Source organism: Stigmatopora argus, chromosome 24, assembly GCF_051989625.1.
Source record: "Stigmatopora argus isolate UIUO_Sarg chromosome 24, RoL_Sarg_1.0, whole genome shotgun sequence".
NCBI lineage: Eukaryota > Metazoa > Chordata > Actinopteri > Syngnathiformes > Syngnathidae > Stigmatopora > Stigmatopora argus.
In genome coordinates, this window is record NC_135410.1 from 2291655 (window position 1) to 2363743 (window position 72089).

General features: G+C 40.1%; 1 protein-coding gene across 3 annotated transcripts; it reads right to left on the reverse strand.

The window, feature by feature from the left end:
• Window positions 1–749: 749 nt before the first annotated feature.
• On the reverse strand, window positions 750–55672 carry exoc2 (exocyst complex component 2). Of its 3 annotated transcripts, none has more exons than XM_077594715.1 (28): window positions 55615–55672; window positions 43828–43980; window positions 43047–43223; window positions 42518–42644; window positions 41655–41768; window positions 34330–34454; window positions 24472–24552; window positions 24134–24279; window positions 22398–22479; window positions 22223–22325; window positions 20433–20551; window positions 15947–16060; window positions 13703–13827; window positions 13543–13611; window positions 13280–13437; window positions 13047–13168; window positions 10205–10266; window positions 9956–10036; window positions 8861–8920; window positions 7310–7371; window positions 7179–7245; window positions 5707–5823; window positions 4806–4947; window positions 4531–4586; window positions 4309–4431; window positions 4088–4149; window positions 1348–1407; window positions 750–1266 (listed from the first exon to the last, which is right to left on the reverse strand). In XM_077594715.1, exons 2-28 carry the CDS (start codon window positions 43943–43945, stop codon window positions 1173–1175), a joined length of 2766 nt encoding a protein of 921 aa, XP_077450841.1. In that variant the 5' UTR covers window positions 43946–43980; window positions 55615–55672; the 3' UTR covers window positions 750–1172. The 3 variants fall into 3 exon arrangements, with proteins under 3 accessions (XP_077450841.1, XP_077450844.1, XP_077450843.1); XM_077594718.1 differs by lacking the exon at window positions 55615–55672 and adding an exon at window positions 49510–49527; XM_077594717.1 differs by lacking the exon at window positions 55615–55672 and adding an exon at window positions 45793–46130.
• Window positions 55673–72089: the final 16417 nt, after the last annotated feature.

Below are 72089 nucleotides of genomic sequence, written 5' to 3' on the forward strand. Positions count from 1 at the left end.
GATACCTGGGGGGAATTTAGTGTTCAATCAGCCTACCCTGCATGTTTCTGGGATGTGGGAGGAGGCGAGAGTACCTGGAGAAAACTTACCGAAGCCCGGGGAGAATACGCAAACTCCACACAGTGAGGACCGACCTGGGATCGAACCCCAGGACCCCAGGACTGTGAGGCCCACGCGCTATCCACTCATCAGCCGGGCTGCCCTTAATTGTACTAATAAGTTTATTTTTCTGGTAAACAAGAAGAATACTATTTTGGCAGCTTTTCAAATAATAAGCCTTTTGTGTTTAAGAAGTATGTAAAAGTGTTTTGTGTACAAAAATAAAACCCTTGTGTCTTGAAATTCAAGTCAGGAAAAAATGATATATTTTTCCTGTCACATTCCTTAACCTCGAGGCAAAAAGATGTCTTTTTGGTATATTTTTGTCAGGCATAATTGACATAGTAATTAAGGGCATTGTATATGATCCTGTGTGGACAAGTGTGCTTGTTTTGGTTGGTGAAAATATAGGAGGATTTTTCTTCAAAGCTCTATCAATCACAGATCAGCCCGGATAGATGAATTTCACCGGAAGATTTTGTGTCTGGTAGCTGTTAATTTTCTCAGTCTTTCGCCGTTGTTATAAGATTGTTAAATCTTTCATGTAAGCCACAAAAGCCTGAAAACTATATTGTTTTACAGTAACTCTGAAATTGGTTTTCCACCCGCATTGTAGAGTTGATACATGCTAAATGACAGTTTGCAAGAGATTAGTGACTGACAGTGATGCATTTTAATAACAGTTTGTAGGAGGTAATGTACTGCAAAATACTGAAAACCAGTAACACAGATTAAACAATCCAAACCATTTTCATCATACAATATCACAAATATTATCACCAAAAGTGTTATTAATGTTTTCTCACAAACATATACTTCAGAAATAATTATGGCTGTACAAATGAGCGGTGAACTCTCCTCTCCTAATCGATACACACTGTATGGAGCCATTATTAAATCATTACTCATTGTGTGAATGGTAATCGAGAAGATTTTCATTTTCACTGTTATAGTCTATGTCGTCCTATGTGTGAACAGATTTGCATATGTATGAATTAATAAACTTGACTCTCTAAGGCAGAGTAAAGTATTGTACTGTATACATAATAAGGGAGAGAGTCTTGTTAAATGGATTATCGCTTGACAGGCAGGACACAGGAGGGCTGGAAGCAGGTAAGCTGGAGCTGCATGCTGCTCTTAAACTTATTCAAGAGTTCTTCTACTAACCTGGCAAAAGACAGAGCTCATCAAGTATATAAGAACTATATAAAAACACGGTTTTATAAAAATATGTAGGTACAGACTCACTTTTTATCAAATGCGCTGTAGAATTGGGGGAGGGCGTCCAAAGCCATTTCAAAGCTGGCACTGTAATCAGAGACAGTTAATATCCGTTAATAAAAGTAAGAAACACATTTTGTACTAAATAATCATGCATAGAAAATTTATAAAAAAAATAACCTATGAGTTTTATTTCTTCAGGAGAAATCTATGGATATTTTGTTTCACCTTTCAGTTTTGATCACAGGTCGTCGCTTTTCCCTTCTGACTGCCAGATGGCGATGATGAAAGCACTGATTGATTCTATTTATTTATTACCCAAAAAGTTATTTGGGACCTCCCCGGTGCTGCGATTGTGTTTTTGATTTGTATTGGGAATTTGTTTCTGCTTCTCGGTTTGAACCTCATCTGTGTCTTCTATTGTTATTTGTTCATTTATTTATATAACATATAGAAACATGGTTTAGTGCTGCGTCTATTTCCTGGAGGTAGAAACAACAACTAGGGACAACAAGGTGGAGTGTGTGTGTGTAATAGTGACCGAGAGAGGGGGAAACTCTCAGCGCATTCGTTTTGCTCTCCTGCAAGTGGCAACATTTTGATAGCAAAAAAGTTGTTAGTGATCGCACCCATTCTGGCGCTTGAAAGATCACATCATCACAGCTCGATCATGTCAGGCGAATTGTTCCATATTTAAGCATACAGTGGTACCTTGAGATACGATCTTAATGCGTTCCGGGACTGAGCTCGTATGTCGATTTACTCGTATCTCAAATTAACGTTTCCCATAGAAACGAACTAAAAACAAATTAATTTGTTCCAACCCTCTGAAAAAAGCACCAAAAAAGAGGATACTATTGGAATGAAAAACATTTTTATTTTTTCTAATTCGCCATCTATTAACAGAGTAACAAATAACTAGTGGTTATGATGTTTAATGGTACTAAGGTTAGATGGATTTTGCGGAGAGGAGAGAGAGAGGGACAGATAGAGAGAGCGAGAGAGCGAGAGCTAGAGAGCGAGAGAGCGAGACAATTCGTCGCCGGACACTTTGTCGCCAGATAGTTTGCCGAACAGACATGTCGCCGAACGATATGTCGAATGGATATTTAGTCGAAGAGCGTATTGTCAAACGGTTGCTTTCTCGCGAAGGATTGTTTTTGTTGCATAAATAATTTGTTGAAAGCAATCAACCATGTAATCTCTCTCTCTCTCAAAATTATAATCACCCTAACCTTAACCACTATCCCCTAACCCTAATTCTAACCACTAACCTTAACCACTAGCCCATAGCCTGCGACGATTTAAAGAAAAAAAGCCTTACTATCTATGGTCATTTATTTTGAGGAATTCTAACTGATAGATAGGTGTGCAAATACTGATTTGCAGCGGTATCACGCAAAAAGTCATACATTTTCCTTTTTGGATTATCTCTCTCACAGTGGCCATGCACCTACGATGTACATTTCTAAGTGAGAGAACTTGCAATACAGCAAAGTGTTGAAATACTTTATATGGTCATTTTTATTAAACAAATAAAAGTCTTAGTATACTTAGCCCACAATGAATTGTCCGTCGACGAAATGTCCGGTCGACGAAGTGTCCGGCGACGAATTGTCCGTCGACGAAATGTCCGGTCACGACGATGCAGACACACTCAAAAATAAATTTAACCTAACCTTACACTAAACTTAGTTATAATTTAGTTTTAAATTTTTATACCTTTCTTCTCCTGGGTTGGCTCTATTTGCCCTGCCTCAACCCTGACTTTCAGCTGCAGTTTTTAAAAGGAACCTATCGAGGGTTGTTTGCTTTTGTCTTCCCTTCAAAATATTCCGAAACTGATGCACACGAATGTCCTCACAATAGGATAATGAACGACCACTTTCCAACGGGAAGTAGTATACTCTCGTATTAGCGACCAAGCTCCGCCACGCGTACACCATTCTGAACCATTCCGCCCAGTGCTCATAGAGACATTAACACGAGGGAATTGCAGCGAGATGATGTTCTCATAAGCAGCCTCTGTATGCTCGTATATCAAAATTTGTCCCGTATCTCAAGGTAAATGTTTGCTCAAAATTTTACACATCTCAAATTGCTCATATGTCGGGGCACTCGTATGTCAAGGTATTACTGTACAGGTTGGCGGAAGTCAAGATACAACCATCAAAACAGCCCTTGGCCCGTGCACTGGTGTATCTTTGCCTTGGCATTGCAGATGGAAAGGGCCTTGATGGCAAGGGTTGTCCCAATGGAGCTGGCCTTTGTCCGCCCCAAGTTCGTCAAAGCTAACATCATTGATTGGGTCTGAGTGAAGTCTGTCAGCACAGAATGGATCACAGACAGTCTCTGCTGATCACATGAGTGTGCTGGAGATGCGTGTTGTGCATTTGGTTGTCCTAGCAAGGAGGTTAGCTTACCAATCTTTATCATTGCTATATCCACAGTTTGTTTTGAATTCCACACAACTGTCAACCCGGTTGCAATACGCAATTAGGTGATTTCTGTTTGTGTGGTAGTGATAAAAACTTTCTACTTCTTACAATATGATTAGGGCATTACACTCCCATGGTGAATGCAGACAGCAGAACCAGATTGCTTTCACTTCCTTTCAAATGAAGCCACCAATGAACACAAGTGGGGATTGATGCGAGGTTCACATGACTTTTAAGATTTAGAGTTAGGCACGGATTCTTATATAATTGAGACGAGTTCTTGTCAGTGGCAGTTAGTGGGTGGGCATGCGTGTGTGTGCTGCACTTACTTGCTTTCAGGATTCAAGTAGGCAGCTATAGCATCTTTCAATGCACAAACTTCAAGTCGAGCCTGAAAACAGTGGATCAAAGTGCCAGGGTTATACAATTGACAAAAATGCCATTTGACCAGTATCTGCTTGTGGTAAAATGTAGCACAGGGAAAATCCCGATCGACTATGTGAGGGAACTTATGAGTCAGTATCTCACTATAAGCGTGTCATGCCGATACCTGCATGGTGCCATTTTTGCTAAAGGATGACACGCACTGCATAAGGCGACACATTTCGTCAGCGACTGTTGCAAGAATTTTGGATAATATGCAAGGAACCAAATCTTTGGAAATGGTGAAGACCTGGCAGACAATAAAATAGGGATTAAGATTGAGATAATGAAGAGGGGAAAAAATGTTATTGTAAAAATGTTGCGCACAAAGTTTTAATGGCTGTTATACCTCAGCGTGAACTGTAATGATGTTGACCAGGGCTTCCTTTAAGTAGCTCCTCACTCCTGGAAAAGAAGGAGCATGCGTTAATCCTAAATCATAGGTGCCAATTCTGTACTGAAGGTCTAGAGCAGGGGTGGGCAAGGTATTCCACAAAGGGCGGCAGTGGATGCAGTTTTAATTCCAACTCATAAAGAGGACAGCTTTTCACCAATAATAATTCCACAGCAATCTGTGGGATGTGTTTTCACACTGTGTGCAGCAAGACTCAACAATAGAAGTACCTGTAGGAGATGGGCAGTCTTTCCAGTCGAAGTAACCAGCGTAGATACCCGGCTCCAGAGACCCCGCGATTGGGTCAGCTCTCCTTTCAATGTAAGCATCGAATAGTTTTTCATCCAGTTCCCGAACAGTCACTAAGCTTACCTGGGAGGAGGAAAAGAGCAATAGAGGTGCTTTAAGTTAACATCTAGATAGTATTTACTTGCAATACCAATGTGATGAAACATCTGTATTAAAACATAGGAAAGTGATCCTCCATTTTAGAGCAGTGGTTCCCATCCACACATTCACGAACATGTGCCAGTTCGCAAGCCACTTGGTACCGGTCTGTGAAGGAAATAACTTTCAGTTTTAAGCCCCACACACACAAGGCACCGTTGAGGCTGAAGTATGTTGATCAAATTAGTACCTTATTATTTAACACATTGAGTTGCAATTCCAAGATGCAATTTTTATTTAAATATCTCCCCGGGCCTGCGTGGGTTTTCTCGGGGTACTCTAGTTTCCTCCTACATTCCAAAGACATGCATGGTAGTCTGATTGGAGACTCTAAATTGCCCCTAGGTATGAGTGTGAGCGTGAATGGTTGTTTGTGCCCTTGTGGCCTGCAACTGGCTGGCCACCAATTCAGGGTGTCACGCGCCTCTGACCCAAAGTCAGCTGGGATAGGCTCGAGCACCCCACGCTAGCCTCTTGAGGATAAAGCGGTTCAGAAAATGAGAGAAAGATACATGAATAACAAATTACATATTATTACTATAATTAGTTTTTTTTTAAAATTGACATCCTAATAATACACTTCTCACAACATCATAAGCCCCAAGAAAGCCAATGACTCGTTTTATCTAAAAATCACAGTTGTGTGAAAGTACGGTTTTAAAGACCCTGGAAGACTACACTGACCCGTGTGATCTTTTCAGCGCCGGTGAATCCATGTTTCTCAAGGTGATCAGCAAGGTTGAGGAAAGTGTGTCGCTCCAAATAATGGCAGTTACTCAGGATGATGAGCAAACGTTGTTCCTACATGTAAGAAACAGAGAGTACATAAAACAACCACCGGATTCTTGCATAAATATATTCAAACAAGCAATAATGAAAAACAACTTCAATGTAGAATACCTTTACCTGGTCTCTCCTAATACAGTCATACTTCTACTTAGGAAATTAATTGGTTCAAGAACTTTTTCCGTAACTTGAAAATTTCGTAAGTAGAGGTGTACTTCATATATAAATTCTCTAATTTGTCCTCTCACAACTACCAACTAAACCCTTTAAATTGGTCAAAGAGTCCCAATTTTGTATGAAAGATATGAGCAAACACACAAAAATGAGAGAAAATAAGGAAATGATTTATTCATGTCTTAAAATAAATAAAGCAGATGAAAATGTGCCCTGTGCCGCTGAAATAATTCCCGCCGCGGCCGGTATAATGTGAGATGTGATACCCGTGTTTGTCCGCCAGATGGCGGTAAGAGTCCATTCTACTAGGGCCGAAATCCACCCACTTTATACTAGCCTATTTTCATACCTATAAAACGCACCAGGACGCAGTCTCAGTTGCGGGTATATTTTCTGTTTTCTGTCAATACATTGGGCGCTTCGTCAGAAAAGGTGCTAGCATGACACTAGGCTATGTTATGCTAGCCGCTAGCATACATATGTTATGCTAGCCGCTAGCGTATGTAATCTTAACAGATAGCGTATGTTATGCTAGCTGCTAGCATAAGTTAGGTAAGCCGCTAGCGTGACAGCACAAGCAAAACTAAGTTTGATAATGCTTTATTGAGGTAAAAGGTACACTCTGAAATAAAGAGTTCGGCGTTTAACATGCTGGGCTCCACTGTCAGTCAGAGTTGTGTATTCCGGTAACTTGATTCCAGCTTTGGCGAAAGCTCGAACAAGAGTGCTGGTCGACACTTGAGCTCAGTCATCCACAATCCATTTTAACTCGTGACATGCATCACTCCCAAGCCTTTGATTCTCCTCGCTGTTAAATCGGCATCGACAACTCATTCCAAATCGTCACGTAACTTGTGCGACGCTGCCTGCCCGAATTACAGTAATACCTCGATTATCACGGTTAATGGGAGGCCGGACCCCCCCACAAAAAGTGAAAATCCGCAAAGTAGGGTCACCCCTATTAAAAGGCTGATGAAGGAAGATTGATCGCAATAAGTAGCGTGCCGGCAAGAAATAAAACCAGTCACTCAAGCGGTCAGGGCCATACAAAAATTGAATTTAGTGCACAAAAAAGGCTCACCGACCGATTGGGCGCATTGACCATTTTAGAGAAAACTTAGACTTTTAAGTGTGCCCTATAGGTGTGAAAATATGGTACTCACGTCATGAATAAAAAAAAAAGTTATCATGCTTACAGATGTTGGACTGGAGCACGCCTGCATGTTGTTGAACCGATCCGGAGAGGATAGATCCATGGAAATGCTACAACACACAGTGATAGGTTACGACATCATCACTCAGCTGCATGATATTAACTAATACTTACCGAGATGTAGTTGTCCTTCTATCTTTGGTTGTGCTAAGCTGCTCCAGTGAGTAGATAAAAACCTAACATTGACATAAACATTGTGGTCAAGCATACGTATCAGCAAAAACACAGGACTAGACAATAATTTTCCCTCTAGTTTTCACCTGAGGCAGACAGACTCTGTCTTTTGCGCCTAACGGACTGGGAGAGGTGAATAATCACCTCCAAGACTTCCAACCCAGAAATGGGCTAATACTCACAAATTCCTTTTTGTTACATGCAAATTTGAGGATTTGAAACTCAATTTGTTCGTCTCCCTGCTGACTCTAATCAAGTTAAATTCTTGCAGGTCTGATTTAAATTTGACTTGACACAAGCTGACTCATAATTGTTGTATGTCCTTGCCATGTGGACAAAAAGTAAATATGCTTTGATGTTCTTATCTCTCACTTTATTAACCATGGAAATTCAATGAAACATTTGTATAGCCAAAGTTGAAAACACTTATAATTCCTCATTTTGTTTATATTAGAAAAACACTGAGCATACCTAAATTGTGCTGCTTCGAAAAAATAAATGCCTACTGTATACAGACGCTCCCCTACTTACGAACATTCAACTTACGAACAACGGTACATACGAACATGTCTGCAAATTGCGTTTAAGTCCAAAAATGTTCGCAAGTCCAATTTTGTATTTCGCGCCTTTTTCGGAGTAGTACTTCTTTCCGCCGCTAATACCGACGCCTGGCGCTGTGAGAGCTCAGCTCACCCAGCATCTACCTTCTTCTTCGTTGCAATGCGGAAGTGCGTGAATGTATCTCCAGTGTGCAAAGAACCTTTTTCATTTGTATCATTAAATATCTCATGCATCCAATATTGAATATGGTTGGTAAAAAGCTAAAGGCTTCTATTGAGGAAGTTGCAAGGAAGAGGCAAGCCATTTCATTTGAAACGAGTGGCAATAAAAACGAAGCTTGATGCGCGTGAGAGTGGTGAGCGTTTAGTATTGAATCAATACTTAGGCATTGAATCGTTCGACCGTCAGTACCATTTATAAACAGAAAGATCGAGCAGCAGGACCCAAATATTGAACGTTGCACAAAGTTTGCAAATCAATTGAATGATGCCATACAGTGCTACCGCATCATTTATGATGAAAAAAAGAAGAAAACTGTGCAATCGTCATTAGGTCGCTTCTTTTGGCCAGTTTCTAATACATAAATCTCTCTCTCTCTCTACAGTACTGTACATATTCTCTCCATTTTATTAAATGTATTTTTTTCAGTACAAACCAATGCGTGTTACTTATACAAGCCTTAAACATACAAATGCACTTATATAAACCTTCAATATACTTATATCGGCCTTAAACATAAATTATAATACAAAATATAGCACTGAATCAACTTACAAACAAATTCAACTTATGAACAATCGCTCGGAACCAATTGCGTTCGTAAGTAGGGGAGCGTCTGTACTGTTTAACTATTAATATACTATACCTATATATTCTATTGCTGGTAAAATAAAAACAGTGTAGTAGGTGTGACAACATGTAACTATCTACCTTCATAATGCTCATGCAGAGGTCTGTGGCTTGGTCTTGAACTTGTTCCAGCTGTAGTATCTGTTAAAATATTGTGTGCATGAATTTCACCTGGGCAAATTTGTTTGTATTACTTATAAAGTAAACTCGCTGATGGTGTAGTTTTAGGGGTCGGTAACCATAGGTTCTGGAGCTGCATGCTCTTTAGCGCTGCCCCAATGGCTCCCTGGAGCTTTTCTTAAAAATGTTTGAAAATGGGGGAGATATATATATATATATGTTCTATTTTAATATGGTTTTAGTAGGACAAACATGACACAAATATTCTTAATGTTTTCCAATGCTATAAAGGACAGGTAGAATAAATATTAAATTTCAACATTTCGGTCAATTAAAATTTGCATCATAGCCTTCGACACACGTTTCTATCAGCAGGGTGGTGATGCTAGGCAGGTTACTGTTGTAAACAAACCGGCAAATGTGTGATGGACCAAGGATCCCAAAGTAAAAAGAGAAACATAACTGAGGAAAACAGAGAATTCAACGTTTCTTGGACCGAATCATTTGCATTCTTTGCCAATGGGGAAGGATTGCCTGAATGTTTGCTATGTAGCGAGAAGTTGTCAAATAAACGTTTCCTGTAGTTTTTCACCAGGTTTGCACACAGTGATTCGTGATCGTTTACAAAAAACTCATACATTGTTATTTCTGGATTTTTCTTTTAAGATGATCTCTCTCACAGTGGACATGTATACGATGAAAATTTCAGACCCCTCCATGATTTCTATGTGGGGGAACTTGCAATATAGCAGGGTGTTCAAATACTTTTTGAACTGACTGGAACTAGGTTCTCGAATATGGTCAAATCTGACACTTAATTAATGGCCAGCTGTTGGTCTTTTCTAAAAGCTGTGCCCAGCTACACTGCAACAAAATATCTGGCTGTAGCAGCAAGGTCTTCTGGAGGAAAAATGTGAGATTTAAGTATACTCGTTAGAAGCCATTGGTAGTTTGACGTCAATCAGAGCAACAACAAAGGTAAGTTGAAAGCAGCGACCCCAAGCCTGAGGAGACATACAGTATTTATGCATTAATGAGTACCGTGATTATTCTTACATTGATCTCTCCTGATTTGATCTCCAGAGGCTCTTTGAGTGATTGTAGCATCTGGTCCACGCACTGTTCAAACTGAGCCGGCTGACCAAATCAGTAAAGGAAGACATGAAAATATATTTAAACATTACAAAAGAACATAGTACAAACAAACATCAGGCAACTATTTACTGAATGATCTAGATTTTCTTTGGCAAAGTTGAGAAAAACAATGTTTAAATAAATTGACAATAAAATATGGTGAATCTTTACCAGTTTAGTATGTCCCTCGTTATCCACCACCCAGTCTTCCTTGTCAGCGAGGCTTCTCACATCTGAAAAGCAAACAAATGAGCTCTGATATTTTATTACAATTAAAGATTGGCCAGCCACAGTAAATATAAGATAGTGAGGCAGTGTGTCTTAATTGTAGACAGGTCATCACCCAAACCAGAGCCTGCAGGTTCAATTTTCTGCCCTGGCACACTCAGAAATTTAACCCCATGTTCAACTGATGCTATGTGATCAGTAGGTAAAAGAGGATATAGTGCCAAAGCACTTTGAGTGCCTACAGGTGGAAATGTACTATACAAATGTAATACAGAATGTTTCTCTATTCACAGAGACATGTTAATGCTATTTGGCTTAGAGCTGGGCGATAAAACGATAACGATAATTATCGTGAAATAATTTTTGGCAGCAATAATAATAAAACTTTTGATAAAAATTTGAGTTTTAAACCGAAATGACACTACCTGACCACCACAGAGAGCAGAGAAGCTGTTGCGACATGTAAGCTAGTTCCATACCAATGCTCAGGAGAAGATGAGAATGAAAAGTGTTTTTAGCAGTACTAGAAGTTAACATGGAGCATGAACGCAAAAGGACAATAACATGGCCAAAATGGGCGATTATGAGATGTGGGACAACAGAGAGCCGATCCACTAAAAGATCCAAGTGAATTCTCCCTGGTTGTTTTCTTCTTCTTTTTTTTTAAATGCCTCGTAAATACCTGTGCACAAAAGAGCAGCCTTTTTGAAAATGTCCTTAACCCACTCTTCTCATTTGAGGACAGCCTGTAATATTTTTCCTACTTGATATCAAGGTCTTTCGCCATTCTATGTAAATGTTCTGAAAGCATTGCAAAAAACTAAAACTTTTAATCTTGGATCAAAATGGGTGAAGTAACCTCCTAACCCTAACCCATCCAACTTTATTTTACTTTTTTGTAAATGGCCACATGTGAGGTAAATTTACAGTTTCTTTTTGGGAGGGTGAAAATAGTCTGCTTGTCAATGGTGATTGATGTCTTCAGTTGATTATTTTATTTATTTCCTATTGCACAGAGACTTTTGGTTTGAAGGCAAATTAAAAAAAATAAAGGCGGCCGTCAAAATTTCTGCAGGTTTTATTCTTTACTTTTCATAGTGTAAAGAAGGAGTTGTCTTATATTTATTGCACAATCGAACAACAACAATAACTTTTTAAAATCATATTTTATATTCTCTTTTCTTATAAAGTAAGGTAACGCTCAGGATTTTATTTCAGATTCAGAGCTGCCAACTACCCCGGAATTTCCAGGGTTTATCCGGAAATACAACGCAAACACCGGGACCCCGGACGACCTCCCTACACTTTTGTTTTCATTTTTTTCATAGTAGTAAGTATGGTAGTAAGTATAATTAAAGCTGAATAAACCACCAGTTTTGAAGCAAATCCTATAATTTCCGGGGTTGACAGGTTCTTAACCTTGTCGGACCTGCCAAACCCCACCAGTTTCATTTGCGCATTCACTGAACCCTACTTTAGTGTAGAATAAAATATATATATATTTTTAATTTCAAGAAATATGAATTCCTTGCAGCACTGATTGGCCAAGCAATGATCATCTGCAGTCAGTGATGTCGAGCGGGGCATGTTATCGTGACCTCCGCGGCAGTGGGTCCACCGAACCCCTGAGATGGACTCACTGAACGAAGCCCTAGGGTTTGATCGAACCCAGGTTAAGAACCACTGTTCTAAAGGAAGTAGGCGTATACAGCACTGGTAAGTCTTAACAATGTACCCCTCGGAATAAGCGCAAAATGGATCGCAATTTGGATGAAACTTTTAAGAAATCCAGACAGTCGCTGAACTTTATTACTTCTTATTCGATGAAATATCCCAGGTTGACGCCGTCTCAAAAAGGACCGACATTTGCACATTGCAAAACATGCATGTGCGACTTCAGCATGAATTACTGACAGTAAAACGCACGAAGAAGGACCCAAACACAAAGATAAACCTATTTTCATTATGCTGTACTTTTTCATTAGTTTGCAAAACACAATATTTCAATTATTGTAAAAACATGAAAATAACAGTTTGATTTGATTTGTCTTAAGTTATTATTATTTTTTTAAATTTGATATCAATTTTGTGTGAATCGCATTCACTCCGGAAATGGGACAAGGGTACACCTCAAATGAGGTCGATGGAGGTTGGCAGCTCTGGTTAAATAGAAAAGGCCACCGATATCCCTACAACCCACATAAATATGGGATAAAGATGATGGGATATTATAAATAGTCAAACGAGACTAAGAAAAGCTCTCATAATGTTTAAAAGTCAGCAAGCATTGGAGCATCTGAAAGAGTTTTACATCTTTAATTTTACTAATTTATAAATAATAATTATATATTTTCAAGACACACTATGAATAAGAACATCATGTAAGTGTATGTAGATATCTTCTATTAAATTGTCTCTTCCTTGGACTTTATGACCTGAAAACAACACAACTACTGTATAGACTTCCTGACACCAGTAAAAAAAATGTTTATGTCATGTACAGCACACTTCACTGAGATTGCTTCTGATTGGAGGGTCTAAAATGTTTGATATGAAAAAGCTTGCAGTGAAGCATAACAAAAATATTCACAAATATAAATAATGATTAAAACAAAGAGATCTGTAGATTTACCGGTCATGAGTAGATGAAAAAATAAGTGGCAGTATGGAATATTTTAGTAGCTTAATGCCACCATTTAGGGACAGTTGGCAGTCCTTAAATATACTGCAGGAAGAAAAAAAACTGTTTTCTGTACTGAGTGATAAAAAAGTGTAACACTCTCACCATCTGTGGTGTGCAGCAGTGTCACCATGAGGCAATGAACTCTCAATTCCAGCAGGAGATCATGGATCACCTGTAACATATCATTTGGGATCTCCAAGGCAGACAAAGCTTCATAACAACCCCTGTAGAAAAGCCATCAGATGACAGAGAACTCCATTACATTAGAAAGCAAACTTTACGTTAAAGATTCTCAAACACATACTTTCCAGTAAAAAATATTTAACTCCATTCACCTAACAGTTTGAATGATTTGAGTTAGCCAGATCCCAGTAATCTCCGTCTTGTTTTCCCAGCCTCCATAAAGACTTCGCTCCCCTTGTGGCAGTGTAGTAGGAAGGAGGGCCCCACGGGCAAGCTTAACCAACTGATTGTTCAATTCCTCAATCATTTTCTACCCAGATGATATACACAGTGAGAATGTTATGTACACAACAGAGTACGGTCAAATGATTCTGAGTTAGATCATTTTTTAATCTGTAGTAGAAGTATTACATACTTTGAAGTCATTCTGCTTTTGTCGTGCATTTTTCTTAGACTTTTCCACTTGTCCAGATTTCTCTCCTGTCTGGAGAAGAAAGGAGCAGAGAAACTTAAGTAAACTAAACTTTACTATTTGATATTGTTGGATCATTTAAAATTATTTCTGCGATACATACCTCACTAAAAAGACTCCCATTCACATAAGAGATCCAAAGCTTCCAGAAGTTAGGGAGCTGGCCAATAACCACGTCTGAAACCTTTTCCACAAATTGCACCTGCTGAGGTGTTTCAAAGCTCCAGTCTAAACGAGATTAACATACTTTTCTTTGTGTTAAATGCAACAAACAAGCAACCAAAATCGTACAAGGCACATATATACAGTCATACCTCGACATACGAGTGACCCGACATACGAGCAATTTCAGATGCGAGTAAAATTTTGAGCAAATATTTATCTTGAGATAAGAGACACATGTTGAGCAAATATTTATCTTGAGATACAAGACAAATCTTGGGCAAATATTTATCTCGAGATAAGAGACACATTTTGATATACGAGCATACAGTGGACGCGAGAGGCTGCACATAAGAACATCATGGGCACTGTCTTTCTGGTCACAATTTCCTCGTTTAATATCTCTACGAGCACTGGGCAGAGCGTTGCATTTTTTCAGTGTTTTTTTTCTTCCATTGGTCAGTGCCAATGGCGGTGTTTGTTCGCTAATACGAGAGCAGTACTACTTCCCGGGCAAGTTGGCAAGTGGTCGTGCGTTATCTTATTGTGAAGACATTTGTGTGCATCATTTTGTGAATATTTTGAAGGGAAGACAAAAGCAAACAACCCTCGATAGGTTGCATCTGAAAGTCAGGGTGGAGGCGGAGCAAATAGAGCCAACCCGGGAGAAGAAAGGTATAAAAATTTAAAACAAAATTAGAATTAAGTTTAGTGTAAAGTTAGGCGAAATTTATTTTTGTGTGTCTGCATCGTAATCCAAGTTCACTTAAATTTGTTTGTTATGTTACAAGCGCGTTTCCTTGCAAAAAGCCCCCCCTCTTTCCCATCCACGAAATTCATCTAATTTTAGTACTATTAAACACATTTCAGTACTATTAAACACATTTTAGTACTATTAAACACATTTTAGTACTATTAAACCACTAGTTATTTGTTACTTTGTTGATAAATGGTGAATTACAACAAATAAAAATGTTTTTCCAATCCAATATCCTGTTTTTGGTGTTTTTTTCAGAGGGTTAGAATGAATTAATTTGTTTTTAGTTAATTTCTATGTGAAATGTTCATTTGAGTTACGAGTAAATCGACATACGAGCTCAGTCCCGGAACGCATTAAGCTCATATCTCGAGGTACCACTGTATATACACACACACACACATATTTATATATAAATATATAAGTAAACAGTTGTGGTCAAAAGTTTACATACACTTGTGAAGAACATAATGTCATGGCTCTCTTGAGTTTCCAGTTATTTCTACAACTCTGATTTTTCCCTTATAGAGTGATTGGAACAGATACTTCTTTGTCACAAAAAACATTCATGAAGTTTGGTTCTTTTATGAGTTTATTATGGGTTAACAGAAAAAGTGATCAAATCTGCTGGGTCAAAAATATACTTACAGCAACATGAATTAGCAATTTTGGTGACGAAACAAGTCCATGTCAGAAAGCCATCAAATTTAACTGAACTGCACCTATTCTGACAAGAGGAGTGGTCAAAGTTTCAACCAGAAGCTTGTGGATGGCTACCAAAAACCCCTAATTGAAGTGAAAATGGCCAAGGGACATGTTACCAAATATTAGCGCTGCTAAAAAGGACACGTGGTGTTGTAAGTACGAGGTCGAAAAGAAACAAACGCCAAGACTCAAGGGAGAAAAATAATGTGCACGTTTACCATTATTTAGGTATGTAAACTGTTAACTCGCACATTGTTTTTCTCTCTTGAGTCTTGCTAAAGCTGCAGCTTTCTCAGCTCTCTCCCCTCGCTCTACTTAATCTTTTGTTACTTCACCCAAACCGAAAATGTCTAAAATTGTTCCTGCACAGCAATTTTTAGACAGCCACAAAAGCTGTGGCTTATTGTTCAGCAATTATGTATTTGAGGTTAACTCTTAAATATTTCCTTGCAGTAATACAGATTGGTTATAGGTTACATTATTAAAATAAAATATTCATTATTTAATAACGTTTATTTTATATTATCGGTTATCCCTATTACAGAATTTAAAAAAAAATTCTTGTTTCCTTATTGCGAATTTTACAGTGAAACCTAAACTCTACTTCAAATGTTTGAAAAATATTTTTGCCATATTTATCTGGAAAACAAAGTGCAAAATGAATATCCAAGATTAAGGAACACATGCATGTAGTGTGTAGGGGAAATATGCAATGGTACTCACTAGTCGGTTTTGTCATCTGCAGACTACCTCCTCTTTTCAAAGACGATGTATGACTCAGCCTGCTGAGGGCCGAAGCACGTGAATCCCCCTCCACATCCAGACCTTCAACATAAACTAAAACATACAGAAAAATGAGCAGAGGGGGCCATAGAAGGCAAAGAAGCAAATGCTTCAAATTACAAATAATTAAATAAGAAATTTTCATCCCCCGGCAATCCTATACCTAAACCCAAAAGGTTTATAGGACACGTTTTTCCTCTGTTGTCTCCAGGCAGTAGGAGTAAATAAAACATGAAGTACTTTGTGAGAGTTGATGGTAACAGGTCTGCACCATTCCAGAGCGGAAATGCCACCAACATAGACCTGTGAGTGTTGATGATAATTAAAATTTATGAACTAACTTACCTGTAGTACTTACTTTAAAAAATATATATATAAAAATAAAAATATTTAGTTGAGACTAGCCTAGTTTTGGGAAAAATCATGACTGACTATAAGATGAATGACAAACAAATCTAGTAAGTAATGAAAATATACAAACTAAGCAGTGAGAACACCTTTTTTTTTAAATTAATCAAAAAATAATAGAATAAAATCTAATCTATCAAATAAGCAATGGAAAAAATAAAACTTGAAAGATGAAAGAAAAAAATAAGTTTTTACTAATTATACTAGAGGGGTGATGACTGGTGTTGTTCCAAGTGTGGCCTGAGTGGCATTGACAAGTTAATGTGTGGAGGCACGGTGCAGAGTGGTAGCACGTCCACCTCACAGTTCTGAGATCGAGGGTTCAATCCCAACTAAGTTCAGACCTTCCTGTGTGGAGTTTGCATGTTCTGTTCGTGCCAGCATGAGTTTTTTCCAGGTACTCCGCCTTCCTCCTACATACCCAAAACATACATGGTAGGTTGGTTGAACCCTTTAAATTGTCCCTAAGTATGAGTATGAGTAAGAATGGTTGTTTGTCTCATCCCTTTCCATTGGCTAGCAATCAATTAAGGGTGTCCCTCGCCTAATGTCCAAAGTTGGCTGGGATACACGACAGCACCCGCACAACTCTTGTGAGGATAACCGGTAGGGCTTATGAATTAAAGACGTTCATGTAAAACATGTTTGCTCAAAAAATCTGAATATAAAAATCACAAATTTCACGGCTACACACAAGGATGTGAGGTCAGATACACCCAAGTTTTTTCGTGCTGGAGGAAATTTACTCACTGCTAGTAAGAATGTTAGAACGCCAGAGAAGGCTGTGGGGGTAGCCAAAACAGTTTGAGCCGATAGCGTCTCAAATGGGTGAAGAATCAGCGTACAGGACCAAGAAATTAAGGTTAGGACATAACATTTAGCACACTTATATTACCACACAGTTGCATAACAATGACAAATATTGAGATGTTTGTGCGCAACCATTTTTAATCTCCTGTCTTCTCCTTGCAAGTTTCAGCGGGAATTTTGACATTACGCAAGACGTTTAAAAGTCATTTTCAAACCACCGATTCAAATCCAACAATTCTGGAAGAGGCTCTGTGTAGTCTTTTTGAGCACGATTCGAAATGTATGTTATGTAATTCGACGAAAAGGCACGACACTGTTTGTATTATCGATGTGTCATTCTTCTACGGTGAAATTTCGCTTCTTCATCAGCGCTGAGTGCCACTCATTTCACGGCCGAAGAAGGTTGCCCTAACTTCCGACATTTTTTATCTCCTGTCTTCCACTTGGGAGTTTCAGCGTAGATTTGGACATTATGATTTTTTTATACTTAAGATAAAAAAACGCAATGTACTGAAGCCGCGAAGTGATAAAGGATCACAGTACTTATGTGACCACTTATTAATGTTAACTACTTATTTATGTTGACTACTTATATTTATGTGTGCACCTCATGGTGAAGCTTTACATCTAATTATACTTAAAAAATGACAACAAGGCATTAAATTCAATTACCTAACCATCAGTGTTCATAGGGGTATCAGGCGTCATCTAGTGTTGGGAATGGGTACAATGTCTAGACCCCGATTTTAAGATGACTGACACTGTTTCAGTTATATTTCAATGCAAAAAAAAATCGTCTAATATTCGGATCAATACGTTATTTCCAAAATCATACGATTATTTATGAGTGTAAACAGTATTTTAAGACAAATCATAAAACAAATGCTTGAAAAAAGAGCCACTTTATCTAAAGGACTGGGAGTGATTAATTTAATTGTTGAATGAATTTAATCATCACTAATGATAGTGCTCACTTAAACAACACAACAAATGACCTCACACCAGATCACAACCAAATCGATTAAAGTCTTCACCTTCAGTATAGGTTCCATTGTAGTTTTTGGAGCAGGCCACCTTTAAAGGTGTTAATTTTCACCCTTTTAATGATGTGCTGATTGAGCTTAATAATAACCTCATGGCTCCTTGTCAGTTTTCTGAATACCACAGCCACTCCAATTATGTGCTGACAAATGTATTTTCCCAATAACTAATGTTGTTACAAATTGAATTGACATTGGCACAAGAAGCACAGTTGAGGAAATATGAGAACTGGAGTTCATAATTAATGAGGCACCATCAGATTGGGAGAATTGGGGTTCAGACATCCTTTAGACTTGCAGTAGATAGGTTACACCTAAACATTCACATCAGCTCTGATTAATGCTAATAAAAACATGAGTTGTAAACATGATGTAAGGGTAAATTTGAGTGGTAGCCTTTCGGTAATGCCAAAAGAAGTAACGTAATGCAACGTAATGGTGAGTGATAGGGAGACAAGGAGTAAGGATGAAGCAAGGAGTGAATCTGGTGTGTGCTTTTGGGTAAACTGATGTTTTAAGATACGTGGTTTTCAAGCACAAGATGTGAAGTCAAGACCACAGAGGGTGAATAGCGACCAGGTGGCTTAAAGAAGGGGGCTAACTTGATGTCAGAAGAAAGGTAAAAAAAAGAAAAATTGTGCAATTCATCCCACAAGGACAATTACGGGCGGCCCGGTGGAGCGAGTGGTTAGCGCATCGGCCTCACAGCTCAAGGGCCCTGGGTTAAAACCCAGGTCATGTCCATCTGTGTGGAGTTTGCATGTTCTCCCCAGGCCTGCGTGGGTTTCATCTGGGCACTCCGGTTTCCTCCCACATTCCAAAAACATGCATGGTAGGCTGATTGGACACTCAGAAGATGAGATAAGATGAGATGAGGACAATTACGGAAGCTTATTGCATTCACCTTAAAAAATAAAATAAAAAAGCACTGGCCGTTTTTTAAATTAATTTATATTCTGGGATTGTTTTTTTGATGTTTTTTTTTTTTTTTAATTAATTATTTTCTAGGGTGTTTCTTTCGTATTTTCTTCTTCTTTGTTTTTAAAATTAATATATTTTTGGGGTTGTTTTTTTAATTAATTATTTTATTTTCCGGGACTAAGCTCGTCTGTCGATTTACTCGTATCTCAAATAAACGTTTCCCATAGAAATGAACTAAAAACAAATTAATTCATTCCAACCCTCTGAAAACCCTCTGCACTGACTAACGGGGGGGGGACACTGAAATAATGCAACGCTGCACCCAGTGCTCGTAGAGACATTTACACGAGAGAGTTGTGGCGAGATGATGTTCTCATAAGCAGCCTATTGCGGCTGTCTCGAATGTTCGTATATCAAAATTTGTAGGTGAATATTTGCTTGAAATTTTACTTGTATCTCAAATTGCTCGTATGTCGGGGCACTTGTATCTCAAATTGCTCGTATGTCGGGACACTCGTATGTCAAGGTATTCCTCTATATCTAAATAAAACTTAATTGCGCTGAATGGAAGCAAGTGTGTATGCAAGCACGGGCAGTTAAGCATTAAAGGTGCTTTTGAATTACTGCAATGTTCTCTTGTTTTCATTACCATAAGGTGTATTCTTTACTTCAAATGACAACCATAACCATTTTTATCTTTGGAGAGGGAGGCAAAGCAACGTTCTGTTTGTCTGAACCCCAGAAATCCTTGTATATCTTAGCATTAGGCATGTTTATATGCCAATTGAACTGACTGGTGCAGCCATCCGCTTAAATTTTTTCTCCGGTGCTTTGAATGCATTATAGTGCAAGTGGAAATGTCCATAAGTGTATGGTTGGTGAATCATTTGTCTTTCTGGACAACCACATTTATGTATTGGCAGTTTTAGTTTGCGGTAATTGTTTCAATCCATCTATGACGATGTATGTGAATTTGCACGAGATTGACTACATATAGGTGGTCAAGCCCTGAAACTTAAACCTAACTGCTTAGTCGCTTTTATCTTATTCATATATTCAAGAAAAATAAACACATGTGCCCTGACCCTATAGGCAGGCGTGGAGGTTGACGATGGAGTAGAGATGTCGACCATGGGTGTATACGTCAGAGGGGCCTAACCTTCCCTAACTTGTAACTCACATGACACCTTCCAGCTGCCTGAATGTGTTATTTTTTCATGTGGAATGCAATGATGTGTGTTAGTTACCTCTCTCACCACCAATAAATTCATCTCTGCAGTCCTGCATCAGCTGGAGGATCCATTTGTGCTGAGCGTATATACACTGCCATGCTGGATCACCTGGAGCATGCAGGTCAGACAAGTATCTTCGCAAAGAGACAAAAATGTGCAAAATAATTAATGAGTAAATTAATACCACTGAATTTCATTGGCTGTATTACTTTATGTGGGATGAATACCACAGTTGTTGTCTCCTATTTTTGGCAATATACGTACTGTAAACATGAAAAAAAGGGTCAACTCTATCAGAAAGAAATTTTTGATGTTCATAGGTTAACCTAGAGCTGGGCGATAAAACCAATAACGATAATCAGTGAAATAAGTGGCAGTTGCATTGCATTCCTTTCAAAGAGGCCCATTTCGGAAAGGCACCCGGGTAGACCTAGCCACTTTCTGATGAATGAATTGGCTCTTCCCTCCATCTTGCTCACGGTGGATAAGAAGATCTTGCTCATTTTCAAGGGCCACATTACCCTCCTGTAGAGTGTGAAGTTGCTCCTGAAGTTGTTTTTCAGATCTATCATTCTTTGGTGCCGAAGCCCAAGACCCAACATGCCAGTAATTGCGACGACGGACCGCTATGAAGGGCAAAATAAAGACTGTCGACAGTGTCCTCCATTGAAAGGGTCAACCCGACGAACGTTCTCTCGCCGCTCCGGTAATCTGGTGACAGGTCCCCCGAACTAGGGCAGGTTCGGAACGAGAAAGATCGTGAGTTCACCCTTTGATTTCTGTCTCCGTGAAGTGTGATAATTTGAAAGAGTATTATCACTGCGGTAGTGTTAAATGTTCATGGTCTGGGACCAAAGTACGTAGAACATATATGTTCAAGGTCTGGGACCGACATGCGTAGAACATATATGTTCGAGGTCTGGGACCGACGTACGTAGAACAAGAACGGAGTCAGGGACTCCACTAAGAGACAAAGTCAGGGACTTGTCTGATCTTGGTGTGTTCAGAGATATTGAGTGAATCACGAAGTATTGAGATCAATTCGGTAATTTTAGAATAGAATTGTTGTTTAAAGTATTAAGTAAGTGATTAATATGGGTCGGAAAGCGACAAGGGAGATGGGTTTGTTGCCAGACTGCAGAATGGAGATCAGAGGGTTGACAGATGTGGGGTATTTGCGGATGCGTAGTGTGGGGGGTTGCCTGCATCTGCCGCGATGGGTGGAGAGGCATGGTTTCTGTCCCAATTTGAGGGATATGGAAGGTTTGATTAGCGTGGAAGGGGAATTGTTGAAGTAAAAAGTTTTGTAAGAGAATAGAAAAGAAAGTGTGGGAAAAGCAGCTGAAGGTGTGCGGAGAGTTGACTTGAGGTGCATAGAGTGGAGTTAAAATATATTTGTGTGCAGAGTGTTGCTGCAGAAAATGACTTATCTGAAGTACACATCGTCTCCTTGGTGGGGGTGAGACAGGTCAATAGGAATTTTGACATTTTTATGAACTTTTTTTTATACTTAATATAAAATCCACGATGTACTGAAGCCGCGAATGTTAAAGCCGCGAAGTGGTGAAGGATCACAGTACAGCGCTCTCACCCATGGCAGCCGAGCCTGCGTTTAGGGATGTAATGTCCTCATAGGCCAAAGTGGTAGTTACAGACCCCAGCAAATTCTATAGTTTAACCGTAAGTTCCCAGTCAATATAACTACAAAGCAACCTATGAAAAAAAGTATTATTTAGTGTGGAAAACAGTGTGTATACATGATAACTATGTGGACATGCGTAAAAATATGAAAAAAGACAGAAAACCTGATGTATCTCTTCTGATCATGTAAAGTTGAAGGAGTGTGCAGTAGTTTTTCCAAAAGTAGGCTCCTGAGTCCCTTGATCCTCATCTCAACCTCCGCATACACTTCAAAGCGGAAATAGAAAGATCATTTCACTGTTTCTTGGCGATTACAAAATTAGTGGGATAGGAGTTTACCTTTTTTAAAGACAGGGACCTCTGTATTGCCAAAAAGAGATTTTGCCTTCTCGTAGTCATTTATCACAACATCATAATCTCCCTGTAAACAGAATTACTATTAAAACCAACTTTAAATTGTTCTACAACCACTCATTAAGTTCACATTGTTAGTTATTATTCTGTCTAAGAATGAAAAATAAGTCATCGTAAACTTAAAAGTGAAGTGTTATACTGCATATACTGTACATAATTTAAATTACACATGTACACAACTATTGGCAGTTGTGTATTGGAGAACTCAACAGCTCAAGAACATTATAAATCAGTGCTCTAACCCAACTTTTTTCCACTTGTTACGCCATTGCTTTTTTTCTTCGGCGCACAGATATACAAGTTGGGTGCATGTCTGATGATACTTGGAAATATTAGGTTTCAGATACACATGCGTCAAGAATGGAATTTGTGTCAGGTATCAGACATGGCTGTAACTTTGTTGACAAAGGCCATTTGTTCTGATATTGTAAAACGTCCATCTAGTGTTTTTACTGAGGCCGTGTTGTCTCAAATTTTAGTCATAATTCATAAACAATTATCAGGCCCCTTGGTGATTTTATTGACTGACACAGAGGTTTGTGAGTGCATACTCTTTACTTAACCTTTTCATTTCATATCTAATGCTTGACTTTGCCATTCGTAGATGGCATGTGGAATTTATAAAGCATTCAGTAACCTGCTACACAAAGTTCAAGCAATCGGACTATAAAAGGGATGCAAAAAAAGTAAAAATAAAAAACAAACAAAACCCTGTCTAAATCAATCAGTTTAATAATAAGACGTACAGACGCTCCCCTACTTACGAACGCAATTGGTTCCGAGCGATTGTTCATAAGTTGAATTTGTTTGTAAGTTGATTCAGTGCTATATTTTGTATTATAATTTATGTTTAAGGCCGATATAAGTATATTGAAGGTTTATATAAGTGCATTTGTATGTTTAAGGCTTGTATAAGTAACACACATTGGTTTGTACTGAAGAAAAAAAACATTTAATAAAATGGAGAGAATATGTACAGTACTGAAGAGAGAGAGAGAGATTTATGTATTAGAAACTGGCCAAAAGAAGCGACCTAATGACAATTGCACAGTTTTCTTCTTTTTTTCATCATAAATGATGCGCTAGCACTGTATGGCATCATTCAATTGATTTGCAAACTTTGTGCAACGTTCAATATTTGGGTCCTGCTGCTCGATCTTTCTGTTTATAAATGGTACTGAATGTGCAACGCTCACCACTCTCACGCGCATCAAGCTTCGTTATTATTGCCACTCGTTTCAAATGAAATGGCTTGCCTCTTCCTTGCAACTCCCTCAATAGAAGCCTTTAGCTTTTTACCAACCATATTCAATATTGGATGCATGAAATATTTAATGATACAAATGAAAAAGGTTCTTTGCACACTGGAGATACATTCACGCACTTCCGCATTGCAACGAAGAAGAAGGTAGATGCTGGGTGAGCTGAGCTCTCACAGCGCCAGGCGTCGGTATTAGCGGCGGAAAGAAGTACTACTCCGAAAAAGGCGAAATACAAAATTGGACTTGCGAACATTTTTGGACTTAAACGCAATTTGCAGACATGTTCGTATGTACCGTTGTTCGTAAGTTGAATGTTCGTAAGTAGGGGAGCGTCTGTACGTGCTATACTGCTTCTGCAGTAGTAACAAAAAGTAATTTATACAAACATAGAAAAAGTACCTTCTGGATGTTCCGTTCAATGTTAAGTGGCAGGTTAAAAAGAAACTTGAAACGTTGCAGGACATTGAGTGCATTGCGTGTGGAGTCAGCTTTGTCTTTTCGGCCTAAAACCTCCTGGAAAAGTGTATCTGCTGTTTCACTTGCTCCTGTGAACAAGCCGGAAGCAAAGATCAGTGTGAGAATAGAGAGGAAGCACTGATTGAGGGGGTGGTTCAAGGAATTCTGAGGATGAGTTTTGGCTTTTCTGCAGACCAGTTGAATTATTTAGAAATTAATATACTTCCATGGTACACAAGCTTGAATGAGTCTTGTATTTTTCCTGTCATTGAAATGCCTACTGTTGAGGATGATTTCCAGGTGTTGGGTCATGGATCCCTCAACTCTTTCAGTACCATCAGAATCCTTCCTCAGATGGATAGCTGGAATACATACAGAATAAAAATAAAGATTGTTTTACAAGGATAAAGCTAAGAAAAAAATATAAAATATGAAATTTGAAGATATGAATTCAACCAGGCAGTCCATTGGGCAAGTGGTTAACGCATTGGCCTCACAATTCTGAGATTGAAGCTTCAATCACACGTTCGGACCTTTCTGTGAGGAGTTTGCAGGTTCTCCGGTTTCCTCCAACATCCCAAAAATATGGTTGGAAGGCTTGTTGAGCCCTCTAAATTGACCCTAGGTGTGAGTGTGCGTGTGAATGCTTATCTGTCTCCTTGTGCCCTGCGATTTGCTGAATATAAATAATAGATTAACAACCGGTTTGTGGTGTTTATGTTAAACAAGATAGATATCACATCTGTTTCAACAATGTATCTACCGTATTTTCTGGCATATAAGTGGCATTTGTCGCAAAAAAAAAATGATGACTGAATCTAGGGTCTCTCTCTGTCCCTCTCTCTCTCCCCCCTCCGTGAAATCCGTCTAATTTTAGTACGATTAAACATAACCACTAGTTATTTGTTACTCTGTTAATAGATGGCGATTTAGAACAAATAAAAATGTTTTTCCATTCCAATATCTTGCTTTTTTGGTGTTTTTTTCAGAGGGTTAGAACGAATTAATTTGTTTTTAGTTCATTTCAATGGGAAACGTTGATTTGAGATACGAGTAAATCGATATACGAACTCCGTCCCGGATCGCATTAAGCTCATATCTCAAGGTACCACTGTATATTGCATAAAACGTAAAAAACTCACTTGTGCCTGTCACATCTCGGTCAGGGCATCGCCATCGTACCCTAGTTAAACGTGCTTTGACTGCCCAGACGTGGGTAGCCTTGATAGATGTGTCCGTAGCGTTTACCATGTCAGCACATCCCAATAGTTGTTAAGGCTGACCGAAGGTCTTGCGGTCGATCGTTAAAATATAAGCCTTGATACCTTTGTAATGTGTATCTCATGCTATTATTGCACCCGGACACTTGGTGAACACTAGACCGCTACGGACACGCTTCCTGGTTGTGCTCATGTTACTTCTTTTTTTATATTTGTCTACGTGCAGGCAACACCCTTTCGGAAGACATGAAGGAAACATTTGTACATTTGTGATTATGAAAAAAAACAAAATTCCGATTTGATTTTTTTTTCTTGTTCGAAAGTGACAACTATTGCAGCAATATGAACCATCGAAAAAAATCTAGATAATTCAACACAAGAACCAATTTGGTCGGCAACTTCTGGTAAGAAAATTGGAATTTCTGTCATTAAAAAGCATCAGGTTCTCATCAATACACTTATTTCTTTTTTCAAATAGAATACATTTGATATTTTGCATTTACAAAGACAGGCTAAGCAACTTCCTTATGATATTGACCCTAATAATGTGCTTTTGATTCATACAGTATCTCAGAAATACCACGTGCGATGATTTTTCTTAAGATTTTGCCTTCAAAGTAACACATTTGTGCCCCCTATTAAAACCTTGAACATGGAGGTGAAAATTGTGTATCAGGGGGCGGCTTATACGGGATAAATTGTAAAATTCAACAATTTTAAGGCAATTTTAAGGGTGCGGCTTATATGCAAGAAAATATGGTAATATAAATATTTATAAAGAATGAATTGCAAGAAATGATGCTAAAAGGAATCAAGTGAGGAAGACATTCTTAGATGACTTGTATGACTCATTTGATAAGGAAATTTGAAAAGAGTAATGTGGAGATCCAGGGAAAGTAAGAGGTGCAGCAAACCCAGGGAATGAATAAATGATGTGCAGTAGTGGGCTGCTGGGTGCTGAGAGCTTCACTGTGGGTTTATTGACAAAGGGGAGAGTTGGGGAAGGAGACCTTCTACATACTTGTGAAGTGATTCAAATAAGCAATGGGGTTGAAAGGGAAACAGGGGGAACTGTCCACCCATTTCTATTGTCTCTGTCTTCCATTCCACTACAGTACAGACTGAGCAAAGCTTTCAGGGAGCGAGCAAGAGGCCAGAAAAGACATGAGAGTAGAGCCCTCCAAATAAATACATGGGCCCATTCTGTCAGACAGAAGCTTCAAGGCGGAGACTAAAGTGTTCCAAAAACATACTATTCACAAATGGCATTTTTTAATCAAGATGTATACAGTCGTATGAAAACGTTTGGGCACAGCTGTTCATTTTCAAGATTGTTCTTCATAAATCGTTGGTTGTTTGCATCAGCAATTTCAGTTAAACATTACAGTCATACCTCTACTTACGAATGCTTCTAGGTACGAAATGTTCAGGTTACTGAAGTTTTTTTAGATGAAAATGAGTGAGATACTAAAAAGATCCAAGTTACAAAATCCCCCAAAAGTAAATGCATGTCCTTATCCGTTATTTTATTTTGAAAATATTGTTGCGGATGCATTGATTCTCACTTTGAAACATCGCGACCCTCTATTGGGCTCTTATTTCATCGCACTCATTCTATCTCATATAATCACAATAAAAGCATTCAATTCAATTCAATTGGCTGTCTCACAACAACCATTAGGGCGGCCTGGTGGAGCGAGTGGTTAGCGCGTCGGCCTCACAGCTCTGGGCTCCTGGGTTCAAATTCAGGCCACGTCAACCAGTGTGGAGTTTGCATGCTCTCCCCAGGCCTGCGTGGGTTTCCTCCATGTACTCTGGTTTCCTCCCACATTCCAAAATCATGCATGGTAGGCTGATTGGACACTCTAATTTGTCCCTAGGTATGGATGTGAGTGTGCACAGTTGTCTCCTTGTGCCCTGTGATCGGCAGGCCACCGATTCAGGGCGTCCCCTGCCTCTGGCCCGGAGTTAGCTGGGATAGGCTCCAGCACCCCCCGCGACCCTAATGAGGATAAAGCGGTACAGAAAATGAGATGAGACAACAACCATTATCCATGTTTCAAGATTCTCTCTTACATACCTGCCCACCTTGGCTAAATGCTCCCCTTAATAATGATTGCAATTCCCCTGACTAAACGATTTTAAAAAACGTACAAATGCAACACGGCACATATATTTGCTCACAAACAGGGCACACGTAAAAGTCTAAAATGTAGTGTAAAGTGGACGGCTTTCTGCCTTGGTAGAATGGGCTTTTACCGCCATCTGGCGGCTAAACACGGGTATTATCCCTTTATAACGGCCGCGAAGGGAACTATTTCAGCGGCACAGGGCACATTTTCACGTGCTTTATTTATTTTAAGACATTAATAAATCATTCCCAATTTTAAAGGGTTTAGTTGGTAGTTGTGTGAGGACCGTGGAATGAATTAGAGAATTTACATATAAAGTACACCTCTACTTACGAAATTTTCAAGTTACTTAGAAAGTTCTCGAACCAATTACTTTTGTAAGTAGAGGTTTGACTGTATATATGGATATATACAGTTGTGGTCAAAAGTTCACATACACTTGTGAAGAACATAATGTCATGGCTCTCTTGAGTTTCCAGTTATTTCTACAACTCTCATTTTTCTCTGATCGAGCGATTGGAACAGATATTTCTTTGTCACAAAAAACATTCATGAAGTTTGGTTCTTTTATGACTTTTTTGTGGGTGAACAGAAAAAGTAATCAAATCTGCTGGGTCAAAAATATACATACAGCAGCGCTAATATTTGGCAACATGCCCCTTGGCCATTTTCACTTCAATTAGGCGCTTTTGGTAGCCATCCACAAATTTCTGGCAAGCTTCTGGTTGAATCTTTGACCACTCCTCTTGACAGAATTGGTGCAGTTCAGTTAAATTTGATGGCTTTCTGCATGGACTTGTTTCTTCAGCATTGTCCAAAAGTTCTCAATGGGGTTTAACTCAGGACTTTGGGAAGGCCATTCGAAAACCTTAATTCTAGCCTCATTTAGTCATTCCATTACCACTTTTGATGTGTGTTTGGGGTCATTGTCCTGTTGGAACCCCCAACTGTGCCCAAAACCCAATCTTCGGGCTGATGACTTTCGATTATCTTGAAGAATTTGAAAGTAATCCTCCTTCTTCATTATCCCATTTACTCTTTGTAAAGTACCAGTTCCATTGGCAGCAAAACAGCCCCACAGCATAATACTACCACCACCGTGCTTGACGGTAGGCATGGTGTACTTGGGGTTAAAGGACTCACCTTTTCTCCTCTAAACATATTGCTGCGCATTGTGGCCAAACAGCTCGATTTTTGTTTCGTCTGACCACAGAACGTTCCTCCAGAAGGTCTTATCTTTGTCCATGTGATCAGCAGCAAACTTCAGTCGTGCCTTAAGGTGCCGCTTTTGGAGCAAGGGCTTCCTTCTTGCACGGCAGCCTCTCAGTCCATGGAGATGCAAAACACGCTTGACTGGACACTGACACCTGTGTTCCAGCAGCTTATAATTCTTGACAGATCTGCTTTTTGGTGATTCTCGGTTGAATCTTCACCCTCCTGACCAATTTTCTCTCAGCAGCAGGTGATAGCTTGCATTTTCTTCCTGATCGTGGCAGTGACAAAACAGTGTCATGCACTTTATACTTACAAACAATTGTTTGCACTGTTGCTCTAGGGACCTGCAGCTGCTTTGAAATGGCTCCAAGTGACTTTCCTGACTTGTTCAAGTCAAGGATTCGCTTTTTCAGATCCATGCTGAGCTCCTTTGACTTTCCCATTGTAGCGTTTGTGGGCATTTGCATCCAATGGGCCCTATTTAAATGGCCTCAGAGAAGTCACCAGCTGCAGTCACTCATAATCACTCACAAGAAGTTAAGAGGCCATGCTATGAAGCTCATTTCACTGACACAACTTTCTAAGTCACCAAAATTGCTCATTCGTGTTGGTGTATGTATATTGGATTGGATTGGATTGGATAACTTTATTCATCCCGTATTCGGGAAATTTCGTTGTTCCAGTGGCAAGAGGGTGAGGATGCAGGAATAGGAAAGGCATTTTAGACATAAATAGATAGGTAATAGATAGGTAATAAGTAGGTCAAGAAATAAATACATGAATAAATATATAATTAAATAAGCGTGTTGCTTAGGACATATATACATACATACATACACATAAATGTACATGCATGCATACGGTAGGTCTTAACACCCAGCCATTTTTTTGTTAAAGAGCCTGACAGCTGATGGGAGGAAGGATCTGCGGAAGCGCTCCTTCCTGCAATGAGGGTGCCGCAGTCGATTGCTAAAGGAGCTTCGGAGGGACTCCACAGACTCATGCAGGGGGTGGGAGGTGCTGTCCATGATGGACATCATCCTGCTCAGCATCCTCCGCTCACCCACTTCCTCCACAGAGTCCAAAGGACAGCCCAGAACAGAGCTGGCCCTCCTGACCAGCTTATTCAGCCTGTTCCTGTCCCTCTCCGTGCTCCCGCATCCCCAACAAAGCACTGCATAAAACACTGCAGAGGCCACCACAGTGTCGTAGAAAGTCCTCAGCAGTGTCCTGCACACTCCAAAGGACCGTAGACTCCTCAGTAGGTAGAGGCGGCCCTGGCCCCTTTTGTACAGGGCATCTGTGTTTGTGGACCAGTCTAGTCTGTTGTTGAGGTGAACACCCAGGTACTTAAAATTCTCCACGATTTCAATGTCTGTACCCTGGATGTTCACCTGAGTGGTCTGTTGAGGATTCCTCCGAAAATCGATGACCATGTCCTTTGTCTTACTGGTGTTGATGTAGAGGTGGTTTTGCCTACACCAGTCAACAAAGGCTGTGATGACTCCCCTGTACTCCAGGTCGTTCCCGTCCGTCACTCGTCCAACAATAGCGGTGTCGTCAGAGAACTTCTGGAGGTGGCAGGTGTCTGTATTATGTTTAAAGTCCGATGTGTAGAGGGAGAAGAGGAGTGGAGAGAGCACTGTGCCTTGTGGGGCCCCCGTGCTGCAAGCTACCACATCAGACGTACAGTCCTGGAGTCTCACATATTGATCACTTTTTCTGTTAACCCATAATAAAGTCATAAAAGAACCAAACTTCATGAATGTTTTTTGTGACAAAGAAGTATCTGTTCCAATCACTCATCAGAGAAAAATCTGAGTTGTAGAAATAACTGGAAATATACCCACATATACAGGGTGTCTCAAAAAAATTTACTCACTTTTAGAATGACGAGAAAACCCTGAATACCCTTCGCGTTCCCCAGACCTTACACCCATGGACTTTTTTTTGTGGGGATACTTAAAAGACTACGTTTATGGCAACAAACCAAGGACAATTGATGCATTGAAATTGGAAATTGAAAGACAATGTCGTGATATTCCTAATGACATGTTTCGCGACGTTTGCGAATCCGTTGGTGCGCGTTATCAGCGTTGTCTGGACAATAATGGTCATCACTTTGAACATTTGCGAACATGATTCTTCAATTTCATTTGTCTCATGTATTCCATGCTATTTCACTTCACTCTAGGTTCATAAATAAAGGTTTTCTCGTCATTCTAAAAGTGAGTACATTTTTTTGAGACACCCTGTGTGTATGTATATATATATATATATATATATATATATATATATATATATATATATATATATATATATATATATATATATATATATATATAAATATATATATATATATATATAAATGGCCCACTATTTTTACACTTTTGCATTTTATGAGCAAATAGACGAGAAGTAGACCGTACATACAGGAAGACTACAAACATATTCATGCAAAAAGTGCATGTTTTCTTTACATCTCCACAATCCAACTTTTTTTCTTTTTAGCCTGCTGTGTGTTCTCTCCGTGTGTCACAGCACAGGGCTGACGTTACATTTAATCTAAACATCAGGTCAAGCTCCGGATAGCAGCAAGCCACAACTTGAGGAAGAGCTACAGTGGCCTATTTCACTTCCTGGAACTATTGAGGACACAAATATGAATAAAAATACAGTCCCTGGTTTCTAAAGCTGGAGATGTTTTGACTCCTGTCAGGGCTGGGGGCTAAGGGAACTGGCCCTGGGAATAAGGCATTTTTGTAACACGGTAGCAGTTCTGTTTCCTGCATTGCTTGGAAACTTCCTTTTCACACAACAATGCACAACCCTCAAATTTCAACATAGCACAAACAAAAAAGGAGTCACTGAGCCAGAACAGCTTTCTTACTAAAGGGGGGTGGCTCCATGCCAAATGGAGGTAGCGTGATCGGTCAAAATGTCCCAAACCTTCAGTCGCCAAGGAGTCTTACCGACATTCTCCATAATATTCATAATCTTGAAAAAATCATTTATTACATTTAATAAAAAAATATTCTCACAACTATTTCCAATAATAATGAGGATTCATTCATTCATTTTCTGAACCAATGAATCCTCATTAGGGTCGCGGGGGGTGCTGGAGCCTATCCCAGCTGACTTCGGGCCAGAGGCGGGGGATGCCCTGAATCAGTGGCCAGCCAATTGCAGGGCACAAGAAGTCGCAATCAGTCTACCATGCATGATTTTGGAATGTGGGAGTACCGGGATGAAATCCACGCAGGCTCGGGAAGAACATGCAAACTCCACTCAGGTGGACCGACCTGGATTTGAACCCAGGTCCCCAGAGCTGTGAGGCCGACACGCTAACCACTCATTCGCCGGGCTGCCTTGATGAAAAAGTTCATAAAAATGTCAAAATCCATGCTGAAACTCGCAATCAATCAGAAGAAAAATGGCAGTGAAAAATGGTAGAAGTCAGGGCACCGCTTCTTCTTTGGCGTTGAAATGGGTGGCACTCAGCGCACTCCACCTCCTCCTCGCTACTGAGACTCGATTTGCTGTACTTTTTTTGAATACCTCAAATAATTTTTTTAATGAAATAATGTATTTGATGTGGCCTTTATTCACAACGTCCTGTCTCCATTGAGGTTACCTCGTCATTTACTCAAATCTAACTAACTGCTCAAACTCTTAAGCACAGATAAGACTCTTAGAAGGACAAGCTATAGAGAAATTGAAAGCTATTCCTGTGCATGTGTTTTGTACAAAAATATGAGCACATCTGCTATGCATGTCTATTTTAATGTAAAATTTTAATTCAACGTGTAAAAGCTTGTCAATATGAAGTCATTTATCTTACAGCCATGCAAACTGTACATTCTCCTTTTAGGAATAGGCACACAGTAAGCACCCTCAGTCTGGACATGAGCATGGCTGTGCATTGTTCTTATTGGTCATATTGGGTCCGCTATCAGCTTCGTCAATTCTAATAATCTGATTTACATTGTATTGCACCGCCGTGTTTATTTGGATACATCCCCTAACTATGAAAACATTGCCTTTCTCCACAATGGCACAAAATTATACACAAAGAAATAATAATAATAATGACAAGGGTACAATGTGAACATAAATAGGTCAAGCAAGTAACTGTGTGCCTACAGCGGAAGAAAAAAGTAAATTATCAAAATACCCAAATGACAAGCTAAAGGTACATTTTACCATGTTATCAGAAGGCATGGCAGCCCCAGTTTCAGGAAAGGCAATGGAGAGGGAGAAGATCGACAAACGTGACAGGTGTCAATTACATATTTGTATTTGCGACAACTATTATTACACGAAATAGAAAATATTAATTCAGATCTACTGCTAATGAGGTTGTATACAAACCACCGACCGCAGCACTTCTTTCTACAACAATAAACAGTTAGCAAGACAACAGTACATTATCTTCAATTGATTCAACCCGCCCAGATGCAAAGGATGGGATGTAAAAAAAGAAAAAAATGGGGTGGTCACTGGTCAGTGCCTGATGCTTGCCATGCTAATGCTAACTAAGCTTGCTAAGTTCCTGAAAAAAAGGGAGACTTTGTTGATAGCAGTGGCGGGCCGTCAGGGCCTTCAAGGCCTTCTCTGCTGGCCTAAGAAATATCTGAATCATATTATATTTTGTCCATCAATACGTACTTATTATTCCAAATGGTCTGTTAGCTTCCTTTCATTGCTTTTCCCCCTGGTTGCACTGCTTCCAGATGTGTGTTTTCATATTGAAGCATTTAACCAATCACATTTCAGCCATTATTTGTTGCCAGATCAGATCTGCCTCAAAGCCTGCACAATCAGTTCTTGCGGGCTCTGCTGCATTAAAATAGACTGTTGCTTTTAACCAATCAGATTTCGAGTTGGCAACCCCACAAGGATTTTTCATAGGCGTTAGCATTTTGCTGGCTGGGACATGTCATTGCTTTCACAAACTATGATTGGCTAGTAGGCGGGCCAAAGCAGTACCGAGGTTTTAATGTCTGAAAAGCTCCAGTATTTGTATTTAATCATGAAATGCTGCTAGGAAGTGGATTTTACCCCATTTTTGTGCATTAATTTATTGATTATTTTTTATGTGTCGCAGCTGTAGCTGCAGTAGAGGTTTTATAGCCATAAAATAGTTTTTGAGGGTTGGATTGATACGTTGAAGGCGCTACCAGAAAATGCCCCGCCCGCCACTGGTTGATAGCATAACCAAAATACTGTCATCACTGAATTCTACAGCTTATGGTTCACAGGGAAAATGTTTTAAATGAAGGCTATTTTATATTTAAAGAAATAGCTAACATTTGAACAAATATATGTACACACCAAAATAAATAAATAAAAGCACACAAAACTACTGGAAAAGTGTGTATTTGCATCAGTTCCAAGAAAAAAAATCTCCGAAAAGGCTATGATCTATGTCACTTTTGAAGGTTGGAGGAACATAAACACAAGAAGTCTTTTAGAGCAGAGAAGGGTTAATGGTTTGAAAATATGTAGTGGATAAATGGCGATCCATTTAGTGTGATCCAACTCTACATCAAAATACCTTGATCGTTCTCACCTGCCAGAGCATCCTGAGCCTCAAAGAATGTGCTGAGTCCTCCTTTTACATAGGCCAGACTCCCCTCATTCTTCTTGTTGGCCTGCTTTTTAAGATTGCTGGCAGCAATCTTTAACTGCTCAAAACTAAGAAGCAACAAAAAGATATGTTTTGGGATTAAATGTCACATATTGTTTTGTATAGCGGGAGGCAGGGTTCACTTTGTCATAAATGGTGTAAATGTTACATTCCCTGTACAAGTGAATTTGGTTTCTTGGTGACAGTAGTTTTCAGACGTTTGTGGGCATGTAAAGTCGAATGGAGTCACAGGTCACAGGCCAAGTCACATGTTGAGTCAAGCCAAGTCACAAATTGGTCAATAGGGTCAATCGAATCAAATCCAGTCAAGTAACAAGTTTGACAAAATGAGTAAGATAAAGTATTTCATTTTAACTCGAGACAGGCCGAGTACTTAAAATACAAGTACACAAGTACAATTACCAAGAAGCGCATTTATCAAGCCAAGCCAGACGAAGTCACAATTTCACTGTGCCGTGAACTGTGACAATAAATGGCAGCACTGCAGTAAGCGGTCAGCATGTCCGCCTCATAGTTCCGAGATCAAGGGTTCAATCCCGGGCACCTGCCTTCCTGTGTGGAATTTGCATGTTTTCCCCAAACCAGCGGTTTTCCGGGCACTGCGCTACAGTAATCCCTCGATTATCGCGGCTTCATCTATCGCGGCTTCACTACATCGTGTATTTTTTTCTGGGGGAATTTTTTTTGGGTTAATTACAATTTTTTTGTAAGTTCATAAAAATGTGAAAATCCATACTGAAACTTGGAAGCGGAAGCCACTCCCCTGTCCTCCGCTTGCTACTAGAACTCGGTACTGAAGTAAAAAAAGAAAAAATATATTATTTTATTTTTAAATAGGGGTGACCCTACTTTGCGGTTTTTCGTTTATTGGGGCCATGTCTGGTCTGCATTTACCGTGATAATCGAGGGATTACTGTATTTTACGGCATCACAAATAGAGTAATCCCTCGAACATCGCGTATAACAGACCAGACATGGCCACGATAATTTAAAAAAATGCGAAGTAGGATCACTCCTATTATTAATGCATACCATACTAGATGTTTTCGCACCTACAGCAAAATACAAGTACACAAGTACAATTACCAAGAAGCGCATTTATTAATTTCAGTTATAGGCATATGAAATGACTGTAATGTATTATTATCTAACTATAATCTATAAATTAAAAAAAATAAGTACTGTACTCACAGTGAAAATAGTTTCTCTCTGCTTGATTTAAATAATTAAAATAAAAAAACAGGTTATTGGGAGCTTTAATCCAAGCCCTCTTCGTCAGATTGGAGAGGCATTGGATCGTCGAGGGAATCTTCAGTAGGCGCCGTAAGGAGAGCAAGAGGAGCTTCTTTCTGCGAGAGGTTTTCGGCACACAAGGAACATGGCGACCACCGTTTCTTTTCATGTACAAATATGCTGTTCTACAAGTAAGTACATGAGAATGCCAAGACGATTGCCAAATTCCATGGCTAACACCATGTCATCAATCTCCTGGAGACGTTGTCAGAAACTGCTAATGTCTCATGATGCCAGCTTCACAGCCATATCTGTGGCGTAAATCCCTCTTAATGCTGGTTCATTTTTTTATTCTTAGTGTCCTTGGAAGGATATTGTGCAGTCTTTGAAGTGTTCACGCCTTCTTTCTTGGTAGTTTCATTTATGCCGCAATGGCATGCTACGCCCTTTAGCATAGCAATGTCAATTTTTCTCGGTCACTGTCATCTTTCTCGTTCTTTTCCCGGCTTGAACAGGCACTGGTGAGCGAGAGGCAGGGAGTGGAGCTGGTGAATGGAGTGTCAACCCGGGAGCTCGGGCTTCGAAAAATGCCCCACCCCACCTTTCCTCGGCCTCCGGGTGGGCAGCGCAGCATGACTATCGTCCTTCTCCACGACACGGGAATAGTCACGCCTCCATGTCTCCACCAAAAAAGACGATTACTTGTTTGTTAGCGGGCGCTGGTTATTACCTGAGCTCCCTCGCCGGCCAGCAAATGGAGGTCCACCATAGATGGCCAAACGAGTACCCAAGTAGGGGTCCGAGGGAAAAAAGTTTGGAGAATAACTCTCCAGGGAAGAGCGTCGCAACCCGAACCAGGTGAGGAAGTCACTATCTGAATCTGAGTCCAAGTCCAACAGATTTACCAGCTCCGGACTGTCCCGACAATCTGAAAACTCTGAGTCCAAATCAGGATAAAAGGGTGGATTGACGGAGGGCGATGGAGGTTGGACGGTTTGAGCGGGGGAAGAGGATAATAGACGGCAGGTGGGTGAGGCTCACGCCAACGGCTTTTCGCTGAGTCCATAGCTGGTCAGATCGTTCTGTCACAATTTGTAGGGCTGTGGTTGCGTGGAGCGAAGTTGGACCCAAACGCCGAGAAGCAAAAAACAAGGACAGTGCAGTGGAGTGGAATCAGATAATAAAACCAAACCTGACGGGGAGGACGTGGGAAAACGAGGATCACAAGACATGGGCATAACAACGCAGATGATCCATCCAGGGCTGACAAACACAGGCTTTTAATAAAAAGACATGGGTTGGCAAGACAATCAGAAACACCTGAATTACAAAAGAGGCCGCAATCAGGAGATATACCAGGGGTGGGGAGACGACAGGTAAACTCAATGGGCTATCACATGGACAGGGATCAATTCCTAACACTGTCATCATGTCTCATTTGTTCCTGGGCTCAATGGATGCCAGGATGGTTAGGAGGCATTTTCAACGGCGACTCAAAATCCAAACAAAGCTGGAATAGGCACGGCATAGTCTTTCTCCACAAGTAATGTGCGCAATTCTAAATATAACAAGAAGAAACCAGAAAACGGCAGGACGTTGTGCTTCTGGGTCATTCTTCTTCTTCAGTGAAAATATCGCTTCTTCTTCAGCGCTAAGTGACACCCAATTCAGCACCGAAAAAGAGCCCTGACTTCCGCCATTTTTTATCCCGTCTTTCGCTTGCGAGTTTCAGCGTGGATTTTGACATTTTTACGAACTTTTTTTTATACTTAGGATAAACAAAAAACACGATGTACTAAGCCGCAAAGTGGTGAAGGATTACGGTACACGGTCGATTGGTCGCCGGTCTTTTGGTCGCCCGGACGTTTGGTCACCCGGACTTTTGGTCGCCGGTCTTTTGGTAGCGGTTTGGTCGCCCAAATGATCGGCTGCTGCCATCTAGTGTCAATTTATTAAAAAGAAGACCAAGCAAATTCACAGATGGTGTTTTTATTGAAGCAGTAAAACTTACAAATTCTAGCAGCCTTCATTCTCTCTGGGAGAAATAAGAGCACTCATTTAACACATCGGCTGCTGCCATCGACTGTCATAGGCGTCCAATGAACTCGGAGGACTATGGAAACCCGGATCGATTCGCAAACAATGTAGCGTACCTGCAAGCCATTGCATACAATTTGTAATAAAAACTCCGATCTGTGAATTCCCTTTGCACATAATTTGTAAGTTTGTATTTGTAATTTTTGTACAGAATTTGTAAGTTTTACTGCTTCAATAAAAACACCATCTGTGAATTTGCTTTGCCTTCTTTTTAATAAATTAATGTTACTTATTGCCTTTCATTTTAATGTCAAAGTTCCGGGCTAAAAGTATACTAAGACTTTTATTTGTTTGATAAAAATGACCATCTAAACTGCAGTGGTCCCCAAACTATTCCAGAAAGGGCCGCAGTGGGTGCAGGTTTTCGTTCCAACCAGTAAGAGGAAACCTTTTCACCAATCTGGTATCCTAGAAGTGCAATCAGTGGATTGCAGTCAGGTGCTTCTTTTTTCAGCAGAAACCTCATTGGTTAAACTGTTTGTGTTGGATCGGTTGGAACAAAAACCTGCACCCACAGCGGCCCTCCAGGACCGGTTTGGAGGCCTCTGATCTAAAGTATTTCAACATTGCAAGTTCTCCCAGAGAGAATGAAGGTTCATTGGACGCCTATGACAGTCGATGGCAGCAGCCGATATGTTAAATGAGTGCTCTTATTTCTCCAAGAGAGAATGAAGGTTGCTAGAATTTGTAAGTTTTACTGCTTCAATAAAAACACCATCTGTGAATTTGCTTGGTCTTCTTTTTAATAAATTGACACTAGATGGCAGCAGCCGATCATTTGGGCGACCAAACCGCGACCAAAAGACCGGCGACCAAAAGTCCGGGCGACCAAAAGTTCGGGCCACCAAAAGACCGCGACCAAAAGACCGGTGACCAAAAGACCGGTGATCAAAAGACCGGCGACCAAACGACCGCACACGAAGGATTACAGTATGCGTTCGCTCTAGATGTAATTGTGAGGGTGAACAGTTGTTTGTCTACATGTCCCTCACAATTGGCTGACAACTATTGTGGTATATTGACGTGCCTGTTAGTCTAGATCAGTGGTTCTTAACCTTGTTGGAGCTACCGAAGCACACCAGTTTCATATGCGCATTCACTGAACCCCACCAGTTTCATATGCGCATTCACTGAAGCCCACCAGTTTCATATGCGCATTCACTGAACCCCACCAGTTTCATATGCGCATTCACTGAACCCCACCAGTTTCATATGCGCGTTCACCGAGCCCTACTTTGGCGTAAAAAGAACTGTTTTTTTTTTCAAATTCAAGATATATAAATTCCTCGCAGCACTGATTGGCCAAGCAATGTCACGTGATCATCTGCAGCCAGTGATGGTCAAGCGGGGCATGTTGTTGTGAATAGACATGGTGAGTTGATGTGTCTTGACCTCCGTGTCAGAGGCTCCTCCGAACCCCTGAGACCGACTCACCAAACCACTAGGGTTCGATCGAACCCAGGTTAAGAACCACTGGTCTAGATAACACATACTGTGGCAGATTGCAACAAGTGTTCATGAGCCATGGTCAGGCTGGCCTTAAGATATCAGACATTGCCGGAACGATGATGAAGGTCCTTCACGTTCTCACTGTACTGTGCTCAGATGTCAGACGCAATTGCGAAGGACGGCGGATGTCCTTCACTGTTCTATGCTCAAGCTTAAAAAGATGCCGAGTTTTTCAACAAAGTAGGTCTTGCTTCCTGTCTGCAACCAGAGTGTGTTGTGCATTTTTCCACTCCAACACGAGTCAAGAAGGTGCTGCCCAAGTTTCACAAGCTTGTGCCGAAGAAACAATAACATTCTGTACCGGGTGTACACAAACATTAGGGATGCGTACACAAATGGAGCAGTCACACACTGGATTTGGACCACATTTCCCTACAATCACCACCATCTTACAGACCAGCATTATGCAGAGGCAAAGCTATAATGAAAACTCCAGGTAAAGAAGGAGGAAGCCACTTCCTCCCTATAGCATGACTTTGACATCACAGATCGGGATGTTTTTCTTTGAGGAATCTGACTTGGAGCCATTGCTGTCATCAATTTTACATATACATATACTGTGATCCTTCACCACTTAGAGGTAACATTGTATTTAGTGAGTAATGAAAGAGGAGACAGACTGGCATGGCTATAGTTCCAGTGGAAGATAAAAACTCTTTCCTGAGGGTACTCAGGAGGAACAACTTGGACACTAAGCTTCTGGTAAGTCACTGTGGAGAGCATCCTGGCATACGGCATCACAGTGTGGTACGCTGGAAGCACGGCAGCAGACAAAAAGGCCATGCAGAGAGTGATCAACACTGCCCAGAGGATCGTCGGCTGCTCTCTGCCCTCACTGGAAGATATTGCCAGCCCTCGTTACCTCAGCAGAGCCGGGAACATTGTTGGGGACCCGGACCACCCTGGTCACGACCTGTTCCAGCTGCTTCCCTCTGGCAGGCGCTACCGGTCTCACAAGGCACGGACAAAGAGGCTTAAGGACAGCTTCTTTCCCACAGCCATCAGGACCCTAAATTGCAGTAGCACGACACACAATCCCCTCTGTGTAACAACTTCGGGGTGAGGAAACATGAAGGACGTTGGGCGGCGATCTGCCTCCTGCTGGCTGACTAGGTAAGTAGGCAGACAGTGGGAGGTAAGTGATCCATCTTATTCTTTGTTGGCATTGGTGAGGCAAACCTTTTCGCAGTCGCCGGGAGTTGGTTGCGCTCGGGAGGTGATGCGATGTATCCATCACGGCAGAATGCCAGCAAGTCTGAAACTATCACTTGGTTGGGCTCTTGCCTGAGAAAAGCGCACTTTGTGGAGAAGCACTTTCAATTTCGTCATACGCAGCTGGGTATGATGACAATTAGGCTTTTGTCTAGTCAATGATGATGACAAGCCTAAGTCTGATTTTATTTTATTTATTTATTTAAGACTGTGGTGTTAGTGAAATATGTTGAACAGTTGCGGCTGTCAATGTTACCAACATGCTGTAAGTATGGACCAAAGAGGTACAAGTCGGTGTTGAAGGTTGTTGACAACAGCCAGATAATATAATAATCACGTTTGTCTCATGTGTGTGTATCAATAAATATAAAGTACACGACAAAGACAAAATAAAAATAATTTAAGGATAGCAACAAACAGTGAAGCAGAGGGAAAACAGTGCTACATTGGTTAATTATTAAATGGCATTCCTGGGGACAAACCCAGCATTCGCCCACTGTTCTTGGTCCGTGCTGCACTTCAAGAAGAGGGCGAGGAGGGGCATACGTACAAACAATGGCAATCTAGGTAGGTAATATAACTGTTGGTTAGCTATGTAAATTGCTGTAGTAACATTGGTTCCCTATCAACACTAAAACACGTTTTGCCCTTGCTTTATAATGCACATGGCCGACCTGTCACAACTGAACTTGAGTTCAAATTTTTTATCTATTCATGTTTTCCAGATCAGCGTTTCCCAAAACAATTTTGAGCAGCAGCACATTTTTTGCATTGAAAAAATCTCAAGACACACCACCAGCTCATTCGATTTGAATGAGAGAACGAAACTGATTGGAATCACATATGATTGAAGTCTGAACGCAGCCTTACACAGTTGCATTTGATTGGCTAAAATTGCACTGACATTTAAAACTGTCTGACAACGACCAGTTTGGCTATGTCCAGGAAAAAATGATTGTTATTCACATTTTAAGCCTCTATCAAACATCGAAAAATGAAAATCTGTCTCTTTTCACTTTATTAAACACGTTTTTTTTTCTTCAGATTTAAACAATCCTTATCTATCAGTCTTTGGTTTTGTCCAGAACTGAACCGCAAGTACTTCCATTTGTACACCTATCTGAAAAATATGTGGCAATGGTGCATCTCTAGTTACAAAAATTTGCTTAGTTCAGTAATGATGGGGAGGCTTGTACCTTGTGCCTGCGTGGTTTTCAATGAGATACCAGGTGGCAGAAAAGTTCTCACTGGTGAAGTCCCCACTCATCCCTGGAAATGTCATCTCAATGTCTTTCAATGGTAACTTTCCTCTATTGAAAGAAATAAGGAAAAAGTGCTTAGCAGAGTCCAAACTTTTCATTTAAAAGTCATGAAGGAAATTGGAGTTTAAACCAACAAATGAGTGTGAAATAACACAAATTGCCTGTTTTTTTTCTTTTTAAAGATTCATCTTTAACAGATACACCCCTCCTATGCATACTTTTGTGTTTGAGATCAAAATTGTAGAACACTTAGAAATATTATGGAAAGAAATCCAATGTTGAAGATGGCTAGGAAATAATGGTATGCAAAATAACACACTGTTTTATCTAAGTAAATAATTATGATGTATACCTTGCTATCTAATTGCTGATTGTTCAAGAATCTTGAGGCCTTTTGGGCTCCCCCCAGGAACTAAATTATAAAGCATTTTATTATAGTTCATTCTAACTTTTTAAATACCCCTTGGACCCTATATGTCAGGAGAGTTGGTAACTGAGTTAATTTCATCCATTGACTTGAATCCATTATTGTCAACTGTGCTAAATGATAGGATCTATTTTGCAATTGGTATGTGCTGGTCTTATTTCCAAAGTTCAATCAAAATGATTTACACAGAGTTACACTCATATTTTCACTCATAGTGCTGTGGTCAGGAGCAGCTGCCACAATTGCTGCAGATTTCAAAAGCTCTATATGTGGAGAGCTTGGTTCTCTTGTGATGTAAACCTAGACTACGTGTATGAATGGTTTGTCTATGACAATGTTTCAGGTGCTTTGGTGTGTTCTGAAGTTGTACTTGTCTGTCTCGATACCCAGCGGATTGTTGGGTCGGAGGGAAAGAGGTGAAATGCCTTTGTTGCGGTCCGTCCTCATGTCATAGTAGTTAAGTTCATCCACCCACACAGCCGATTGGTCTAAAATACCTGGAAGCAGGACAAGTTCGTGTTCTCAACAAAAACAACAAGACACAATTGTGATAATAAAAATGAAATTGCCCAAATCATTAATACTCTTCATAACATGTGTTTGTCTCAGAACAAGCATATACCTACAAATATTAAGAAAAACAAAATAGTAATACAGAGTTAGTTATTGATGGACTAGGAAAATCCTTTCCTTTTTCCTGTAATAGTGGAATTTAACAGGATTTACGAAATTTGGTCAAGAAAATTATGGATTTAATCAATTTTGTTTGTTTTAACAGATGGCAGCAACTACCCTTGAAACTATTCATCTGTATCTTTTATATTATGACTCAGATCATATTCAATTTTACAGTTTTTCATGCTTGAAACTCTACTTCATTGTCGAGTTTGTCGTCTTACCAATCCTCTCAGGCTTAAGCAATTTGAAGGAAACTGTTGAGGTCCCAAGACCTCCAGACTTTGTTGTAACAATGATCTCTCCCTTGTCGTCTTTTGCAGGGCCCACCCGACACACTATCTTGCTCGCTGACATCCACTCTGCTGTTAGCAAGCAGTTATGACCACAGATCGACAAAGCTAAAAAAAAAAGTGAAAAGTTTGAGTTACTGATACGCAGTGGGAAAAAGTATCAGCAGTGTAGAGCAGACACTTATTTAAAATGAAACATAGATTTAGTCAGAGGAAACCTGAGTCAAAGGTCCGAGCAAATATTTGCCTTAAGATACGAGAAAAATTTTGAGATACGAGCATACGAGACAGTCAGGTGGCCGAGACGCGAAAGGCTGCTTTTAATTTCAGCGCAATGTCTTTCTCGCAGCATCTCCCTCGTGCAAAGATCTCAACAAGCACTGGATAGAGCATTGCATTTTTTCCGTTTTTTTTTTGCGTTAGTCAGTACAGCAAGCCGGTGCAATATAAATATATATATATATATATATATATATATATATATATATATATATATATATATATATATAAATATATATATATATATATAAATATATATATATATATATATATATATAAATATATATATATATATATATATATATATATATATATATATATATATATATATATATATACACATATATACATACATAGTCTAGTTTAAGAAAATCTGATTTAAAAAAAAGTTAGGGACAATATTGTGTATGGTGGATCATACAAGAAATATTACCAATGAGGTCAGCTGAGCCTGTTCCCAGATTTTCACCACGTATTGTGACTTTGGTCCAGGCCTCACCCTCCTTGGGTGAAATACCTGTCACAAGTGGGGATGGACGTGCACGGGACATATTGGTCTAAGGCAGGAATGCCGGGAAAAAAACACCTGGAAAAACACACACACAATTGGCACTGAAACCATACACTAAAAAAACATATAGCACTGTGTATTAGTTATGGTGTCTAAAAGAGCAGGTAGACAATAAACGTTACTCAATTTTCCGTTTCTCTTGAAGTCCTGCTTTTGTCACTTTTCCCCACTAATTACATGATTGAATGTTGTCAAAAGTTATTCAATAGTCAATCGTAAAGACTCAAATAAATATCCATAGTTGTTAAAGTTGTGCAATGAAAATCATTTCTGGATTGTTTTGGCTCTGGAAAGTTGATGACTTATCAAACTGGAAGGATTTCGGCAGGTGACATACGAGTCAATGATTACAAATAGTCGAGACTCGTTGACTTTATTGTGCGACGAGTTGGAATACAGATTTTAAAGTGGGTCAGATGAGGAAGTATGTCAGAGAGAGATTTTCACATTATGTTTAGAACCAGAGGCAGAATCACTAACACACCCCACAACCGAAAGAAAAAAGACCCGACACAGATGCATTAGCTCTCACTCATATTCATCAGATCTTGGGCGTTAAATAAATATTTAATATCCTACATTTACGTTGATCAATTCTCCGCAACAGTACACAGACTAGACAGAATTATGGCTCAGATAGTAGATAGCATTTAAGGAATTCTAAATTGAAATTGTGTGGTCTGCGCATGAGGTAGTATGGGAATGGGTCTGCAGAGGGGTCCAAGTCAGTGTGTAGAATCTACACTGTAGATGTTCAACATACAGAGGATGTGTGTGCGTGTGTGTGTGTGTGGTCTGGGTGTGTGGTCTCTGGCATAGTCCGAGACTGTGCCTGATGACGGTTAGGATGAGAAAAGAGCTGGTGTGTTTACTCTACTCCAGAGGCTGTGCATGAACACGGGAACACTGCCCAGACCCCTCTCCATAACACTAGGGTGCACATTTTCAAACACACACACACATTAAAAACAAAAAAATGCACATGCACATAAACATCGCAGACATTCACATTCAATAGGGGGTTGTAAAGAAGCATTGATAGAAGTTATTTTTAATATTTTAAACAATTTTAAAAGGTACATCTCTGGCACAGGATTCACTGGAATAAAAAATATCTTTGACATCAGATCCCTATATACGTACAATTAAAAAAAATCTAAGGTCTCTATGTCAAAACCAGACAGACATCCGTACTGCACAAATCCAAAATGCATACACAATTAAATAAGTAATGGTGTCATTTAAATGTACATGTAATTCAAATAGGGCTAGGCTTTTATTCAGATTATAATTTATATATGCTTTTTTTCAGTTGTGAATTTGCTTCATGAATATATTGATCCTTCATACAGCTTATCCTCACAAGGGTTGCGGGGGTGCTGAAGACTATCCCACATAACCATGAGCTGTAGGCAGAGGACACCCAGAATTTGAATTGAATATATATAGACAGTCTTCCCTCGAATTCCACGGGTAATGTAGAACAGACATCGCCGAAATAATTTAAAAAAAATGTGAAGTAGGATCATTATTATATCTATACCATAATTCCGTGCTATCACGTCTATACAAAACCTAGAAGTATATATATATATATATATATATATATATATATATATATATATATATATATGTATATATATATATATATATATATGTATATATATATATATATATATATATATATATATATATATATATATATATATATGTGTGTGTGTGTGTGTGTGCGTGCGCGCATGTATATATATATACTTTAATGCAGGGGTGATCACACTTTTTTGCTTTAAGATCTTCTTTTAAAGTAGCCAACCTCCAGCGATCTACCTTGTTCAAGCAGCCCACCTCCCAGGGGGTATCGGCACAGAGCTTGGAGGGAAGGCAGCACAGATGCTTCTGGGGATTTCTGGAGTTTAGGGAGGTTGTCAGGAGTCCCGGAGTTTTCGTTACTTGTCCGGGTAAACTCCGGAAATTCTGAAGAAGTTGGCAGCTCAGATCTATTAATCCTTATAAGCAGGGGGGACCGGCGAAGAACCAAAAGACAATTGTTGCGCTATTAAAAAAATTCTCTTTTGAAAGATGGGATGGATGAGAAAGGAAAATTTCAGTTACACGCACAGCTGATATTGTCTCTGCTAAGTCCACACTCTCAGTAATAGGCATCTGAGCATGGTCGGGGCTATGTAACCATGATATATGTCCGGTCCACGATAAACATTCACAAGGTCGAACACAAGTAAGCATGCCAAGACAGATGAGTGAGATTTTGACGCTTCTGCAGAAGGAGAGCACAGAGGGAGAACAGACAGATTTACTCTGCGTAAGACTCCGGTCAATCATCTACTGTCTCCGTTATCCAATCTCCGACGACTCCCCTTCTACATCAACTGTTTAATTAGGGCAAGATTGCGTGACATACAAATTCTCTATAAGAAAGGACATACAAGTTCTCTATGACAAAGATGCAGCAGGACTGTGACACTGATGAAGGCTGTGGCACAGATTGAAGGCTGTGACACGGATGAAAGCTATGACACGTATTGAAACATTCTTTGTTTACTTAAGATTATTTGATAATATAGATCAGGGGTCTCAAACTCGCGGCCCGCGGGCCAACTGCGGCCCTCGGGACGATAATTTGCGGCCCCCGTCTTAATATGAAAGATTCATGTTCGTGCGGCCCGCAAGATTGATATGAATGACACTTGTGTTTGGAGCTGAATGAACCAATCACAGTGAGGTATACGGCTCTGGAGGGCGGGACATCGGCCGGGCTGTCCAGTGCCTCGCTCACTCACTCACTCATTCATTCCTCCAATCAGCTGGGCAGAGGAGAAGCCGTGAAGCCGATCACTCCGCTCGGCGCGCACACTCCTACGCTGCTCTCAGCATAGAACTGAATGAGGCGCTATGATCCGTGATCCAGCCTGTGTCAGTGTCTGTAGCCATTTCCGCGAGTGAAACGGAGAAACGGAGAGCGAAAGTGCGCATACGCCACAGACCCGCGCGACTGAAAGTGAAAGATCAACCAGAGACTCATTCCAATTGGAAAAACATATTACAGAGCCCCAGAGATGTCTCTTTCAAAGCCTGTCATGAAGAGAAAGGTCGGTGATGAGTACAGACAGTTTCAAGAAAAGTGGGGAGTGCAATATTTCTTTGTTGAACACAGGGGCACCCCGACGTGTCTCATTTGCACTGAAAAAGTTGTGGTGCACAAGGAATACATTTTGAAACGTCTTTATACTACGAGACATGCTGAGGAGTACGAAAAATACCAGGGAGATGAGAGAGCCAACCAGGTTGCCAGTCTTAAAACATGTCTTCTGAGGCAACAGGATTTCTTCAAGAAGGCTACCAAAGACAGTAATGCAGCAGGCGAAGCTAGCTACGCCGTTTGTGAGTTGATTACTAAAGCAGGAAAGCCATTCACAGAAGGTGAATTTATCAAAAAGGGCATTTTACAGGCTGCACATATTGTCTGTCCAGAAAAGAAGTCAGTTCAACCACATCAGCCTTTCTGCCAACACCGTGGCAGAGCGCATTTCTCACCTGTCAAGTGACATTTATGATCAACTGTGTGAGAAAGCACAATGTTTCAGTGTATATTCAGTGGCTCTTGATGACACCACAGACATCACAGACACTGCCCATCTCGCAATATATGTCCGTGGTGTTGATGACAATTTTGAAGTAATGGAGGAGTTGCTCACAGTAATTCCAATGCATGGCCAGACCACCGCTAAGGAAATATTTCACCAGCTGTATGATGCCATTAAGAATCCCGGTTTGCCATGGAAGAGATTTGTTGGAATAACAACCGATGGTGCCCCATCAATGACAGGAAGGAAGAATGGACTGGTAGCACTTGTTCAAAAATAACTGGAAGAGGAGGGTGTGGAGGAGGCCATAGCTCTGCACTGCATTATCCATCAGCAGGCCCTTTGCAGCAGATGCCTGAAGTTTGACAATGTGATGTCTGTCGTTGTGAAATGCATCAACCAAATCAGATCCAGGGGCTTAAGCACAGAAGGTTACGTGCTTTTTTAGAGGAAATGGAGTCAGAATATGGGGATGTGCTCTACTTCACTGAGGTATGTTGGCTCAGCAGGGGAAAAGTGTTGAAGAGATTTTTTGAGTTGAGAGCAGAAGTAAAAGACTTCATGGAGATAGACGGGGTTGCTGTTCCTGTGCTAAGTGATCCCAAATGGCTCATGGACTTGGCTTTTCTTGTTGATATCACACATGAGCTTAATGTACTGAACAAGAAGCTACAAGGCCAGGGGCAACTTGTCAGTGCTGCCTATGACAACGTGAGAGCATTCTGCACTAAACTTGTGTTATGGAAAGCCCAGCTCTCTCAGGCAAACCTTTGCCATTTCCCAGCATGCAAGGCTCTCGTGGATGCAGGCACACCATTCAGTGGTGAGAAGTATGTTGAGGCCCTTTCGAAGCTAAAGGAGGAATTTGATCACAGATTTGCAGACTTCAAGACACACAAAGCCACATTTCAAATTTTTGCGGACCCCTTCTCTTTTGATGTGCAAGATGCCCCTCCTGAGCTTCAAATGGAGCTCATTGACCTGCAGTGCAACTCTGCACTCAAAGCCAAGTTCAGGGAGGTGAGTGGAGAAGCAGACAAGCTTGGGCAATTTTTGAGAGAGTTGACCCCCAGCTTCCCTGAACTTTCCCAAATGTTCAAGCCGACCATGTGCCTTTTTGGGATCACATACTTGTGTGAGAAGCTCTTCTCCACCTTGAACTTCAATAAGTCCAAGTACAGGTCCAGACTTACTGATGAGCATCTTCAAGCTCTACTGAGGGTCTCCACTGCTTCCTCCCTCAAGCCAAATGTGACTCAGCTATGTGAGAAGAAGCGCTGCCAGGTCTCTAGCAGCAAGGAGTAGGCAAGAGAAGCCGTGTTCAGAATATTTCATGTTCAATGTTCCATTCAAGTTCAGAAAGTTAAAGGTTAAAGAGCTGTTAATACAGACATTTGAAACGGAATAAAAATGATTCATTTTCTCTACTTAGCCAGCCAGTGAATATCTACTGTATGCTCATTATTATTATTTTATTTTTGTATTACTGATTGATTTATTTTTTATTTATCTTTAAGTTAATTTATTTAATTCATTATTTTTTGTTAAAAAATAAAGATATTTGATAACGTTGGAATGTTTTATCAGCGCTTTTCTTGTGGAAATCCTGATGCGGCCCAGTTTCACCCAGACTCGGCCTCTAGCGGCCCCCAGGTAAATTGAGTTTGAGACCCCTGATATAGATGCAGAATCATGAGATCCCGCCAAGGTACAAGCCTCGCCACTACTTTGGAATGCAGAAGATTGTGCTGCCATCTTGGTGCTTTTGGGTACGAAATGAGAACTCCTCTTTTTTGGCATCATTGGTGAAAATGACGGTGCAAACGTATGTAAATTTTGTTTTTTAAAGGATGAGGACGGTTGAACTTATTGATAATGGTAGGCTTTACTATGAGGCCAGCCAGCAGCATCCTCACATACGTGTAGGGATGACGTATCATACCTCGACGTACCGGGTCGCTGCCTGTTTTCGGCCGGGTCCGGGTCGCGGGGCAAACCTCGCTCGAGGCGACGTAATGAGTGCCTCTGCTGTAATGTATTAATATTTAAATATACATTACATATAAGCCGCCTGCGCGTACAAGCCGCACTCTTAAAATTGCCTTAAAATTGTCGAATTTTACAATTTCTCATGTATAAGCCGCCCCCTGATTCACATTTTATACCTCCATATTCATCGTTTTAATAGGGAGTGCAAATGTGTTACTTTGAAGAGAAAATCTTAAGAAAAATCATCACCCGTTGTATTTCTGAGATACTGTATGAATCAAAAGCACATTATTATTCAATATCATAAGGAAGTTAATATGCCCGTCTTTGTAAATGCAAAATATAAAATTGTTTAATTGGAAAAGTGTATCTTGATGAGAAGCTGATGCTTTCTAATTACAGAAATGAAAATTTTCTTACGAGAAAAGAAATGTTGTGGCAGGCATATTGCTTTTAATGTTAAAATATCTCAATTATTTCAATGGCTCATATTACTCCAATAGTTGCCACTTTCGAACAAGAAATAAAAAAATCAAAGTGGAATTTTGTTTTATTTCAAAATCAAGGCTACTCGCGTCTGGCCAGTCAGAGCACGTTAAACTAGGTTTAGACGGCAGCGCCCTATGTAAGATGGCCGCGCCCCGACCAAGGTAAGATGGCTGTGCCCCGAGCGAGCAGTGACGGGAAAATTGTAATTTCTGTAATTAGAAAGCATTGGGTTCTCATCTAGATAGATTTATTTCTTTTTTCAAATTGAATAATTTGATATTTTGCATTTACAAAGACAGGCATATTAACTTCCTTATGCTATTGACCCTGATAATGTGCTTTTGATTCATACAGTATCTCAGAAATACAACGGGTGATGATTTTTCTTAAGATTTTCTCTTCAAAGTAACACATTTGCACTCCCTATTAAAACCATAAAAATGGAGGTGAAAATTGTGAATCAGGGGTGACTTATATGCGAGAAATTGTAAAATTCGACAATTTTAAGGCAATTTTAAGGCTGCGGCTTATATGCGAGTAAATACGGTATTTTTTGGAGGATTTCGTAACTTGGATCTTTTTCGTATCTCAAGGCACTCATTTGCATCTAAAAAGCTTTCGTAACCTGAGGCATCAAGTTTGACTTATTTATTTTTTCAAATTAAATAATTTGATATTTTGCATTTACAAAGACAGGCATATTAACTTCCTTATGATATTGACCCTAATAATGTGCTTTTGATTCATGCAGTATCTCAGAAATACAACGGGTGATGATTTTTCTTAAGATTTTCCCTTCAAAGTAACAGATTTGTACTCCCTATTAAATACATGAATATGGAGGTGAAAATTGGGTATCAGGGGCGGCTTATACACGAGAAATTGTAAAATTCAACAATTTTAAGGCAATTTTTAGGGTGCAGCTTATACGTGCAGGCGGCTTATATGCGAGTAAATACGGTACATATATAATAAATGTGTAAATTCTCTAAGAAGTGTACTAAAAATGACAATAGCTTTTCAACACTTGATTTTAATCCAAAAAAAAGAAATGAGAGACTCGTGCAGTGCGATGAAGGTCAAGTGAAGCTGATAACATATCTGTCAACTTGCACGTTTTTGATACTATTTTGATCATTTCAAATTGTGTATGCGGTATAACAACTTTTGTGCGGGAATTATTTTAAGCCCTTTTTTTTGTAAAAACGATCTAATTTTACCCATTTCGGCTCGAATCCGGATCGTCTCGGTCCCTGGTAGCAGACGAAAACGTCATCGCCGACTGCTAATACAGACGCTTCCCTACTTACGAACGCAATTGGTTCCGAGCGATTGTTCATAAGTTGAATTTGTTTGTAAGTTGATTCAGTGCTATATTTTGTATTATAATTTATGTTTAAGGCCGATATAAGTATATTGAAGGTTTATATAAGTGCATTTGTATGTTTAAGGCTTGTATAAGTAACACGCATTGGTTTGTACTGAAGAAAAAAAACATTTAATAAAATGGAGAGAATATGTACAGTACTGTAGAGAGAGATAGAGAGATTTACGTATTAGAAACTGGCCAAAAGAAGCGACCTAATGACAATTGCAGTTTTCTTCTTTTTTTTCATCATAAATGATGCGGTAGCACTGTATGGCATCACTCAATTGATTTGCAAACTTTGTGCAACGTTCAATATTTGGGTCCTGCTGCTCGATCTTTCTGTTTATAAATGGTACTGACGGTCGAACGATTCAATGCCCGTGAAACGCTCACCACTCTCACGCGCATCAAGCTTCGTTATTATTGCCACTCGTTTCAAATGAAATGGCTTGCCTCTTCCTTGCAACTCCCTCAATAGAAGCCTTTAGCTTTTTACCAACCATATTCAATATTGGATGCATGAGATATTTAATGATACAAATGAAAAAGGTTCTTTGCACACTGGAGATACATTCACGCACTTCCGCATTGCAACGAAGAAGAAGGTAGATGCTGGGTGAGCTGAGCTCTCACAGCGCCAGGCGTCGGTATTAGCGGCGGAAAGAAGTACTACTCCGAAAAAGGCGAAATACAAAATTGTACTTGCGAACATTTTTGGACTTAAACGCAATTTGCAGACATGTTCGTATGTACCGTTGTTCGTAAGTTGAATGTTCGTAAGTAGGGGAGCGTCTGTATTGTGATGCTTTAAGCATGATATGCACACGTGCGTTCTCCTTTCACCCGTCTCCCTTTTAACTACCGTTTTATAGATGTGACAACACAGTATATAAATATAGCGCATCAGCAAGCAATGTGCCCAGACAGTCAAGCAGTCAGCGTCATACAGAAATCTGAATTTAGTGCATACAAAAAGCGCACCAACTGATTGTGCACTACGTCCACTTTGGGGGAAATTTTTGACTTTTAAGTGCGCCCTATTTTGAATAAATATCTGCCGTGTTGCATTTTATTATCGCTTAATAAGGGAAATTGGCTGAGGTTGACGCCTGTCAAAATTTCTGCAGGTTTTATTCTTTACTTTCCAGCGAGTAAGGAGGGAGTTGTCTTATCTTTATTGCAAAACACAACGACAAAATACTTGTAAAAATCTCCATATTTTATATTATTTTCTTATATAGGTAACAGTTACTTTCATAATTGAATAATGAGGAAAGTAATTTGTTTACTTATTCACATAAGTTTGAAGTTTAAAATTTGAAGGAAAAAAGATGTGTTAGTAAGTAACATACCTGTCAACATCAGCCAATTTCTCCCCTTATTAAGCAATAAAAAAACGTACACATGCAACGCGGTGCATATCTACACAGTTAAAAGTCTAAAACTACTAGGATTCTGTAGATATTGCTGTTTGACGCTGACAGCTTGACTGTCTGGGTAAATTGCTTGCTGACGGTGATAAGGCGGACGAGTGAAAAGCTTAAAGCACATGTGTCAAACCGATTCCGCCGAGGGTCACAGTGGGTCCTGGTCTTTGTTCCAACCGATCCAGTGCCGACATTTTAACCAATCAGGTGTCTTCTAAAATAAGTAGCACCTGACTTTAATTACCGTATTTTCACGACTATATGGCGCATCGTATTTTTAGCCGCAGTGTCAGTAACGAGTGCTATTTCTGTATTTTAAACACACAAAGGACGCACGTTTTTTTAGACGCATATATGTTATATATTATATATGAATATCTAACCACAATAGCGCTGGCTACCGGAAGCAGCCCCAGACTCTTTTTCTGGTTTCCGGTGTACAGTGACTGCTGGGATACATAGTTCTTGCACGCTACACCCACACCCTAAAAACACGTTTTTAAAAAGGCAACGGAAGCAAAACTGAGTTTGGTTATACTTTATTTAGCCTTTTCACAACTTACTCACGTCATCATCACCCACAAATCCATCAAAGTCCTCATTTTCTGTGTCTGAATTGAACAATTGTCCAAATTACCGTAATTACTCGAATATAACACGCTGATTTTTGCTATATAATTAATTCCAATAGTTGGGGGTGCGTGTTATAATCAATAACTAAAATAAATTACAAATTTTCGATCGAAAAAAGCATTGTCAAACTCACTTTGACGCACGGATTTTACGTCATCTCGTACAGCCGACGCACGGATTTTACGTCATCTCGTAAAGCCAATCGGATGATGTGTTGTGGGAGGAAGAGGAAGTTGACGCATACCGGCTGTAGCCAATCCATTGATTGCTTTCGTTTCCTGTGTTTAAGTAGCGACGCGTCATCACACATCGCCGGATCGTTCACTATCGTTGACTATCATTGACTGTTGTTAGCGGTTGCTAGCGGTCGCTAGCTGTCGTTATTCTGTTGCCTCTGTCCGTATGCGCGCCGCATGCGGCCACGTTTGTTTCCACGCCTTGGTTGATTCATTAAAGGACTCCGTATCACGCTGAATGCCTCGTCCTCTCCTGCTTCCTGCATTTGCACAACGCGGCGCGACCGTAACAGATGCCCCCGATCGCGCTGCGACGACCCAGCGACGCGGCGTGATCATAACAAGAGGACAGACAAAGAGAGAGAGGAACTCTTCATTTGAAGGATTCTAATGAATAAATTTGTTTGAACAAAACAATCGTGAAACGAAGAAAAAAAGGTAAGATTTCTGATTTTCGTCAGCGGGAAATTTCAGGTGCGCACTATATTCGATGACTGCGTTTTTCCAGATATTTTTGGCCCAAAATTACCTGCGTGTTATTTTCGAGTGCGCGTTATATTCGAGTAATTACGGTAGGCATCGAAAACGCTGAGTTTTATACGTTCGTCCAGGCGGCCACAATCCATTCGCCAATAGTAGCTAGTTGGTAGCTAGTGTAACTTTTCCAACGGTGCTTTCCATGCTTTGTCAAGCTGTATTGATGTCGATGTATACAGGCCAAAATACATTCGCAAATAGTAGCTAGCTGGTAGCTAGCGTAACTTTTCCAACAGTGCTTTCCATGCTTTGTCAAGCTGTATTGATGTTGATGTATACAGGCCACAATCCATTGGGTGTATTGACAAAAGAACTACAACATATCCCAGCAGTCACTGCACAGTACTTTGTCTACGGGAAAAGAGAGTCGGTGTACCGTATCTACTGATTCATTTTATTTTATCGTGATAACAATTTTAGTATTGGTCCATATATGAAGCACACTGGATTATTAGGCACCCTGTCTATTTTGGAGAAAATTTAAGACTTTTATGTGCGCCTTATAGTCGTGAAAATACGGTAACTGATTACACTTGCCAAAGGTATCCTCTTGTTGAGTTGGAATGAAAACCTGCACCCACTGCAGCCCTTTGAGGACCGGTTTAACACCCTTGGGCCTTAAAGGATGACTATTAGCAGTCGACCATGACGTTTTCGTCTGCTACCAGTGACCGAGAGGACCCGGATTAAATTTGAAATGGGTAAAACAAGATCGGTTTTACAAAAAATATATACTTTGAAAAAATCCCATACAAAAGATGTTAGACGGTGTACACACTTTGAAATGATAACAAAAAAACGTCCAAAATACGGGAAAAGTTGATGTAATAATATGAAATAAAATCCTGACAGTTATCGAGATGAATTGTCGATAGACTGTTTTTTTTTTATCGTGACAACAATTTTTGTCATATCGCCCAGCTCTATCTATAGAGAAGTCATACTTCAGTTGTCTTACAACACAGATGTAGATTGTTAAGTCACATAAGCGGTACTTAAAACTATACCTTAAAATAATTCATCTTTTAGATTAAATATGTAGTGTACTTTACTGGTATGTATCCGTTTATGGGTGGAATAAATACTAACATTAAAGAGAATGTGCCTCTCTCAAAAAGCAAATGAACTCTTTCCATTCTCCCCACAACACTAAGACGAACAATTTGTTGTCAATGATTTTAAAACATCGGGAAGATATGCATTGTTGAGATTTTATATGCTAGATTCAAATTTCGTAGCGATTGTATTCATTTGTTATCTTTTAAAGTTTGTCCATTATATGCCTAAAAATACTACGTAACATGTAATCTGTCATGCAGTAACGACTGTGTATTTTAACATTGCACATAGATGAGTTGATAACTTACTATTTAACGCAGTGGACCTGTCGCCTCTGTTTCCTGTATTCAGGGCTCATTTCCGGATATCCGTCTTCACGCGAGGCTTTCAAAATAAGTTTTTGTAAAAAAAAAAAAACTTTCGCCTTCAACGAATCAATCCAACCCTCAAAAACTATTTTATGGCTATAAAACCTCGACGGCAGCTACAGCTGCGACACATAAAAAATAATCAATAAATCAATGCAAAAAAATGGGTAAAATCCTCTTCCTAGCAGCATTTAATAATTAAATACAAATACTGGAGCTTTTCAGACATTACAACCGGGCCAGGGAAAAGACAGAGATGGACGTCAATGGCGAAATGGCAAAAATTGCACTAAAATAGGGTAAAATCCACTTCCTAGCAGCATTTAGTGATTAAATACAAACATTGCAAGCACTGGAGCTTTTCAGATATCAGAACCGGGCCCACAATTGAAATATTATTTAGGAATATAGCCTCACCAAAAATCATTTTTATCTGTACACAATATCCATCCTCCTTTCTTTCTTCCTTCTTTTCTATCGCCATCGAATATATATATTTATCAGTGGCGGGCGGTGAATTTTCTGGTAGCGCCTTCAACGTATCAATCCAACCCTCAAAAACTATTTTATGGCTATAAAACCTCTACTGCAGCTACAGCTGCGACACATAAAAAATAATCAATAAATTAATGCACAAAAATTGGGTATGGGTATAAATGGAAATTCACGCTCACACTCATACCGAGGGGTAATTTAGATTGTCTAACCAGCCCATCGTGCATGTTATTTGGGATGTGTGTTGAAACACCAATACCAGGAGAAAACTCATGAAAGCCCGAGGAGAACATTCAAGCCTATCTAAACCAGGCACCAGGATTTGCTATGAGGCTGATGCACTAACCACTCGGCCCACGAGCTGCTAAGGATTAGGGTTGGGATTCACCACCTTTCAAAACAATTTTTGGAGTTTGCACCTGCATAGTTGAAATCGTAGATCTAATGATTCCATCATGGGGTTTATGAGAAAATATGAGATATGACAATGGAAAACGGTAGACCAGACTTTATTAGGTGACAAATCATGAATACAACAATCAAATTGGTGAGAGGAGGAGGAACATGATTGAGGAGAGATTTTACCACACAGGTTTGAACCAGAGGCAAAATTAGCATCACATGCGTTTAGCTTTCACCCCATTTCCATTGGGTCAGAGGCCCCCACTTAATACTGAATGGTAAATATTCGGGAAGAGTGAATACAGCACTATCTTATCTGCACCTGTATCTGTTCAACCATCTCTAAATGACCTGTATCCGTATCTTTACTCAGAGGGGGCGGGACCAGAACCAGAAAAGTGGTTGTGGCTTATTTTGGACTATTGTTTTAATTACAGCGGCATTCTAATTCAGAGTGACATTGAATGGATTTATCAAAAGTTGCGGTAATTATTAAATAAACATGCCATAATTACAGATAATTTAGACAGTTGAACAGATACAGGTACAAATACAAATACAGTAATCCCTCAAATATCGCGCATAATGTAGACCAGACATGGCCGTGATAATGAAAAAAAAAACGCGAAGTAGAATCACCCCTTTGCATCCATACAAAGGTTCAAGCACACTTATCAAGAAGTGTATTTATCAAATATTAGTTATAAGCATTTGAAAATGCTTTAATGTATTAATATCTAATTAAAATCTACGTAAAGTACTGTACTCAGTGAAAATAGTCCCTCTCCGCTTGATTTAAAAAAAAAACTGGTTATTGTGAGCTTTAGTCCAAGTCCTTTTCATCAGATACAAGAGGCATTGGATCATCGATGGAATCTTCAGGAGGCACCATAAGGGGAGCAGTAGGAGCTTCTTTCTACAAGAGGTTTTCGGCGCACAAGGAACATGGCGACCGCCGTTTCTTTTCTTGTACAAATATGCTTTTGTACAAAGACATGACACTGTCAAGACAATTGCCAAATTCAATGACTCCGACTATGTTGTAATCAATCTCCTGGAGCCATTGTTGCAAATTGCATGCCATATTGAAGATAACCTGCAGATGTCTTGAAATGGTGATGATTTTTCTTAAGAGGTTCCCTTCAAAGTAACATATTTGTACTCCCTATTAAAAGCATGAATATGGAGGTGAAAATTGGGATTCGGGGGGCGGCTTATACGCGAGAAATTATAAAATTCAAAAATTTCAAGGCAATTTTCAGCTTGCGGCTTATACGCGTGGGCGCCTTTTATGGGAGTAAATACTGTAGTCGTTTTCCAACTCAGAGATTTTGGGTCTTCATTCCCTGCCCTGGTGACTTTTTCTAAGTACTATGCTTGAGCAAGATATTGAACCCCACACTGGTCCTGAGCCTTCATCTTCAGGAGATAAATTTGAATATATTGATTTATTCATTCATTATCCGTACTGATTATCCTCACAAGGGTCCATCCCAGCCAACTCTAGGCAGTAGGCTGGGGACACACCCTGAATTGGTTGCCAGCCAATCGGAGGAATGTGGAATCCACAAGAGTGCACTAAAGTATTCTTTAATCAATATAAACTTGGTATGAGTGTGAGCATGAATCGTTGTTGTCTCCTTGTCCCCTGCAATTGGATGGTCACCAATTCAGGGTGTTTCCCGCATCTGGCCCAAAGGGCTGGGATAGGCTCCAGCACAAGCCCCGACCCTAGTGAGGATAAAGCGGTTCAGAAAATGAGAGGAGAATATAAACTTGCTCACCACCGAAACTCTTGCAGACAAAATCCAGGAAAAAATACAGTGTCAGCTAAAGTGCAAAACTGAACAAACTTACAGGGAGAAAACAGAAACACCAGGAAGTACAGGGCACAAGGAGACAAACGTGACACCAGGGAATAAACAGACAAGGGGCAGACAATGACAAATTATATAAATAGACAGACAGGAGATGACAAGACAATGAAGAACAGGTGGGTTACATGATCAGAAGCGGATTGGAGGAGCGGGCTGACCACAACAGGTTAACCAATGGGAAATCACAATCAGAAGTCACACAGAGGGGTAAAAAAGATAATCATCGAAAACTCCAAATAATACCCCAAAAGAAATCAACAATAACATGACCGATCAAACACGATGTTATGCACAACAACAGGTCAATCTTTGTAAAGAATACTATGATGTTCATCTCCATTTCAGCCCCCCCCAAAAAATACAGGCATTTGTGTTAACTATTTTTATCTTGGGGCTGAGTGATAGCAGTGACTAGCTGACAGCGCAGAAGCCTATTCCAACATTGTATATGTCGGTCTGTGGTTTATTGAGGTTTCCTGAGCATTGGGATGCTTGGAAAGTATCTCAACCAAGTTCCAAGTTCTCGCTGAAAGTTTGATGTCTCAACATCCTGCTGTCCCTCTATTGAATTTTGGGCCTCATCACACTCCAGCTTCATTCTAGTCAGCACTCAGAATTTCAACTTCCATGCTTCTTCCCTATAGACTTAGAAAAAGGAATAGGAATAGAATATTTAATTTGAAGGCCCTTTCCATCTTTTTTCACAAAAGTAAAATGCAACATATACTTGATTGTTATCTGTCTATGGCAGTGGCGGGCCGTCAGGGCCTTCAAGGCCTTCTCTGCTGGCCTAAGAAATATCTGAATCATATATTATATTTTGTCCATCAATACTTATTATTCCAAATGGTCTGTTAGCTTCCTTTCATTGCTTTCCCCCCTGGTTGCACTGCTTCCAGATGTGTGTTTTCATATTGAAGCATTTAACCAATCACATTTCAGCCATTATTTGTTGCCAGATCAGATCTGCCTCAAAGCCTTCACAATCAGTTCTTGCGGGCTCTGCTGCATTAAACTAGACTGTTGTTTTTAACCAATCAGATTTCGAGTTGGCAACCTGGCTGGCACATGTCATTGCTTTCACAAACTATGATTGGCTAGTAGGCGGGCCAAAGCAGTACCGGAGGAAGCCGAGATCGCAAACTCCACCCACTATGGCCGACAGAAGCAAAAACAAAGAGATTCTGTTTGCTCACAAATCTATTTTCCAGACAGACTTTTTCAGAAAAAAATGGACATCATTAAGAAAGGGCGGTCAACTCCGAAGCTAGCAAGCCTGTTACAGTTACAAAATGGTGTGTGGGGCACTTTCAGCGCGCTAACTTAGCTCCACAAGCAAATAGTATATTGTTGTGTTGATTTAATGCTATTTTCAAAACGGACTATGCCGGAAATATGACAGGACAGGCTCGACTTTCATCATTAGCTTCGATGGCGATAGGAAAGAAGGAAGAAAGAAAGGAGGATGGATATTGTGTAAAAAGGATTTTTGGTGAGTAAAATATGGCTATGTATTCCTAAATAATATTTCAATTGTGGGCCAAGTTCTGATATCTGAAAAGCTCCAGTGTTTGTATTTAAGCTCCAGTGTTTGTATTTAATCACTAAATGCTGCTAGAATGTGGATTTTACCCCAGTTTAATTTTTGCAGTTTCGCCATTGACGTCCATCGCTGTCTTTTCCCGAGGAAATCACCCCCCTGGCCTGGTTGTAATGTCTCAAAAGCTCCAGTATTTGTATTCAATCAATAAATGATGCTAGGAAGTGGATTTTACCTAATTTTAGTGCATTTTTTGTCATTTCACGTATGGACGTATCGACGTTCATCGCTGTCTTTTTACCGGGGAAATGATACTCCAGGCCCGGTTCTGATGTCTAAAAAGCTCCAGTATTTGTATTTAATCAATAAATGCTGTTTTCGGCTGGATTTTACCCCATTTTCGGGCAATGTTTGCCCGTACGCCATTGACATTCATCGCTGTCTTTTCCCGGGAACATCACCCCCTGGCCTGGTTTTAATGTCTGAAAAGCTCCAGTATTTGTATTTAATCATGAAATGCTGCTAGGAAGTGGATTTTACCCCATTTTTGTGCATTAATTTATTGATTATTTTTTATGTGTCACAGCTGTAGCTGCAGTAGAGGTTTTATAGCCATAAAATAGTTTTTGAGGGTTGGATTGATACGTTGAAGGCGCTACTAGAAAATGCACCGCCCGCCACTGGTCTATGGATTATGTTAGTTAACATCTTGTTTTATCTTGGTGGATTAATCTGCTACTCTGTGTACACCTTGCCTGTCTCCCATAATTATCTAAGTATTTACTTATACTTGTATTTCGTTAGTCCCACCCTTTATATACCCCTCTAGTGCATTGTCTAGTGCCAGTGCGTCCTCCATGTTTGATGAGCTGTAGGAAGCTTTATAACTGTCTCCATGTATTTTTTCTGATCTTTGAACTTGGCCTGTGGACACAGGACAGGAAAATAAACTACTGCTCAAACAGTTGTCTCTGACCTTGTCTCCAAACGTCTTTCGACGAAACGTCCGAGTACCCTGGACTCAAATGGTACTCGGACGTTTCGTCAAAAGACGTTTGGTCCCCGGACGTTTGGTCGACCGAACGTTTGGTAGAACGGACGTTTGGTAGAACGGACGTTTGGTAGAACGGACGTTTGGTAGAACGGGTCCAATAGTGTGACAAGCTTCAAAGTTAGCAGTTACTATTTTACTAACTACTGAGTGTTTATTTGCTTTGCGCTTCCCTACCAACAACAGAGCTGCCAACTTCTCTGGACTTTTACCCCGGACAAGCAACGCAAACTCTGGGACTCCTGACAACCCCCCTAAACTCCGGAAATCCAAAAATATGCCCCTTCATTTTTTTGACGGAGCAACCTTATAGGTTCACCCTTTAGGCATTCCCAACTGCACGCCGTAATCAAACAGACATCTGACTCATATCCGGGTTTCTTGCAAGAGAGAATCGATCATTCTATCGAATCGAATCCTCTCTTGCTCATTTATTACATATTACATAAGATTAACAACATGCATCTCAGTTCTCAAAACAATTGAAGGTCTGTCGGTTCTTCCAGAGGGAGGGCTGTGGACAACACTGTCAGAAGTCAAAACAATTGTAAGTCCTCCGGATCCGAGGAAGCGGTATCACCACCTGGTGCGAAGTCAAATTCAAAACAATTGGGAGTCCTCTGGATCTTTCGGTGTGAGCGACCGTGTGAGAGGTCGATGTATCCAGCTGCAAAGGGGAGTGACCTTCAAGTTGTTTCGGGTTACTTAGGACCGAGCATTACTCTTGCAAGAGATGTATTAAAAATGATTTTTAATGTCTAAATAAAGCAAAGAGCGCAAACAGGATGGCAATTTAGATCAATCTTCTATTAAGAAACCCAGACACTCGCAGAAGTTTATTGGTTCGTATTGGACGAAATATCCCATGTTGAAGCCATCTCCAAAAGGACCGACATTTGCACATTGCGCAGCATGCAAGTTCGACTTCAGCGTGGCACATCGTGGAATTAGTGACCGTAAAACACACTTAGAAGGAGCCACACACAAAGATATACTTATTTTCATTATGCTGTACTTTTAAAATAGTTTGCAAAAACACTTAATTATTAATGTAAAAACATGATAATACCAGTTTGATATAATTTGTCCCACTGTTTTTTTTTTACATTTTATATCGATTTTGCGCAAATCGCATTCACCCCTGAAGAAAACGGGGACAAGGGTACTCCTGAAATGGAGTTAACAAGTATAGAAAATTAACTCTCAATGTGGTCTAACATGTTATAACATCAGATATGGTTTTTAATCTTTTTTTGGTTTCAAGGAAAATACAACTTACTTGAGTGATATTTTCTCTATAGAATTTGGGACCTCATCGTTCGTCATGTTCTGCAGCCACTATTTCAACCTTGAGTGTGTGTTTTTTATTTTTTATTTTATATTGTATATTATAATTTCTCCTCCCTAAAAGGAATTCAACATTTAATTTGATGCCCTTTTAGCGTGATGGCTTCAGTTTTACTGATCAGGGCCACAGATGGCCATTTGAAAAATAGTCAGGTAACAGGGTCAGTACCTCATTTTAATTTGCTGATGTAGTATGGCAATAGGATAGATCAGGTACATTAGATTAAGTATTAATACAATCTGAGGCCCACAATATTTGAAAATTTGGGCACCTATAAAAATGGGTAAAAAAGAGTTCTGTACTGAATTTAGATGTACAATAACATTCGTCTTTGTATCGATTCATATTCTGCTGCTAAATATTATTTGATACAGAACACACTTCTACCGAAACATTAATTTATTGTGGTGGGACTATTGTTAAAATATTTCAAGGGTAAACATTTTTCAGTAACTTGGAGTTTTTTTTTGGGGGGGGGGTTCACGAGGGGACACCCACTATTCAGTAGTATGCGCTTTTAGAACAGGTGTTAAAGGTGTGCGTCAGTGGGACATGGATGGTGCCTTAATCCTTTCTATGACCCCCTATTGCTCTGTAATCCACATCCCATAATGGCCCATGCTGCGCTGGCACCATTGCTCATCTCTGAACCCTATTGTTCATTGTTTGTCTTTTCCAGTTTTTTCCCATGGGCTCCTGGCCAGTGACAGGAAAAGGTCACTGTAAATATTGCACTGAATTCCACCCTCCCTCCCATAGAGCTCCTGAAGATGGAACAGGCGACCAATGGGTGAACCCTTCCTTCCTGCGCAGGGCATTTCAACTGCTGGACATCAAACAAATATAAATCCTTCAATGTCAGAGATCATTGTGGTGAGATCATATGCTGAGTGTTGACTTTACAATAATTTGGGCAGGTCTAAGCTCTATGGGAGTCGTCTTTAGAACAAACAATATCTATATGTAACTTGAGGAAATATATATATATATATATATATATATATATATATATATATATATATATATATATGTATATAATGTTTTAATGGCTGATTAGTTATGACAAAGCCACAGTGTATTTAAAAGAGAGAAAACTGTAAGATATTAAATACTATTTGTATTTTTATAATACACTTAAGGTACGTAAATTCATATATGGGCATAGCAAGATGCCAACTTTCTTTTTATTGTCTGAATTATAACAGCAATTAAAACCTGCAAAATTAAATATAAAACGCTGCATGGTAGCATATGACCATTATCATTTAGTAAAGATACAAGTTCTGTAAATTTTGTGAACTGATACCCAAGAGTATTATGACATGATTCGAGGGTCTACTAGAAGCTCTGAAAAGTTGTTGGATGTGAACGGATAGAAAGGGGCATTTTCCAAAATATGTTCAAGATACCACCCAGATTAAGATAACATGTTCAATGGCCTTTCATAACATCATTCCTTTCCCCCTTCGGTCCAGACAACAGACTACTGTGTATCAGAAGGGAAAGAACCTTTTCACTGTGAAGAAGCACTCTGGGAACAGCCATTGAAAGATCCATTAGGATAGCAATATTTTAAAATTATTCTGACAAAAATTAATCCTATGAGCTTCTATTCTTTTGCTGTTACTCTAATTCTGGACAGTTCATCTCCACTCAAATGACTTGTGATGATTTAACATTGAAATTTATTCATTCATTTTCTGAACCGCTTTATCCTCATTAGGATTGCGGGGGGTGCTGGAGCCTATCCCAGCTGACTCTGGGCCAGAGACAGGGGACACCCTGAATCGGTGGCCAGGCGATCACAGGGCACAAGGAGACGGACAACCATGCACATTCACACTCGGGGCCTAGGGGCAATTTAGAGTGTCCAATCAGCCTACCATGCATGTTTTTGGAATTTGGGAGGAAACCGGAGTACCCGGAGGAAACACACGCAGGCCCGGCGAGAACATGCACACTCCACACAGATGGACCTGACCTGGATTTGACCCTATGACCCCAGAGCTGTGAGGCGGACGCGCTAACCACGCAATAGTCAGGCCACGTATCATTGAAATTTAGCCTGTGAATTTAAAAATGTAAGGTTGGAAATCTTTTGTTCTGTCAATGTTATATTCTAGAGGAACAACTACATGACTGATGACATGTTATGAGCATTTATTTAGAGGTCAGCATTTAAACAATCAACTACGTATCTCTCAAAGTTAAAGCACTATTTCAATATTGGTAATCCCAGAAGGGGGCGCCCAAGATTGTCATTTGTGAATTTGCCTTAGCATATTGAGACCTGAATGGTCAATATTATGACAAGTATAGGAAATATATTATCACCATTATTAGTATTTGTTATTTTCCACATTATCTAGTGTAACTAGAAAGTGATTTTATGACATGATTAGGTCAAACAGTCTTTCTCAATAACGTATCATTTTTAAATATCTATAACAATTATTCTATAGGCGGCCCGGCACTTGGTTTCAAATCCAGGTCACCCTCAGCTGTGTGGAGTTTGAATGTTCTCTCCGGGTCGGCATACGTTTTCTTCAGGTACTCCGGTTTCCTCACAGATTTCAAAGACATGCATGGTAGGCTGATTGGACCTTCTGGTTGTCCGTCTGCTTGTGCCCTGCGATCGGCCGGCCACCGATACAGTCTCCACTGCCTCTGGCCCGAAGTCAGCTGGGATAGGCTCCGGCACCCCCCGCAACTCTAGTGAGGATAAAGTGGTTCAGAAAATGAATGAATTATTCTATATATCCATTTAAAAGACCTATAACCCCCAGGATTTCTCCACTATACATGAGAGAGAGAGAGAGAGAGAGAGAGAGAGAGAGAGAGAGAGAGAGAGAGCAGAGGGAGATAGAGAGGAGAGAGAGAGAGAGAGGGAGAGAGAGAGAGAGAGAGAGGAGAGAGAGAGAGAGAGAGAGAGAGAGAGAGAGAGAGAGAGAGAGAGAGAGAGGCAGAGGGAGAGAGAGAGGAGAGAGAGACACACCTTGCTGTATTGCAAGTTCTCTCAGTTAGAAATTGAGAGAATGAAGGTTCATCGGACATCTACCGCCGTTAACGGCAGCCGATGTGTTAAATGAGTGCTCTTATTGACAATTTTGATATTTCAACACCTTGCTGTATTGCAAGTTCTCTCAGTTTGACCAAGTGTCCGTCGACGAAACGTCCGGTCACGATACAATCTCTGTGCTAGAGATTTTTGTATCCTTCTCCTAAATAATGAAATTGAACAATGGTTGTTTTCAAGTCATTTGTGAAGTATTTTGAGCCTCTTATGATTATATTAGATTAGATAACTTTGTTCATCACGCATTCGGGAAATGTCCCTGTCACAGTAGCAAGAGGGTGAGAATACAGACACAGGAAAAGACAATTTAGATGTAAATAAATAGGTAATAAATAAGTATATATATATACATATATATATACATATATATATATATATATATATATATATATATATACATATATATATATATATATATATATATACATACTTATCAAATGTTACTGTTTCATATTGAACTAAATTTGTATCCATACAACCAATGATTTATAAAAGAAAATCTTAAAATAATATCAGGACTCCCCTAGCTTTTTCATACTACTGTACATAGTGAGTAATGTATCTATATGTTTACACAAATATACATGTGTGCGTGGGCTGTGCATGTGTGTGCTGAGGCAAAGCCAATAGTCCTGTTTATATTGAAAACAGTGCAAGAGAAGACAGAGAGGAAGCGAAACACAAGCTGTTCTTTGAAGTCAGTGCATAGCTGTTGTGAACATGCTATTTACAACAAAAAAATAACAATGTGTTATTCTTGAACATGTATCTGGTAATATGAATGATCAATGTGGTGCAATAAGTCTATTGCAGAGTGGTGATGTTGTTGTTATTGTGTTTATTTAAACTGCACACCTAATAGGTTTGATAAGGTAATAAGAGACTTCCTGATTTACTTGTGTGGAATACAGGAAGGAAAAGAGCATGTGAGTCGCTCAGAGGGAGATGGAAAACCCTGTATGATTGTTGGTGGGAAACAGCAGTGCAAATTGAGGTCAGTTTCAGTCAGGTAGCATTTTACCTTTGATCCCGCTGCTGAACTGGATGAAAGACATCCTGCTTTCCTCACAAAAGCTGAGGAAGCTTGAGGTTCACATTTCTACCTCATAAGTATAAGTCAACTCTATGACACAATCTCTTTCTCTGATTCTCCCTATATGTATTAGGACCAGAATGTGGTTCTTTAAACAGTCCGCTCTTTAAAGTTCCCCTATACGCTCAGGTGGTATTCTACTGAATTTGATCAATTGGTCATAGCTGAGCCATAAACCCAGTTTTTTCGTTTGTGAAATCAAAATTTTAAAAAGCGCAAAAACAGTTGTAATTTTCACTGGAGTTTTGATATTGTGGGTCCAGCGGTTTACTACTTTTTTTCCCAAAAATTCAATAATTTTATCTGAAAATGATAAACATTGTGTAGGAAATTAATACAAGAACACCGCTGATATATGCATGTGTTTGTTTCTGCCAGACCCAACGGTAAAGTGAAGGAATTCACATTCACGCTGAAGGAAGTGGAGGAGCCGGTAAGAAGCCTATTCTTTTGTTTTGATCCAAACGTTTTGCTGGAAACTGATCAAATGACAATCACATGTGGCCAATGAATTGGGTTGCCGTATTTTCACGACTATAAGGCGCACATAAAAGTCTTATTTTTTCTCCAAAATAGACAGGGCGCCTAATAATTCAGTGTACTTTATATATGGACCAATACTAAAATTGTTATCACGATAAAATAAAATGAATCAGTTGATAGGGTACACCGACTCTACTATTTTCCCGTAGACAAAGTACTGCGCAGTGACTGCTGGGATATGTACCGTATTTTCACGCCTATTTGGCGCATCGTTTCTTACGCCGCAGTGTCAGTAACGAGTGCTATTTCTTTATTTTAGACACACAAAGCACGCACCATTTCATTAGACGCATATATATTATATATTTCATATGGATTAAGATTGAAACGCAATAGCGCTGGCTACCGGAAGCAGCTTATTTCCGGGTTCCGGTGCGCAGTGACTGCTAGGAAATATAGTTCTTCCTCGCTACACCCACATGCTAAAAACACGCTTTTAAAAGGCAACGGAAGCAAAACTGAGTTCGGTAGTGCTTTATTTGGACATTTTACAATTTACTCAAGTCATCATCACCTTCAAATCCTTCAAACTCCTCATCTTCTGTGTCAGAATTAAACAATTGCCCGAACGAGCCTTCCAAATAGCCGGGTCCCCCCCTCTCTTCATTTTCAGAGTCACCGTAATTTCCATGTGGCTCCTTAGTAATTATGCCGGCTTTGGCAAAAGCTCGAACAACCGTGCAAGCAGACACGTTCGCCCAGGCGGCAACGATCCATTGACAAATCGTAGCGTAAGAAGCCCGGCGCTGCCTGCCACTTTTCGTGAAGCTGTGTTCGCCAGCCGGGCAAGGAGTCGCAAATCAAAACAGACGGCGAGCCGTCATATACGTCACGAGCGCCGCCGAGACTGGTTACGTGACGTATACTCAGACCTTGCTGTCATTCCCGGAGGGTTGACCAAAGAATTACAGCTGCTGGACATCGGCATCAACTGGGCTTTCAAATCAAAGTTACGAGCGGCGTGGGAGCAGTGGATGATCGCTGGCGAACACAGCTTCACGAAAAGTGGAAGGCAGCGCCGGGCTTCTTACACTACGATTTGTCAATGGATCGTTGCCGACTGGGTGAAGGTGTCTGCTTGCACGGTTGTTCAAACTTTTGCCAAATCCTACATAATTTCTAAGGAGCCATATGGAAATTACGGTGACTCTGATAACGAAGAGAGGGGGGGGGGCGGCTATTTGGAAGGCTCGTTTGGGTAATTGTTTAATTCTGACACAGAAGATGAGGAGTTTGAGGGATTTGAAGGTGATGACTTGAGTAAATTGTAAAATGTCTAAATAAAGTACAACCGAACTCAGTTTTGCTTCCGTTGCCTTTTTAAAACATGTTTTTAGCATGTGGGTGTAGCGAGGAAGAACTATATTTCCCAGCAGTCACTGCGCACCGGAACCCGGAAATAAGTTGCTTCCGGTAGCCAGCGCTATCGCCAGCCGCTCGGCGCCCCCGCGAGCGCTCCCGCTCGGCGCCGCTTGGCAGCGCTCGGCGCTCACAAAGGGCGCTCTGCATTATAAGGCGCCCTGTCTATTTAGGAGAAAAAAATTGACTTTTATGCGCGCCTTATAGGCGTGAAAATACAGTAGTAGTTCTTTTGTCAATACACCCAATGGATTGTGGCCTGTATACATCGACATCAATACAGCTGGACAAAGCATGGAAAGCACTGTTGGAAAAGTTACGCTAGCTACCAGCTAGCTACTATTTACGAATGGATTGTGGACTGTATACATCGACATCAATACAGCTTGACAAAGCATGGAAAGCACTGTTGGAAAAGTTACGCTAGCTACCAGCTAGCTACTATTTACGAATGGATTGTGGCCTGTATACATCGACACCAATACAGCTTGTCAAAGCATGGAAAGCACCGTTGGAAAAGTTACGCTAGCTACCAGCTAGCTACTATTTACGAATGGATTGTGGCCTGTATACATCGACATCAATACAGCTTGACAAAGCATGGAAAGCACCGTTGGAAAAGTTACGCTAGCTACCAGCTAGCTACTATTGGCGAATGGATTGTGGCCGCCTGGACGAACGTATAAAACTCAGCGTTTTCGATGACTCGTTTGGACAATTGTTCAATTCAGACAGAGAAAATGAGGACTTTGATGGATTTGTGTGTGATGATGACGTGAGTAAGTTGTAAAATGGCTAAATAAAGTACAACCAAACTCAGTTTTCCTTCCGTTACCTTTTTACAAACATGTTTTTAGCGTGTGGGTGTAGCGTGCAAGGACTATATATCCCAGCAATCACTGCGCACCGGAAACCGGAAAAAGAGTCTGGGGCTGCTTCCGGTAGCCAGCGCTATTGCGGTTAGAGATTCATATATAATATATAACATATATACATCTAAAAAACGGTGTGTCCTTTGTGTGTTTAAAATAATGAAATAGCACTCGTTTTTGACACTGCGGCTAAAAATATGATACGCCGTATAGTCGTGAAAATACGGTATTTATTCGGCTAAATTGCTGAAAAATATAAAGTAATCCCTCGAACATCGTGGCTGATGTCGAGCAGACATGGCTGTGATAATCGAAAAATCCCGAAATAGGATCACCCCTATTATTACTATATACCATACTATGTTTTCGCACATAAAAATACAGTGGCGGTCCCTGCATTTTCTCGTAGCGCCTTCAACGTATCAATCCAACCCTCAAAAACTATTTTATGGCTATAAAACCTCTACTGCAGCTACAGCTGCGACACATAAAAAATAATCAATAAATTAATGCACAAAAATTGGGTATGGGTATAAATGGAAATTCACGCTCACACTCATACCGAGGGGTAATTTAGATTGTCTAACCAGCCCATCGTGCATGTTATTTGGGATGTGTGTTGAAACACCAATACCAGGAGAAAACTCATGAAAGCCCGAGGAGAACATTCAAGCCTATCTAAACCAGGCACCAGGATTTGCTATGAGGCTGATGCACTAACCACTCGGCCCACGAGCTGCTAAGGATTAGGGTTGGGATTCACCACCTTTCAAAACAATTTTTGGAGTTTGCACCTGCATAGTTGAAATCGTAGATCTAATGATTCCATCATGGGGTTTATGAGAAAATATGAGATATGACAATGGAAAACGGTAGACCAGACTTTATTAGGTGACAAATCATGAATACAACAATCAAATTGGTGAGAGGAGGAGGAACATGATTGAGGAGAGATTTTACCACACAGGTTTGAACCAGAGGCAAAATTAGCATCACATGCGTTTAGCTTTCACCCCATTTCCATTGGGTCAGAGGCCCCCACTTAATACTGAATGGTAAATATTCGGGAAGAGTGAATACAGCACTATCTTATCTGCACCTGTATCTGTTCAACCATCTCTAAATGACCTGTATCCGTATCTTTACTCAGAGGGGGCGGGACCAGAACCAGAAAAGTGGTTGTGGCTTATTTTGGACTATTGTTTTAATTACAGCGGCATTCTAATTCAGAGTGACATTGAATGGATTTATCAAAAGTTGCGGTAATTATTAAATAAACATGCCATAATTACAGATAATTTAGACAGTTGAACAGATACAGGTACAAATACAAATACAGTAATCCCTCAAATATCGCGCATAATGTAGACCAGACATGGCCGTGATAATGAAAAAAAAAACGCGAAGTAGAATCACCCCTTTGCATCCATACAAAGGTTCAAGCACACTTATCAAGAAGTGTATTTATCAAATATTAGTTATAAGCATTTGAAAATGCTTTAATGTATTAATATCTAATTAAAATCTACGTAAAGTACTGTACTCAGTGAAAATAGTCCCTCTCCGCTTGATTTAAAAAAAAAACTGGTTATTGTGAGCTTTAGTCCAAGTCCTTTTCATCAGATACAAGAGGCATTGGATCATCGATGGAATCTTCAGGAGGCACCATAAGGGGAGCAGTAGGAGCTTCTTTCTACAAGAGGTTTTCGGCGCACAAGGAACATGGCGACCGCCGTTTCTTTTCTTGTACAAATATGCTTTTGTACAAAGACATGACACTGTCAAGACAATTGCCAAATTCAATGACTCCGACTATGTTGTAATCAATCTCCTGGAGCCATTGTTGCAAATTGCATGCCATATTGAAGATAACCTGCAGATGTCTTGAAATGGTGATGATTTTTCTTAAGAGGTTCCCTTCAAAGTAACATATTTGTACTCCCTATTAAAAGCATGAATATGGAGGTGAAAATTGGGATTCGGGGGGCGGCTTATACGCGAGAAATTATAAAATTCAAAAATTTCAAGGCAATTTTCAGCTTGCGGCTTATACGCGTGGGCGCCTTTTATGGGAGTAAATACTGTAGTCGTTTTCCAACTCAGAGATTTTGGGTCTTCATTCCCTGCCCTGGTGACTTTTTCTAAGTACTATGCTTGAGCAAGATATTGAACCCCACACTGGTCCTGAGCCTTCATCTTCAGGAGATAAATTTGAATATATTGATTTATTCATTCATTATCCGTACTGATTATCCTCACAAGGGTCCATCCCAGCCAACTCTAGGCAGTAGGCTGGGGACACACCCTGAATTGGTTGCCAGCCAATCGGAGGAATGTGGAATCCACAAGAGTGCACTAAAGTATTCTTTAATCAATATAAACTTGGTATGAGTGTGAGCATGAATCGTTGTTGTCTCCTTGTCCCCTGCAATTGGATGGTCACCAATTCAGGGTGTTTCCCGCATCTGGCCCAAAGGGCTGGGATAGGCTCCAGCACAAGCCCCGACCCTAGTGAGGATAAAGCGGTTCAGAAAATGAGAGGAGAATATAAACTTGCTCACCACCGAAACTCTTGCAGACAAAATCCATCGCTGGCGAACACAGCTTCACGAAAAGTGGAAGGCAGCGCCGGGCTTCTTACACTACGATTTGTCAATGGATCGTTGCCGACTGGGTGAAGGTGTCTGCTTGCACGGTTGTTCAAACTTTTGCCAAATCCTACATAATTTCTAAGGAGCCATATGGAAATTACGGTGACT

Bases quoted from the DNA above. Each gene is read 5' to 3' on its own strand.
- exoc2 (XM_077594715.1), bottom strand. From the start codon at position 43,945: ATGTCCCGTGCACGTCCATCCCCACTTGTGACAGGTATTTCACCCAAG. The intron at 13,438-13,542 runs GTATGTAATACT...TCATCTGGGTAG, and splicing joins AAAAGCAGAATGACTTCAAA to AAAATGATTGAGGAATTGAA. The intron at 1,408-4,087 runs GTAAGTGCAGCA...CTCTGATTACAG, and splicing joins TACTTGAATCCTGAAAGCAA to TGCCAGCTTTGAAATGGCTT.